Source organism: Oncorhynchus mykiss, chromosome 6 (assembly GCF_057628025.1).
Source record: "Oncorhynchus mykiss isolate SJ-2025 chromosome 6, ASM5762802v1, whole genome shotgun sequence".
Taxonomy (NCBI): Eukaryota; Metazoa; Chordata; class Actinopteri; order Salmoniformes; family Salmonidae; genus Oncorhynchus; species Oncorhynchus mykiss.
The window spans coordinates 9,204,002-9,276,090 of NC_143027.1; the positions used below are offsets into that span (position 1 = coordinate 9,204,002).

Sequence of the window (72,089 nt, forward strand, 5' to 3'; positions counted from 1 at the left end):
ATTTGGACAGTTAAAGGAAAAACTTTAGAGTGTTTTCTATCCTAATCTGTCAATTATATGCATATTCTAGCATCTGGTCCTGAGAAATAGGCTGTTTACTTTGGGAACGTTATTTTTCCAAACATAAAATAGTGCCCCCTAGCATCAAGAGGTTAAACTATTTCTAGTGACATTTATTTGGATACATCCATAACAATGAGCTAATGAGGTTTGATTTCGCCTAACATAGAAAATGCACTTACTCATCAGGCCACTGTTTTTAAGAGGAGTTTAAAAACAGACAGTAACGTTTATACATCTAGACAGACAGTAACGTTTATACAAACCTCCGCTGTTGAAATCTAAATGTTAGTCTAAAAGAAATGTGAGATAATGTCTAGATGCTTTTTATAGTGGAGATCAAGTGTTTTAATTGCTTGGGTGGGCTGATGAGACAGTGGATTGCGCAGTCAGATGGAACCGAGTAAAAAGGAATTTTAACATCATAGATTTAGCCGGTGGTCATTTGTGGAATAGACACCGGCTGGAATGTGGTTTAAACCAATCGGCATTTACGATTAGACCCAACAGTTGTATAGTCTGTATTATAAACTGGGTGGTTCGAGCCCTGAATGCTGATTGGCTGAAAGTTGTGGTATATCAGATGGTATATCAGATGGTATTACAAAACATTTATTTTTACTCTTCTAATTACGTTGGTAACCAGTTTATAATAACAATAATGCACCTCTGGGATTTGTGGTATATGGCAAATATACCACGGCTAAGGGCTGTATCTAGGCACTGCGCGTTGCATCATGCTTAAGAACAGTCCTTAGCAGCGGATTATTGGCCATTTGCCACACCCCCTCGAGCATTATTGCGTAAACATCTCTTTCCATCTCACCTTGTGGTACAGATCTAGAGACTCATCCATGGTTTTATCAAACTGCTGAACCATCCAAAATAGCAATCTATCCACCTTGATGATGTGAACAATGAAACTATGCCATCCTAACCTTGAAGAATCCTAATTGTTTTGTCGTTTAAGTTCTCTAATATATGAGTTTAAAGGATTTTAATTTTTTGCTGTTTCTATTTCAATGTGTTCGGGAAAAAAACGTGAATAAAACTGTTTTGAAGGATGATGCTTTTGTAGAACACATTTGGCCACCATAGAGCTCCACGGTGGAGTTGATTTATTCCATATATCTGTAGCTACTATGTAGGGCCTGGGGCATGAGGGCCATAGGACTGAACCCAGTCAATGCTAATTTGTACTTCATGCAGTGCTCCCCACAAGTATTCCATGGATTCCATCAATGGCTAATGTTCTTTCCACACTGCAGATTGTGTTTGGATCAGTAGATAAAAGGAAGCAAAGAAGTGGGGGGAGTAGAAAGATGAACCTCTCATCCAACCCCCCCCTCTCTCTCAATTCAATTCAGTTTCAATTTAAGGGGTTTATTGGCATTGGAAACATATGTTAATATTGCCAAAGCAAGTGGAGTAGATAATATACAACAATTTGAATATATACAATTAAAATGAACAGTAAACATTACACTCACAGAAGTTCCAACAGGATAAAGACATTTCAAATGTCATATTATATCTATATATACGGTGTTGTAACAATGTGCAAATAGTTCAAGTGCAAAAGGGAAAATAAATAAACATAAGAATGGGTTGTATTTACAATGGTGTTTGTACTTCACTGGTTGCCCTTTTCTTGTGGCAACAGGTTACAAATATTGATGCTGTGCTGGCACACTGTGGTATTTCACCCAGTAGATATTGGAGTTGATCAAAATTGGGTGTGTTTTCGAATTCTATTAGGATCTGTGTAATCTGAGGGAAATATGTGTCTCTAATATGGTCACACAAGTGGCAGGAGGTTAGGAAGTGCAGCTCAGATTCCACCTCCTTTTGTGGGCAGTGAGCACATAGCCTGTCTTCTCTTGAGAGCCATGTCTGTCTACGGTGGCCTTTCTCAATAGCAAGGCTATGCTCACTAAGTCTGTACATAGTCAAAGCTTTCCTTAAGTTTGGGTCAGTCACAGTGGTCAGGTATTCTGCCACTGTGTACTCTGTTTAGGGCCAAATTGCATTCTAGTTTCCTCTGGTTCCCCAGAACCAGCTTGCTTAGGGGACTCTTCTCCAGGTTCATATCTCTGTTGGTGATGGATTTGTTATGGGAGGTTTGGGAATCGCTTCCTTTTGGTGGTTGTAGAATTTAATGGTTCTTTACTGGATTTTGATAATTAGCGGGTATTGGCCTAATTCTGCTCTGCATGCATTATTTGGTGTTTTACGTTGTACACTGAGGATATGTTTGCAGAATTCTGCATGCAGTCTCAATTTGGTGATTGTCCCATTTTGTGAATTCTTGGTTGGTGAGAGGACCCCAGACCTCACAACCATAAAGGGAAATGGGTTCTATAACTTATTCAAGTACTTTTAGCTAGATCCAATATGGTATGTCGAATTTATCTTCCTTTTGATGGCATAGAAGCCCCTTATTTCCTTGTCTCTCAGCTCGTTCACAGCTGTGTGGAAGATACCTGTGGCGCTGATGTTTAGGCTGAGGTATGTATCGTTTTTTGTTTGATCTAGGGCAACGTTGTCTAGATGGAATTTGTATTTGTGGTCCTGGCGACCTTTTTTGGAACACCTTATTTTTGTCTTACTGAGATTTACTGTCAGGGCCCAGGTCTGTCAGAATCTGTGCAGAAGATCTAGGTGCTGCTGTAGGCCCTCTTTGGTTGGTGACAGAAGCACCAGATCATCAGAAAACTGTGGACATTTGACTTAAGATTATAGTAGGGTGAGGCCGGGTGCTGCAGACTGTTCTAGTGCCCTCGCCAATTCGTTGATATATATGTGGAAGAGGGTGGGGCTTAAGCTGCATCCCTGTCTCACCCCACGGCCCTGTGGAATGTAATGTGTGTGTTTGTTACCAATTTTAACCGCACACTTGTTGTTTGTGTACATGGATTTTATCATGTCTTGTGTTTTTCCCCCAACACCAGTTTCCATCAATTTGTATAGCAGACCCTCATGCCAAACTGAGTCAAAATCTTTTTTGAAATCAACAAAGCATGAGAAGACTTTGCCTTTGCCTTGGTTTGTTTGTTTGTCAATTAGGGTGTGCAAGGTGAATACATGGTCTGTAGTACGGTAATTTGGTAAAAAGCCAATTTGACATTTGTTCAGTACATTGTTTTCACCGAGGAAATGAACTAGTCTGCTGTTAATGATAATGCAGAGGATTTTCCCAAGGTTGCCATTGACACATATCCCACAGTAGTTATTGGGGACAAATACGTCTTCACTTTTGTGGATTGGGGTGATCAGTCCTTGGGGAAGATGCCAGAGCTAAGGATGATGTTAAAAAGTTTAAGTATAGCCAAATGGAATCTGTGGTCTGTATATTTTATAATTTCATGGGGATTACCATCAACACCACAGGCCTTTTTTGGGTTGGAGGGTTTTCATTTTGTCCGGTAGTTCATTCAAGGTAATTGGAGAATCCAGTGGGTTCTAGTAGTCTTTAATAGTTTACTCACATTTTTTTGCTGTTTGTTCTTTGTTATAGGGCCAAACAGATTGGAGGAGTGGTTTACCCATACATCTGGATAGATAACGCTTCGTGTTGTTGTTTGTTTAGCATTTTTCAATTTTCCCAGAAGTGGTTAGAGTCTATGGATTCTTCAATTACATTGAGCTGATTTCTGACGTGCTGTTCCGTCTTTTTACATAGTGTATCTCTCTATTGATTTAGTGATTCACCACAGTGAAGGCGTAGGCTCAGATTTTCTGTTTCTCTATCCTTTTGGTTGGATAAGTTTCTCAATTTCTTTCTTAGGTTTTTGCATTCTTCATCAAATCATTTGTCATTGTTGTTAATTTTCTTTGGTTTTCTGTTTGACATTTTTAGATTTGATAGGGAAGCTGAGAGGTCAAATATACTGTTTTGGTTTTCTACTGCCAAGTTTACACCTTCACTATTACACTGGAACATTTTGTCCAGGAAGCTGTCTAAAAGGGATTGAATTTGTTGTTGCCCAATAGTTTTTGGTAGGTTTCCACTCTTCTTTCCTTCCATCTATAGCATTTCTTAATATTACTCAGTTCCTTTGGCTTTGATGCCTCATGATTGAGTATTGCTCTGTTCAAGTAGACTGTGATTTTGCTGTGATCTGATAGGGGTGTCAGTGGGCTGACTGTGAACGCTCTGAGAGATTCTGGGTTGAGGTCAGTGATAAAATAGTCTACAGTACAACTGCCAAGAGATGAGCTATAGGTGTACCTACCATAGGAGTCCTCTCGAAGCCTACCATTGACTATGTACATACACAACATGCGACAGAGCTGCAGGAGTTGTGACCCGTTTTTGTTGATTATGTTGTCGTAGTTGTGCCTAGTGGGGCATATGGGGCAGGGAATGCTGTCACCTCCAGATAGGTGTTTGTCCCCCTGTTTGCTGAGGGTGTCAGGTTCTTGTCCGGTTCTGGCATTTAGGTTGCCACACACTAATACATGTCCCTGGGCCTGGAAATGATTGATTTTCCCCCTCCAGGATGGAGAAGTTGTCTTCATTAAAGTATTGAGATTCTAGTGAGAGGATATAAGTAACACACAGGAGGACATTTTTCTCTGTTGAGATAATTTCCTTTTGATTTAAAAACCAAACATAAAATGTTCCTGTTTTTATTAATTTAATAGAATGAGTTATGTCTGCACTATACCAAATTAGTATACCCCGAGTGTCACGCCTGCTTGCCTATTGTCCTGTAGCCCATCCCAGCCTTGTGCAGGTCTACAATTTTATCCCTGATGTCCTCACACAGCTCTCTGGTCTTGGCCATTGTGGAGAAGTTGGAGTATGTTTGACGAGTTCAAACAGGTGCAGTTAATACAGGTAATGAGTGGAGAACAGGAAGACTTCTTAAAGAAAAACTAACAGGTCTGTGAGAGTCAGAATTCTTACTGGTTGGTAGGTGATCAAATACTTATGTCATGCAATAAAATGCGAATTAATTACTTAAAAATCATACAATGTGATTTTCTGGATTTTTGTTTTAGATTACGTCTCTCACAGTTGAAGTGTACCTATGATAAAAATTACAGACCTCTACATGCTTTGTAAGCAGGGAATCCTGCAAAATCGGCAGTGTATCAAATACTTGTTCTCCCCACTGGATATATACAGTGCCTTGCGAAAATATTCGGCCCCCTTGAACTTTGCGACCTTTTGCCACATTTCAGGCTTCAAACATAAAGATATAAAACTGTATTTTTTTGTGAAGAATCAACAACAAGTGGGACACAATCATGAAGTGGAACGACATTTATTGGATATTTCAAACTTTTTTAACAAATCAAAAACTGAAAAATTGGGCGTGCAAAATTATTCAGCCCCTTTACTTTCAGTGCAGCAAACTCTCTCCAGAAGTTCAGTGAGGATCTCTGAATGATCCAATGTTGACCTAAAAGACTAATGATGATAAATACAATCCACCTGTGTGTAATCAAGTCGCCGTATAAATGCACCTGCACTGTGATATTCTCAGAGGTCCGTTAAAAGCGCAGAGAGCATCATGAAGAACAAGGAACACACCAGGCAGGTCCGAGATACTGTTGTGACAAAGTTTAAAGCCGGATTTGGATACAAAAAGATTCCCCAAGCTTTAAACATCCCAAGGAGCACTGTGCAAGCGATAATATTGAAATGGAAGGAGTATCAGACCACTGCAAATCTACCAAGACCTGGCCGTCCCTCTAAACTTTCAGCTCATACAAGGAGAATACTGATCAGAGATGCAGCCAAGAGGCCCATGATCACTCTGGATGAACTGCAGAGAGCTACAGCTGAGGTGGGAGACTCTGTCCATAGGACAACAATCAGTCGTATATTGCACAAATCTGGCCTTTATGGAAGAGTGGCAAGAAGAAAGCCATTTCTTAAAGATATCCATAAAAAGTGTTGTTTAAAGTTTGCCACAAGCCACCTGGGAGACACACCAAACATGTGGAAGAAGGTGCTCTGGTCAGATGAAACCAAAATTGAACTTTTTGGCAGCAATGCAAAACGTTATGTTTGGAGTAAAAGCAACACAGCTCATCACCCTGAACACACCATCCCCACTGTCAAACATGGTGGTGGCAGCATCATGGTTTGGGCCTGCTTTTCTTCAGCAGGGACAGGGAAGATGGTTAAAATTGATGGGAAGATGGATGGAGCCAAGTACAGGACCATTCTGGAAGAAAACCTGATGGAGTCTGCAAAAGACCTGAGACTGGGACGGAGATTTGTCTTCCAACAAGACAATGATCCAAAACATAAAGCAAAATCTACAATGGAATGGTTCAAAAATAAACATATCCAGGTGTTAGAATGGCCAAGTCAAAGTCCAGACCTGAATCCAATCGAGAATCTGTGGAAAGAACTGAAAACTGCTGTTCACAAATGCTCTCCATCCAACCTCACTGAGCTCGAGCTGTTTTGCAAGGAGGAATGGGAAAAAATGTCAGTCTCTCGATGTGCAAAACTGATAGAGACATACCCCAAGCGACTTACAGCTGTAATCGCAGCAAAAGGTGGCGCTACAAAGTATTAACTTAAGGGGGCTGAATAATTTTGCACGCCCAATTTTTCAGTTTTTGATTTGTTAAAAAAGTTTGAAATATCCAATAAATGTCGTTCCACTTCATGATCGTGTCCCACTTGTTGTTGATTCTTCACAAAAAAATACAGTTTTATATCTTTATGTTTGAAGCCTGAAATGTGGCAAAAGGTTGCAAAGTTCAAGGGGGCCGAATACTTTCGCAAGGCACTGTATATATACTGAATATATTGATGGCGCCGAAGAACATGCTTGACGTTTTACATTCTCCCAGCCAATTGTGCAATTTTGTCATTTCTTTTGCTTCTTGTGTAACTTATTTGTTTACTTATTGTGTACATAATGTAGCTGCTACCGTGTCTTAAGACCGAAAATAACTTCTGGACATCAGAAAAGCGATTACTCCCCGCGGACTGGTAGAAACTTTTTCCTTTAACGAGTCCGACAAGAAGGATATACTGCTTGCACTGGAACAGGCCCAGATCCACGCCTTTTGCATGGAGAAAAGACCCCCGAAATGAGGCAGCAGATCGGGCACCCTTCTGAGAATTCGGAGGTCAGCGAGTAAACTACAAAGCCTTCCATTCTTCTTGCTAACATGCAATCATTGGAAAATAAAATGGATTAGCCTTGAATTAATCATGAATAAGGATGACAGAAAGTTCCAGATGCACAAATATCATACATACAGACATTCTAACCTCTCTCCATTACAAAAACAGGGGAAGTTAACATTTTTGGGGGGTATGATATTTATGCCTTTGTAACTTTCTCACTCATCGTTATTCACGATTCATTCAGGATTATCTGTAATCATGGTAGCATCAGCATTAATGTGGAAGTGTTTAGAAACATATTCTATTCTTATTTACAATAAAAGTGACTCCAAAATGACAAAATACATTATTTACCATTCATTTCTATTGGGCCCCCCAAAACCTGAAACACAACCAAAACAAACAGAAAATGCATCCAACAAATTTGTAGAGTCACAAGCTTGATGTAGGCTTGTGATATGTGATATGAATATGGGACCAAATACTAAACTTTTGACTACTTTAATACACATAATTGAATTTGTCCCAATACTTTTGGTCCCCTAAAATGGGGGGGGACTTTGTACAAAAAGTGATGTAATTTTAAATCCAAAGTGCTGGAGTACAGAGCCAAAACAAAACCAAACAGTGTCACCTCCCCAATACTTTTTGAGCTCACTGTATATTGGAGGCGTGGCTTAGTGGGAGCTGAATCAAATCTGGTTCCCCTACAGCAGGGGTTCCCAAACTTTTTTGGACACAACCCCATTTTGATGTCTCAAAATTCTCGCGACCCCATGTTGATGTCTCAAAATTCTCCCGACCCCATTTTGATGTCTCAAAATTCTCGCGACCCCATGTTGATGTCTCAAAATTCTCGCGACCCCATTTTGATGTCTCAAAATTCTCACGACCCCATGTTGATGTCTCAAAATTCTCGCGACCCCATGTTGATGTCTCAAAATTCTCACGACCCCATTTTGATGTCTCAAAATTCTCAGTATTGGTACAGGGCAACCGCAAACAGTTTCAGCTGGACTTTCGCCTAATCAAAGAAATAGCTCAGCAGGAGAAGCTTTCCCTTGAGAAAGATACCCCCACTCAGAGTGGGTCAGACCAGACCTCTTCATTTAAAAAATCCACACACGAGCAACTCCAAGTGGAAAGTCAACCTCCCAGCATAGAGTACTACTCCCTCATTGAAATGAGGGATAAATTCACACAGTAAGGCAGGTGGAGCTGGAACAGCAGGTGATTTCACTCCAGTCAGCACAGACCCAGACAACAGTCCAGCACAACAACACCCCCCTTAACCAGACCTGGAGAGCTGGAGGTGGAGAGACATTCTGCACTCTGGACTGTAGTGATACAACACCTACAGGAGAAAGATCAGGAGAAGAACAGAGCACTAGAGGAGAGGATCAGACTGCTGGAGGAGAGGGTGAGGAGGATGGCGTGTGACAGAGAACAACCCACTAGAGAGGTGGCCACCCCCGCAGAGAGCCAGCAGAACAGCCCACCTCAGCTCCCGACAAAAGTCTTAACACCACAGCAGAACAGTCCACACCAGACCCTGATCATAGCGTAGACATCACAGCAGAACAGTCCACACCAGACCCTGACCATAGCGTAGACATCACAGCAGAACAGTCCACACCAGACCCTGATCATAGCGTAGACATCACAGCAGAACAGTCCACACCAGACCCTGATCATAGCGTAGACATCACAGCAGAACAGTCCACACCAGACCCTGACCATAGCGTAGACATCACAGCAGAACAGTCCACACCAGACCCTGACCATAGCGTAGACATCACAGCAGAACAGTCCACACCAGACCCTGACCATAGCGTAGACATCACAGCAGAACAGTCCACACCAGACCCTGACCATAGCGTAGACATCACAGCAGAACAGTCCACACCAGACCCTGACCATAGCGTAGACATCACAGCAGAACAGTCCACACCAGACCCTGATCATAGCGTAGACATCACAGCAGAACAGTCCACACCAGACCCTGACCATAGCGTAGACATCACAGCAGGACAGACAAATGAAGAACTCCAAACCCTCTGAGTACCCCCCCTGTCAGCCACCCTGATAGCCCTCCTGACAACCCCCCCACACCGACTGAGGACAAACACAAGACACAGATTGTTCTTCTTATGGACTCAAATGGGAAATATATACAAGAAAAAAAACGTTTCCCAAAACACAGTGTGTCTAAACTTTGGTGTCCAAACACCCAGCACACTCTAGACCTTCTGTCTGAGGTCAAACTAGGGTCACCTAGCGACATAATAATACACACAGGCACAAACGACCTGAGAACACAGCAGGAAAGGGTGGCCACAGCACTCTAATGGAGTGATTGAAAAAGCTTCTTCTACATTCCCCAATGCACAATCTCTACCCTGCTACTACAAAAAGACTTCCAACCTGTTACCACGAAAATACTTCCACCCTGCTACCATACAATGTATTTCCCGTGAACGTGCCTCAAAACCAAATGTTTTCCTGGCCCACCACTCCACCCTGGCCCACCACTCCACCGTGGCCCACCACTCCACCCTGGCCCACCACTCCACCGTGGCCCACCACTCCACCCTGGCCCACCACTCCACCGTGGCCCACCACTCCACCCTGGTCCACCACTCCACCGTGGCCCACCACTCCACCCTGGTCCACCACTCCACCCTGGCCCACCACTCCACCCTGGCCCACCACTCCACCCTGGCCCATCACTCCACCCTGGCCCACCACTCCACCCTGGCCCACCACTCCACCCTGGACTTGAACAGCCTTTACGACCAGGTCCAGCTATACAAGGCAGCAGTACTCACCTTCGCCTGGATCCTAAAGGACATCGCTCTTATACTCTGCCCCAACACTTCACACAGCAACAGTTCAGTAGACACCCCGCCCAGACCAGCGAGACCCCCCCCGGACCTACAGATAGAGGACCCACACCGAGAGGACCTACATCCAGACCACTACACCACCAGCCACATCCCCCACCCCCACCCCAACATCCCCCCAAGTCAACCATGCCCACACCCCATTTAGGCCCCCTCATATCAGACCTATGCGCCTCCTGCCCACCCCATGCCTCCTGTCCCGCAAAGAGGGCCTCAACATGGAAGTCACACATACACCCAGACAGTGAGGGGGAAAACAGGCCCAACCCCCACTCTTACACTAGCCCAAGCCAATGGAATGTACCAGAGGCTCAGCAGGCTCTGCTCACACTAACTGTCCTGAGGCCAAACCCACAACCAACAACATTGGACACTTTATGGAACACAAAGCCTTCACTATCTCATCCTGGCATATCCAAGGCCTGAGGTCATCTGCCTTTGGCCTAACGAGCAGGAACCTGGACGTCATCAAAGAAATCAGAAATACAGACATTGTCATCCAACAAGAAACCTGGTGTAGAGGAGACGGACCCACTGGTTGTCCTCTAGGTTGTAGAGAGCTGGTAGTCCCATCCACCAAACTACCAGGTGTGAAACATGGAAGGGACTCAGGGGGTATACAGACCTAAAACAGGAACATTTTACATTTGGCTAGGAATTCAAAAGTAAATTATCTTAATAGAGAAAAATGTCCTGTGTGCTACCTATAATCCCCATACTTTAATGAAGACAGCTTCTCCATCCCGGAGGGGGAAATAAATAATTTCCAGGCCCAGGGACATGTACTAGTATGTGGCAACCTAAATGCCAGAACCGAACAAGAACCTGACAACCTCAGCACACAGGGGGACACACACCTTCCTGGAGGTGACAGCATTCACTGCCCCAAATCCCACTAGGCACAACTATGACAGCATAGCCAACAAAACGGGTCACAACTCCTGCAGCTCTGTCGCACGATGGGTATGTACATAATCAATGGTAGGCTTCGAGGGGACTCCTATGCTAGATACACCTATAGCTCAACTCTTGGCAGTAGTACCGTAGTCTATTTTATCACTGACCTCAACCCAGAGTCTCTCAGAGCGTTCACTGTCAGCCCACTGACACCCCTATCAGATCACAGCAAAATCACAGTCTACTTGAACAGAGTAATACTCAATCATGAGGCATCAGAGCCAAAGGAACTGAGTAATATTAAGAAATGCTATAGATGGAAGGAAAGTAGAGTGGAAACCTACTAAAAAACAATTAGGCAACAACAAATTCAATCCCTTTTAGACAACTTCCTGGACAAAATGTTCCAGTGTAATAGTGAAGGTGTAAACGTGGCAGTAGAAAATCTAAAAAGTATATTTGACCTCTCAGCTTCCCTATCAAATCTAAAAATGTCAAACAGAAAACCAAAGAAAATGAACAACAATGACAAATGGTTTGATGAAGAATGCAAAAACCTAAGAAAGAAATTGAGAAACTTGTCCAAGCAAAAACATAGAGACCCAGAAAATCTGAGTCTATGCCTTCACTGTGGTGAATCACTAAAACAATACAGAAATACACTATGTAAAAAGACGGAACAGCACGTCAGAAATCAGCTCAATGTAATTGAAGAATCCATAGACTCTAACCACTTCTGGTAAAATTGGAAAACCATAAACAAACAACACAGAGAATTACCTATCCAAAATGGAGATGTATGGGTAAACCACTTCTCCAATCTTTTTGGCTCTATAACAAAGAACAAACAGCAAAAACATATACATGATCAAATACAAATCTTAGAATTAACTGTTAAAGACTATCAGAACCCACTGGATTCTCCAATTACCTTGAATGAACTACAGGACAAAATAAAACCCTCCAACCCAAAAAGGCCTGTGGTGTTGATGGTATCCCCATGAAATTATAAAATATACAGACAACAAATTCCAATTGGCTATACTTAAACTCTTTAACATTATACTTAGCTCTGGCATCTTCCCCAATATTTGGAACCAAGGACTGATCACCCTAATCCACAAAAGTGGAGACAAACTTTACCCCAATTTAACTACCATGGGATATGTGTCAACAGAAACCTTGGGAAAATCCTCTGCATTATCATTAACAGCAGACACATAGATTTTGTCAGTGAAAACAATGTTCTGAGAAAATGTCAAATTGGCTTTTTACCAAATTATCGTACGTCAGACCACATATTCACCCTGCACACCCTAATTGACAAACAAACCAAAACAAAGGCAAAGTCTTCTCATGCTTTGTTGATTTCAAAAAAGCCTTTGACACAATTTGGCATGAGGGTCTGCTATACAAATTGATGGAAAGTGCTGTTGGGCGAAAAACATTCAACATTATAAAATCCATGTACACAAACAACATGTGTGCGGTTAAAATTGGCAACAAACACACATATTTCTTCCCACAGGGCCATGGGGTGAGACAGGGATGCAGATTAAGCCTCACCCTCTTCAATGTATATATCAACGAATGGGCGAGGGCACTAGAACAATCTGCGGCACCCGGCCTCACCCTACTAGAATCTGAAGTCAAATGTCTACTGTTTGTTGATGATCTGGTGCTTCTGTCACCAACCAAGGAGGGCCTACAGCAGCACCTATATCTTCTGCACAGATTCTGTCAGACCTGGGCCTTGACAGTAAAGCTCAGGAAGACAAAAATAATGTTATTCCAAAAAAGGTCCAATTGCCAGGACAACAAATACCTCGGCCTAAACATCAGTGGCAAGGCAAGGAGGGCCTTCTATGCCATCAAAAGGAACATAAAATTTGACAGACTAATTAGGATCTGGCTAAAAATACTTGAAAAGTTATAGAAGCCATTTCCCTATATGGTTGTGAGGTCTGGGGTCCGCTCACCAACCAAGGATTCACCAAATGGGACAAACACCAAATTGAGACTCCGCATGCAGAATTCTGCAAAAATATCCTCAGTGTGCAACGTAAAACACCAAATAATGCATGCAGAGCAGAATTAGGCCGATACCCGCTAATTATCAAAATCCAGTAAAGAGCTGTTAAATGTTACAACCAACTAAAAGGAAGCGATTCCCAAACCTTCCATAACAAATCCATCACCTACAGAGAGATGAACCTGGAAAAAAGTCCCCTAAGCAAGTTGGTCCTGGGGCTCTGTTCACAAACACAAACAGACCCCAGAGTCCCAGGACAGCAACACAATTAGACTCAACCAAATCACGAGAAAACAAAAAGATAATTACTTGACACATTGGAAAGAATTAACAAAAAAACTGAGGAAACTAGAATGCAATTTGGCCCTAAACAGAGAGTACACAGTGGCAGAATACCTGACCACTGTGACTGACCCAAACTTAAGGAAAGCTTTGACTATGTACAGACTTAGTGAGCAGTCTTGCTATTGAGATAGGCCACCGTAGGCAGACATGGCTCTCAAGAGAAGACAGGCTATGTGCTCACTGCCCACAAAAGGAGGTGGAATCTGAGCTGCACTTCCTAAACTCCTGCCACTTGTGTGACCATATTAGAGACACATATTTCCCTCAGATTACACAGATCCTAATAGAATTCGAAAACAAACCCAAATTTGATCATCTCCAATATCTACTTGGTGAAATACCACAGTGTGCCATCACAGCATCAATATTTGTAACCTGTTGCCACAAGAAAAGGGCAACCAGTGAAGTACAAACACCATTGTAAATACAACCTATATTTATGCTTATTTATTTTACCTTTTTTACTTTAAACATTTGTACATTGTTACAACAATGTAAATAAACATAATACGACATTTGAAATGTCTTTATTCTTTTGGAACTTCTGTGAGTGTAATGTTCATTTTCATTTTTTATTTCACATTTGTATATTATCTACTTCATTTGCTTTGGCAATGTTAACATATGTTTCCCATGCCAATAAAACGCCTTGAATTGATTTCAGAGTTCCCAGTTGTTTTGAATGCGGCATTTAACGCAAAATTACGTAGTGACCCGTGAATGCATTTGGTCAGCTGTTCGATTTCACTTACCGGCATGTCAACTGAGACAGGATCACAGTCAAACGGATTGTGAAGTATGTCCCAAACTGCTCTTCCAAGCGTTGGAGTTGAGCAGTCAACACCCGTGTGGGACACATAGTGATGCTGTTTTCTGTTAGAAACATGCACTGCCGAGGGAAAGGGGCTCGCGTTTGAAAGACTCTCCCAATTAGAATTCTTCCGTCTGAATACACTGATTCGGTCACTCATCTGTAGAATGTTTTTGTATTTTCCCTAAATGCATATCTCCACATAGTTTTGCGAAAAGGCGTGCGCGCAGCTGCAGTATATCTCCGAGTTCTGTGCTCAGCTCTTTTGCCGCCAATTGCTATCTATCATACAATGCGTCCATATCGCAGAGGGAGACTCATTCATAACTAGAGTGCAGAGGCTTGACCGCTGTCCCACCATAGATGGAGCCCCATCTGTGCAAAAACCCACCATTCGATCTCATGGACTCAGTTTATCGTCAATGTAGCCACACAGCACATTGAACATCCCCTGTGCCGTTTCATGCTCGGGAATCGTGAGACAGAAAAATAGGTCCTCGTGAATAGCATCCCCCGACATGTATCGCGAACAAAAGTCAATGCATGGGCATCTCGGCCCTCACAGCTAGCGTCCGTTTGGAGAGCATAAACCGGGCAGTTTTTGAGTCGTTCAGTCAGTTTCCTCTTGATTGCTAACAATAGCATACATTCTTCGTATAACAGTGTTTTCTGACAAAGGTATTTATAGGAGTTTCTGTGCCTCTGCATCCCCCACACATTGTTTTCACCTTATTAATTGTGTCGGGTACTATCAAAGTCTCTGCAGTAGTGTGTGGTTTCATAACGTAGCAGGCCTAGCCACTCACGGTGGGAATGACTCAAGTGCAATGGTCATGTGCGGCCATATCCCATGATCTAAGGGCGCTCTCTGGTTGAATTAGATCTTTTAGATTGGAATCATTTTCATTTAGATGTGTAAGGTATTATAATATGGGGCCGCGACCCCAGTTTGGGAACCACTTCTCTTTTACATATTTAAAAACATTTTTTTTTAACCTTTAACTAGGCGTGTCAGTTAACAACACATTCTTATTTACAATGACGCCTACACGGACCAAACGCGGACTACGCTGGGTCAATTGTGCCCTGCCCTATGGGACTCCCAATCACAGCTGGTTGTGATACAGACCTTCAGGGTCACTGTGACTATCGGTTTGAGTAATGACTACAAAATCACATTTTAAGTAACTATATTCAGATACACTATATTACCAAAAGTATGCGGACACCTGCTCAGCAAACATCTCATTCCAAAATCATGGGCATTAATATGGAGTTGGTCCCTCCTTTGGTGCTATGAACAGCTGCCACTCTTCTGAGAAGGCTTTCCACTAGATGTTGGAACATTGCTGCGAGGACTTGCTTCTTTTCAGCCACAAGAGCATTAGTGAGGTTGGGCACTGATATTGGGTGATTAGGCCTGGTTCACAGTCGGATTCTTCCCAAAGGTGTTCGATGGGGTTAAGGTCATGGGTCTCTTTGGAACTCGCTAGTGAGTGTTGCAACCAAGAACAGACTATTTTAACACGCTTCAGCACACATCGGTCCCGAACAGCAACTCATTTGAAGGGGTGTCCACATACTTGTGTATATATAGTGTATATTTAAAGGTGCACTATGCAGAAATTGCACCCACATTTCCTGGTTGCTCAAATTCAAATGGTTTGCCTAATTTCAGTTAATGTGACAAAATAAATAAGAATATTTCAGAATATTTATGTACAATCGAAACTGCTGTGAAATACCTTTCCCATAACCAAAAATATTGTATTCCCAGCTGTTTAAAGCTGGTGTACAAAACCCAAAGTAAAAGATGCAAAAACTTAGAACAGGAAGTGCACATAGAACAGATCAACCGCTTCCTAGACTTGCTTTCAATGAGAATGCCAGATCTATAACTCAAATGTCTATGTGAATTTGGTCAGGTCGCACAAAAAGCTAGGTTTACTGTCATTGGCTTAGGGTCATTGGGCTAGGGTGGTTGGGCTAGGGTTAGGGTCATTGGGCTAGGTTTGTTAGACTAGGGTTAGGGTCATTGGGTTAGGGTGGTTGGGCTAGGGTTAGGGGCATTGGGCTAGGGTGGTTGGGCTAGCGTTAGGGGCATTGGGCTAGGGTGGTTGGGCTAGGGTTAGGGGCATTGGGCTAGGGTCATTGAGGCTAGGGACGTTGGGCTAGGGTTATTGGGATAGGGTTAGGGGCATTGGGCTAGGGTTGTTGGGCTATGGTTAGGGTTGTTAGACTAGGGTTAGGGGCATTGGGCTAGGGTCATTGAGGCTAGGGACGTTGGGCTAGGGTTGTTGGGCTATGGTTAGGGTCATTGGGCTAGGGTTGTTAGACTAGGGTTAGGGTCATAGGGCTAGGGTCATTGGGCTCGGGATAGGGTTGTTGGGCTACGGTTAGGGTCATTGGGCTAGGGTCGTTGGGCTCGGGTTAGGGTCGTTGGGCTCGGGTTAGGGTTGTTGCCTGTCTGTGTCCGGGCTACTGCTGCCTGCCTGCTGCCTGTAGCTGGTGGATGACATTATGGGTCTGACATAATCGCACACAGTGATGGGACTGAATCTGCTTTGCGTGAGGTGGCTTGGAGAGAGAGAAAGACAGAGAGAGAGAGAGAGCGAGAGAGAGAGAGAGAGAGAGAGATGAGAAAGAGGGAAGGGACTGAGATAGAGAGACAGATGGAGACAAAGAGTGGTTGTGTGTATGAGAGAGAGATACAGCAAAATAGAGGGGGGAGTTTGAGAGAGGGAGAGAGAGAGTGCGACTAGAGCCAGCGAGAGGGAGCTGGGGAACGTTGGAGTGGACTGGACAGATGCTGGTACCCCTATGGTCCAGGGCCAGGCGAGCAACATGGAGGAGCAGCATCAAGTTCAGCACAGCTTCTTCAAGAAGGTGGACGTCCCAGACCATGTCCACTACATCGTGGCCTTCTTCGTGTGTATCATTGGAACACTGGGGGTGACGGGGAACGCATTGGTCATGTTCGCTTTCTGGAGGTTAGTGACTGGCTGAGGGAAAGCATGGGGGATGATTTGTTACAGTTTTACAGTCGCTCAGAGAGTCTATCGTGAATGAGGAGAATACAATGCTGTGGTCTTTTTTTTTTTTGGTCTATCAAATTCAATGAAATATTATTTGGAGCTCTTTCAAAGTGAATTTACATTTCCAGGGGGCATTGTTTGTCAACATTGTGTGATATTTACTTCCTTCTCTGTTAGTTAGAATTGATTTGGCCTCAGTGGTCTTGTTCATTTCTATTGATGTTGCCAAAGTGAGAGGATGGGAGCCAAATGTGGTCATTTTCAAGGAATGGAAGGGACTGAATGAACAGTGCAATATGAGGGTATGCAACAGGTAGTGCAAGATAATGGTGCAAGCAGTGTGATGTGCTGTCTAATGATTTTCCATATGATGCCGAATTTAGAAAATCTATTTGAATTCTACTCCTGGGGACAGGACCTAAATAAAGAAAATTCAGCACGATAAGCTCTGGCTGCTGACTGAAATGCAGTTGTTTGTGCACTCCATTAGCCTGTAGCCACAGCTGCTCTCTGTGCTCCATTTATGGAAGCTTAAAGAGGCAATCTGCAGTTCAAACAATAACGATGCGGCACCACGTCTCTGTTTTGGTAAAAACCTGAGGGATAGGGCTGGAGAAATGTAACCACTCTCAGATTCATAGACAGAACTATGGATGCAAGGACTGACCATACATGATATCAAAACTATAGTTTTTTTTTACCATGTTTTCAGGATATGCAGTGTTTGTTTACATTTACATTGACATATACTTTGAGGTAAAACATGCTTATATTTTGTGTTCTGATGAGGTATGACAGTTGAACTAAGCAGATGAGGCATTTATAAGTTACATTCTTCAAGAACCAATGGGTATACTGTATATCATGTATTTAAAGTCCAAAAATGCACAACGCAACGTTAACTCACTGAGGAGAGATGAAGTCCAGTTAACAGTTAACAGTTCCTGAAAAAGGAGGAAAAAAGCCTCCCGGGGCATAAACATGACTATTGCATTTGATTTTGTCGTAAGTTACTTGGATATTTTTAAAATTGCATTGCTGGACTTTAGAGGGAATAGGCTTACATTTTGTTCCCTGCCCAACACATATTTTAAGGGTAAAAAAAACAGCATGCCTAACCATAGTTATGGTTTACACTTTGTAAAAGTAGATTTTTTCTTTATAGAGCAAAGTAATATTCTGTATTGCATATCACAGGACTGGTTTTCTTGCTGTATAACACAGTAAAGTACCCCTGCTGTAAAACACAGTAAAGTACCCCTGCTGTATACCATAGTAAAGTACCCCTGCTGTATAACACAGTAAAGTACCCCTGCTGTATAACATAGTAAAGTACCCCTGCTGTATACCATAGTAAAGTACCCCTGCTGTAAAACATAGTAAAGTACCCCTGCTGTAAAACATAGTAAAGTACCCCTGCTGTATACCATAGTAAAGTACCCCTGCTGTAAAACATAGTAAAGTACCCCTGCTGTATACCATAGTAAAGTACCCCTGCTGTAAAACATAGTAAAGTACCCCTGCTGTATAACATAGTAAAGTACCCCTGCTGTAAAACATAGTAAAGTACCCCTGCTGTATAACACAGTAAAGTACCCCTGCTGTAAAACATAGTAAAGTACCCCTGCTGTATACCATAGTAAAGTACCCCTGCTGTAAAACATAGTAAAGTACCCCTGCTGTATAACATAGTAAAGTACCCCTGCTGTATACCATAGTAAAGTACCCCTGCTGTAAAACATAGTAAAGTACCCCTGCTGTATAACATAGTAAAGTACCCCTGCTGTAAAACATAGTAAAGTACCCCTGCTGTAAAACATAGTAAAGTACCCCTGCTGTATACCATAGTAAAGTACCCCTGCTGTATACCATAGTAAAGTACCCCTGCTGTATAACATAGTAAAGTACCCCTGCTGTAAAACATAGTAAAGTACCCCTGCTGTATACCATAGTAAAGTACCCCTGCTGTATAACATAGTAAAGTGCCCCTGCTGTAAAACATAGTAAAGTACCCTGCTATAAAACATAGTAAAGTACCCTGCTATAAAACATAGTAAAGTACCCCTGCTGTATAACATAGTAAAGTACCCCTGCTGTAAAACATAGTAAAGTACCACTGCTGTAAAACATAGTAAAGTACCCCTGCTGTATACCATAGTAAAGTACCCCTGCTGTAAAACATAGTAAAGTACCACTGCTGTAAAACATAGTAAAGTACCCCTGCTGTAAAACATAGTAAAGTACCCCTGCTGTATACCATAGTAAAGTACCCCTGCTGTAAAACATAGTAAAGTACCCCTGCTATAAAACATAGTAAAGTACCCCTGCTGTAAAACATAGTAAAGTACCCCTGCTATAAAACATAGTAAAGTACCCCTGCTGTAAAACATAGTAAAGTACCCCTGCTGTATACCATAGTAAAGTACCCCTGCTGTAAAACATAGTAAAGTACCACTGCTGTAAAACATAGTAAAGTACCCCTGCTGTATACCATAGTAAAGTACCCCTGCTGTAAAACATAGTAAAGTACCCCTGCTATAAAACATAGTAAAGTACCCCTGCTGTATAACATAGTAAAGTACCCCTGCTGTATACCATAGTAAAGTACCCCTGCTGTAAAACATAGTAAAGTACCACTGCTGTAAAACATAGTAAAGTACCCCTGCTGTATACCATAGTAAAGTACCCCTGCTATAAAACATAGTAAAGTGCCCCTGCTATAAAACATAGTAAAGTACCCCTGCTGTATAACATAGTAAAGTAACCCTGCTATAAAACACAGTAAAGTACCCCTGCTATAAAACATAGTAAAGTACCCCTGCTATAAAACATAGTAAAGTACCCCTGCTGTAAAACACAGTAAAGTACCCCTGCTGTATAACATAGTAAAGTACCCCTGCTGTAAAACATAGTAAAGTACCCCTGCTATAAAACATAGTAAAGTACCCCTGCTGTAAAACATAGTAAAGTGACCCTGCTATAAAACACAGTAAAGTACCCCTGCTGTAAAACATAGTAAAGTACCCCTGCTGTAAAACATAGTAAAGTACCCCTGCTGTATAACATAGTAAAGTACCCCTGCTGTAAAACATAGTAAAGTACCCCTGCTGTATAACATAGTAAAGTACCCCTGCTATAAAACACAGTAAAGTACCCCTGCTGTAAAACATAGTAAAGTACCCCTGCTGTAAAACATAGTAAAGTACCCCTGCTGTAAAACATAGTAAAGTACCCCTGCTGTAAAACACAGTAAAGTAACCCTGCTGTAAAACATAGTAAAGTACCCCTGCTATAAAACACAGTAAAGTAACCCTGCTGTATAACATAGTAAAGTACCCCTGCTATAAAACATAGTAAAGTACCCCTGCTGTAAAACATAGTAAAGTACCCCTGCTGTAAAACACAGTAAAGTAACCCTGCTGTAAAACATAGTAAAGTACCCCTGCTATAAAACACAGTAAAGTACCCCTGCTATAAAACACAGTAAAGTACCCCTGCTATAAAACATAGTAAAGTACCCCTGCTGTAAAACATAGTAAAGTACCCCAGCTGTAAAACATAGTAAAGTACCCCTGCTGTAAAACATAGTAAAGTACCCCTGCTATAAAACATAGTAAAGTACCCCTGCTGTATAACATAGTAAAGTACCCCTGCTATAAAACATAGTAAAGTACCCCTGCTGTAAAACATAGTAAAGTACCCCTGCTGTAAAACATAGTAAAGTACCCCTGCTGTATAACACAGTAAAGTAACCCTGCTGTAAAACATAGTAAAGTACCCCTGCTGTAAAACATAGTAAAGTACCCCTGCTATAAAACATAGTAAAGTACCCCTGCTGTATAACATAGTAAAGTACCCCTGCTATAAAACATAGTAAAGTACCCCTGCTGTAAAACATAGTAAAGTACCCCTGCTGTAAAACATAGTAAAGTACCCCTGCTGTATAACACAGTAAAGTAACCCTGCTGTAAAACATAGTAAAGTACCCCTGCTGTAAAACATAGTAAAGTACCCCTGCTGTAAAACATAGTAAAGTACCCCTGCTGTAAAACACAGTAAAGTACCCCTGCTGTAAAACACAGTAAAGTACACCTGCTATAAAACACAGTAAAGTACCCCTGCTATAAAACATAGTAAAGTACCCCTGCTGTAAAACATAGTAAAGTAACCCTGCTGTAAAACACAGTAAAGTACCCCTGCTGTAAAACATAGTAAAGTACCCCTGCTGTAAAACACAGTAAAGTACCCCTGCTGTAAAACATAGTAAAGTACCCCTGCTGTAAAACATAGTAAAGTACCCCTGCTGTAAAACACAGTAAAGTACCCCTGCTGTAAAACATAGTAAAGTACCCCTGCTGTAAAACATAGTAAAGTACCCCTGCTGTAAAACATAGTAAAGTACCCCTGCTGTAAAACATAGTAAAGTGCCCCTGCTGTAAAACATAGTAAAGTACCCCTGCTGTAAAACACAGTAAAGTACCCCTGCTGTAAAACATAGTAAAGTACCCCTGCTATAAAACATAGTAAAGTACCCCTGCTGTAAAACATAGTAAAGTACCCCTGCTATAAAACATAGTAAAGTACCCCTGCTGTAAAACACAGTAAAGTACCCCTGCTGTAAAACATAGTAAAGTACCCCTGCTGTAAAACATAGTAAAGTACCCCTGCCATAAAACATAGTAAAGTACCCCTGCTGTAAAACATAGTAAAGTACCCCTGCTATAAAACATAGTAAAGTACCCCTGCTGTAAAACATAGTAAAGTACCCCTGCTGTAAAACATAGTAAAGTACCCCTGCTATAAAACATAGTAAAGTACCCCTGCTGTAAAACATAGTAAAGTACCCCTGCTGTATAACACAGTAAAGTAACCCTGCTGTAAAACATAGTAAAGTACCCCTGCTATAAAACATAGTAAAGTACCCCTGCTGTAAAACATAGTAAAGTACCCCTGCTGTAAAACATAGTAAAGTACCCCTGCTGTAAAACATAGTAAAGTAACCCTGCTATAAAACACAGTAAAGTACCCCTGCTGTAAAACATAGTAAAGTACCCCTGCTGTAAAACATAGTAAAGTACCCCTGCTATAAAACATAGTAAAGTACCCCTGCTGTAAAACATAGTAAAGTACCCCTGCTGTAAAACATAGTAAAGTACCCCTGCTGTAAAACACAGTAAAGTACCCCTGCTGTAAAACATAGTAAAGTACCCCTGCTATAAAACATAGTAAAGTACCCCTGCTGTAAAACAAAATTATAATGTAGCTGGCAACTCTGTTTACCAGTATGTTACTGTAAATGTACAGGGACATTTTGTAATGTGTAGTCAACTTGTCATTGTCTTGTATTGCCAGAATTATAAGTCTTCAGCCTATTCTTATAACTAGTCTCATCAATCATTTTCAGACTTGATCAATTATTCAAGTTGTCATTAAACACCTTCTTATTACACTCAGGCGTCAATCGAACCAATTGTTTTGGGACAACAACAAAAAAGAGGCTGTCTAGACTCATTTTAGAATTATAGCATCATTAGATATACTGTGTGTACATATAACTAGGAATAAAGTCAAAGATAGTAAACAGTAGCAGCAGCATATGTGATGAGTCAAATAAGGCCTTTCTCTGACACCGCCTGGTTTAAAGGTCCTGGATGGCAGATAGATTGGCCCCAGTGACGTACTGGGTCGTACGCACTACCCTCTGTAGTGCCTTGCGGTCGGAAGCCAAGCAGTTGCCATATCAAGCAGTGATGCAGCCAGGCAAGATTCACTCAATGGTGCAGCTGTAGAACTTTTAGAGGATCTGAAGGCCTTTGCCATATCTTTTCAGCCTCCTGGAAGAGGAGCTCTCTTCACGACTGTGTTGGTGTGTTTGTACCATGATAGGTCCTTAAGGATGTTGCCACCGAGAAACTTAAAGCTCTCCCCTACAGCCTCATTGATGTGAATGGGGGTGTGCTCGGCCCTCCGTTTCCTGTAGTCCACGATCAACTCCTTTGTCTTGCTGACATTGAGGCAGAGGTTGTTGTCCTGGCACCACACTGCCAGGTCTCAGCCTTCCACCATATAGGCTGTCTCATCGTCGTCTGTGATCAGACTACCACTGTCGTGCAGAGTGGAGTGCAATAGAGATAGTGTCTGTTGGGGCTGTATGTGAATTGACGTGGGTCTAGGGTATCTGGGATGATGGTCTTGATGTGAGCCATGACCAGCCTTTCAAAGTATAATAATAATATAATAATTTAGACAGGTTACCATGGTATTCTCGGGCACAGGGACTATGGTTGTCTGCTGAAACATGTAGGTATTACAGACGGGGTCAGGGAGAGGTTGAAAATGTCAGTGAAGACACTTGCTAGCTGGTCAACGCATGCCCTGAGTATGCGTCCTGGTAATTAGTCTGGCCCTGTGGCCTTGTGAATGTCAACCTGTTTAAAGGACTTACATCGGCTACGGAGAGCATGATCACATAGTCGTCCGGAGCAGCTGGTGCTCTCACCCATGGTTCAGTTTTGTTTTCTCGAATCGAGCATAGAATACATTTAGTATATCTGGTACAGTAGGCTTGCGTCCCTGGGCAGCTGGTGGCTGGGTTTCCCATTGTAATCCGTGCATCAGAGCTTGTGTAGTAAGATTTGATCTTAGTCCTGTATTGATGCTTTGCCTGTTTGATGGTTTGTCAGGAAGGCGTAGCAGGATTCTTTTATAAGCGTCCGGATTTGTGTACCGCTCCTTGGAAGCGGGCAGCTCTAACCTTTAGCTCAATGCGGATGTTGACTGTAATCCATGGCTTATGTTTGGGGTATGTATGTACGGTCACTGTCAAGGATTACATCGTTGATGCACTTATTGATGAAGCTAGTGACTGACGTGGTAAACTCCTCAATACCATGGGATGAGTCCTGGAACATATGGCAGACTAGCGAAAGTCCTGTAGCTTAGCATCCACTTCACTGGACCACTTCCCCATTGAGCGTGTCACTGGTACTTCCTGTCTGAGTGTTTGCTTGTAAGCAGGAATCAGGAGGATAGAGATTTGGTCAGATTTGCCAAATGGAAGGTGAGGGAGAGCTTTGTATGCCTCTCTGTGTGTGGAGTAAATGTGATCTAGAGTTTTTTCACCTCTAGTTGCACAGGTGACATGCTGGTAGAAATAAGGTTAAACGGATTTCAGTTTTCCTGCATTAAAAACACCGGCCACTAAAGCATTTTCTTGTTTGTTTATGGCCCTATACAGCTCATTGAGTGCCATCATCGGTTTGTGATGACAGTTACAAAAAATATACTACAGATGAAAACTCCCTTGGTAAATAGTATAGTCTACTGCTTATCATGAGGCATTCTAACTCTGGCGAGCAGTACTTCAAGATTTAACATTAGAGATTGTGCACTAGCTGTTGTTAACAAAGAGACATGTACCACCCCCATTGAGCTTACCCGACGCTGCCGTTCTGTCCTGCCAATGCATAGAAAAAACAGCTTCAGTCCTTGCTCAGCCATGTTTCAGAGAAACATAGGATATTGCAGTTCTTCAGGTCCTGTTGATAGGAAAGTCTCAAACGGAGCTCGTCCATTTTGTTCTCCAGAGATTGTACATTCGCCAATAGAACAGAGGGTAGAGGTGGATTATTTACTCATCGCTGTAGTTTAATCAACCCGCACGTCAGCCTTTATGTCACAGTCTCTTTCTCTTCCGAGTGTCAGGGATCAGGGCCTGGTCCGGAGTGAGCAGTGTGTCCTGTGCTGCCGCCTCATTGAAGTAGAAATCTTCATCCAAATTGACGTTAGTGATCGCTGTTCTGATGTCCAGAAGCTCTTTTTGGTCAAAGGAAACGATGGCGGAAACATTATGTACAAAAAAAAAGTTACGGCCAGTACAAAAAAATACACAAAAAACATCCCCTATACATTTCAGACCTGGGTTCAAATACTTGTGTAGGTTTATGTCTAACAGTATGCATTTATCTTTATATCTAACAGTATGCATTTATGTTCATGTCTAACAGTATGTATTTATGTTTATGTCTAACAGTATGTATTTATGTTCATGTCTAACAGTATGTATTTATGTTTATGTCTAACAGTATGTATTTATGTTTATGTCTAACAGTATGTATTTATGTTCATGTATAACAGTATGTATTAGTACTTGAAGTAGTTGTAAATACATTCCAACATTTAACTACTAGTATTTTCAAACAAATGTTGTCTAAATACTTCCTTAAATACAGTAAATAGTAGTTAAACCCAGGTCAGGGAGCCATTGCTACTATTGCCTGTTATAAGCAGTGGGGTACAGCACTTAAGTAAAAATACTTTAAAGTACTGTTTAAGTAGTTTTTTGGAGTAGCTGTACTTTACGTAACGAAAGCCCCGTATACTACCCACCACTGCGACCTGTATGCTCTCGTTGGCTGGCCCTCGCTTCATATTCGTCGCCAAACCAGATCACTGAAGCTGGAGACTCATTCTCCCTCACTAACTTTAAGCATTAGCTGTCAGAGCAGCTCTCAGATCACTGCATCTGTACATAGCCCAAACAACTACCTCATCTCCATATTGTTATTTATTTTAATTTTTTTTGCTTTTTGCACCCCAGTATCTCTACTTGCACATTCATCTTCTGCACATCTACCATTCCAGTGTTTAATTGCTAAATTGTAATTACTTTGCCACCACGGCCTATTTATTGCCTTACCTCCCTAATCTCACCTCATTTGCACACACTGTATATAGATTTTTTTTCCTATTACGTTATTGACTGTATGTTTGTTTATGTGTAACTCCATGTGTTGTTGTTTGTGTCGCACTGCTTTGCTTTATCTTGGCCAGGTTGCAGTTGCAAATGAGAACTTGTTCTCAACTGACCTACCTGGTTAAATAAAGGTGAAATAAAAACATTTAAAAAAATACTCAACTACATTCCTAATGACAATAATGTACTTTTTACTCCATACATTTTCCCTGACACCCAAAGTACTTATTACATTTTGAATGGTTAGCAGGGCAGAAAAATGGTCCAATGCACACACTTATCAAGAGAACATCCCTGGTCATCCCTAATGTATCTGATCTGGAGGACTCACTAAACAGAGAACATCCCTGGTCATCCCTACTGCCTCTGATCTGGAGGACTCACTAAACAGAGAACATCCCTGGTCATCCCTACTGCTTCTGATCTGGAGGACTCACTAAGCAGAGAACATCCCTGGTCATCCCTACTGCTTCTAATCTGGAGGACTCACTAAACAGAGAACATCCCTGGTCATCCCTACTGCTTCTAATCTGGAGGACTCACTAAACAGAGAACATCCCTGGTCATCCCTACTGCTTCTGATCTGGAGGACTCACTAAACAGAGAACATCCCTGGTCAGCCCTACTGCTTCTGATCTGGCAGACTGACTAAACAGAGAACATCCCTGGTCAGCCCTACTGCTTCTGATCTGGCAGACTGACTAAACAGAGAACATCCCTGGTCAGCCCTACTGCTTCTGATCTGGCAGACTGACTAAACAGAGAACATCCCTGGTCATCCCTACTGCTTCTGATCTGGAGGACTCACTAAACAGAGAACATCCCTGGTCATCCCTACTGCTTCTGATCTGGAGGACTCACTAAACAGAGAACATCCCTGGTCATCCCTACTGCCTCTGATCTGGAGGACTCACTAAACACAAATGCTTCGTTTGTAAAATATTTCTGAGTGTTGGAGTGTGTCCCTGGCTATTCGTAAAAATTTCAAATCATGAAAATCGTGCTGTTTGATTTGTTTAATATAAGGAATGTGAAACGATGTATACTTTTACTTTTGATACTTAAATATACTTTAGCAATAACATTTACTTTTCAAACTTAAGTAGATTTAAAACTAAATACTTTTAGACTTACTCAAGTACTATTTTACTGGGTGACTTTCACTTTAGTGATTAGCTATTAAAGTATATTTACTTTTACTCAGGTATGACAATTGGGTACTTTTTCCACCACTGGATATAAGCATAAAGGACCATGTACATTTGGTCAAGAAAAGTTGGTCATGCATGATAAGATTACGCTCTGATCCAGAAAGAGTATTGCCGACCTACTCTTCCCCTGGTCTTGTCTATTATTTTATTGAAGTTAATTGATTTCTGACATCAGGTCCCAAGGTAGAAGGTATTACCGAATGCATTTATATTTCAGCTCTCCTCCAGATTAAATGTCCTCTTCGAACAATTGTTCCATACGTGGTGCTGCATGCATTCATTAAGTCAGGACACAGTCACGTACGTATATACTGCTGATACTCTGTTCATTATCCATGTATAGTCACTTCACCCCTACCTACATGTATATATTACCTCGATTAACCTGTACCCCCGCACACTGACTCGGTACCGGTACCCCTTGTATATAGCCTCGTTATTGTTATTTTATTGTGTTACTTTTTAATAATTTTTTTACTTGACTTTATTTGGTAAATATTTTCATAACTCTTCTTGAACTGCACTGTTGGTTAAACGGGCTTGTAAGTAAGCATTTCATGTTAAGGTTTACACATTGTATTCGGCGCATGTGACAAATAAAGTTTGATTTGATGCACTCTATAAAAGCAAGGGCGCAGTCTGCGGGTAGGAGTGGTGACATTTTACTGTGGATGAGGATCGATGACAGACTGTTTTCATGTGTTGTGTACCTCCATTCAAGTTGATTTGCCAAATTTTCATAGAGTTTGGTGTCATTTTTGCTTAGATATCATGGTAGGGCGATTTGAATTTAACAGTTAGCTTCAACCAACAGCTATTGTCGCGCCTATAATACATATTTTATAAATTTATACAATTTTTAAATATATATAATAACAATGTCCTTGGAGATTTAAGACTTATAGTGACCCATTAATCAGAGAGTAGGGGATGTTTTAAGGGACGGGGTGATCATGTGAAAAGATTTTAGCCACCTCAAGCTCAACAAGTGCTTGTTGAGTGGATGTCCAAATGTAGGCCCTCACATTGTATTACATCCTTACACAACAACAATAACAATGTTTTTGAATGATCCCAGCCACACATGATGAGCAATTGTATTGAATAAGGCCCATCGTTATATGGATCTCTGATTTAATGCACTCCCAGCCTCTCGTCATGTGCCGTCCGTCTTTTACCGAAAACAACATACCAGGTTTTTTAACAGGGTGGTTAGCAGTTTCGTTTTAAGAGTATTACTTGCGGCTAGCTAGCTCAAATTCTAGACGTCAGATTAAAATGAGAACGTAGCGTCCATAAAGTGACCATTGGAATAAAACAATTATGAATTTACTAAATTTGACGTGCACAATTCCGTCCATTAAGAACCAACGATGTGTTACCTTTTTGCAGTATTTGACAATGCTAACATCTCTTTTCAACTGAATCTCAGAGTTCTCTCAAACCGGGCCAGCAACTCAACAACACCATCGAGGCAGCAGCCAGCCATGATAGGAAGTGGTTCAGGACAAACCTAGGCTACTATAGATAGCTATATGTTGGTTCTCAAGCTGAGGTTAATCAATAAATGCATACAGATAATTGTCCAACTTGAAAAATGGGTTAGTTGTTGTTAGTGACCTGAATGTGGTTTTGTTTTGATTGGCTAACGTTAGGTACCCAGCTAGCCAGCAGCTGTAATGTTAGCCAACTAGCTAACGTAATGATACACCACAGATACTGGTATTTTATTAGGATCTCCATTAGCTGTTGCGGAAGCAGCAGCTACTCTTCCTGGGGTCCACACAAAACATGAAACATGACATAATACAGAACATCATTAGACAAGAACAGCTCAAGGACAGAACTACATGTTGGCTAGCTAGCTATATTTTATATATAAACTCAGAAAAAAAGAATCGTCCTCTCACTGTTACCTGCGTTAATTTTCAGCAAACTTAACATGTGTAAATATTTGTATGAACATATTCAACATAAGATTTAACAACTGAGACATAAACTGAGCAAGTTCCACAGATGTGCGACTAACAGAAATTGAATAATGTGTCCCTGAACAAAGGGGGGGGGGGGGGGGGGGTGAAAATCAAAAGAAACAAGTCAGTATCTGGTGTGACCACCAGCTGCATTAAGTACTGCAGTGCATCTCCTCCTCATGAACTGCACCAGATTTGTCAGTTCTTGTTGTGAGATTTTAACCCACTCTACCACCAAGGCACCTGCAAGTTCCCAAACATTTCTGGAGGGAATGGCCCTAGTCCTCACCCTCCGATCCAACAGGGCTCTTCGCTGGCCATGGCAGAACACTGACATTCCTGTCTTGCAGGAAATCACACACAGAATGAGCAGTATGGCTGGTGGCATTGTCATGCTGGAGGGTCATGTCAGGATGAGCCTGCAGGAAGGGTACCACGAGGGAGGAGGATGTCTTCCCTGTAACGCACAGCATTGAGATTGCTTGCAATGACAACAAGCTCAGTCCGATGATGCCGTGACACACCGCCCCAGACCATGACGGGCCCTCCACCTCCAAATCGATCCCGCTCCAGAGTACAGGCCTCAGTGTAACGCTCATTCCTTCGACGATAAATCAGAATCCGACCATCACCCCTGGTGAGACAAAACCGCGACTCATCAGTGAAGAGCACTTTTTGCCTGTCCTGTCTGGTCCAACGACGTTGGGTTTGCGCCCACAGGCTACGTTGTTGCCGGTGATATCTGGTGGGGACCTGCCTTACAACAGGCCTACAAACCCTCAGTCCAGCCTCTCTCAGCCTATTGCGGACAGTCTGAACACTGATGGAGGGATTGTACGTTCCTGGTGTAACTCGGGCAGTTGTTGTTGCCATCCTGTACCTGTCCCGCAGCTGTGATGTTTGGATGTACCGATCCTGTGCAGGTGTTGTTACACGTGGTCTGCCACTGCGAGGATGATCAATCAATGAAATGTATTTATTTATAAAGCCCTTCTTACATCAGCCGATGTCACAAAGTGCTGTACAGAAACTCAGTCTAAAACCCCAAACAGCAAGCAATGCAGGTGTAGAAGCACGGTGGCTAGGAAAAACTCCCTAGAAAGGCCAGAACCTAGGAAGAAACCTAGAGAGGAACCAGGCTATGAGGGGTGGCCAGTCCTCTTCTGGCTGTGCTGGGTGGAGATTATAACAGAACATGGCCAAGATGTTCAAATGTTCATAGATGATCAGCAGGGTCAAATAATAATATTCACAGTGGTTGTTGAGGGTGCAACAGGTCAGCACCTCAGTAGTAAATGTCAGTTAGCTTTTCATAGCCGATCATTCAGAGTATCTCTACCGCTACTGCTGTCTCTAGAGAGTTAAAAACAGCAGGTCTGGGACAGGTAGCACGTCCGGTGAACAGGTTCTATCAGCTGTCCGTCCTGTCTCCCTGTAGCGCTGTCTTAGGCATCTCACAGTACGGACATTTGGAATTTATTGCCCTGGCCACATCTGCAGTCCTCATGCCTCTGTGCAGCATGCCTAAGGCAACGTTCACGCAGATGAGCAGGGACCCTGGGCATGTTTCTTTTGGTGTTTTTCAGAGTCAGTAGAAAGGCCTCTTTAGTGTCCTACGTTTTCATAACTGTGACCCTAATTGCCTACCATCTGTAAGCTTCTGCACCGCAAGAATACGACCAAGGGAGGGTCCGAAAACGCATTGCCGATACTGTCATCGGATCTTAGAATGTGCCAATGTTCGTGAACGATTCCCTTAATTTGTTCAAAGCACTTTTAATTGGGGGTAGTAAGAACACAATAATGCTTCTTTTTGCACGACTGTCCTTGAAAGACATCATGTCTCAATTTGTTTTGGATTTGATCAATGGCAGTACTAATATGACCATTTGTGTACCCCCTCTACTTGAATGCAAATTCCTTCGATTCAACAGAATTTGCTGTAGGGCAAACTGTTTTTCAATGGAAGTGGGCGACAGCTATCAGCCCTCAACAAACTGTTACAATCAGTATATTTCCTGTAAAGATCAGTGGATAGAACATTTTCCTAACACAAGATCAGAATATCAAGGAAACTGATTTGACGTGTGTCAGATTGCATAGTAAATCTCAGGTGCTCAGAACAAGAGTAAAAGCATGGAACGCCTGGAGCTGTTTTGCATCACCCCTCCATAGAACAAAAATATCATTCATGTACCAACTCCAAATAATAACGTTAGGCAAGAAAATATTTTTGAGAGGATTGAGAATGGACTGTTTCTCCATGTAACCCACATTCAAATTAGCATAGTTAGGAGCCATGGGGGATCCCATAGCAGTCTGAATAATAATTTATAAAGAAATAATTTAGAAACATTAAGTAGTTGTGTGTGAGTACTATTTAAGCTAATGTTATAATGCATGCACGGACGGTAGTTCATTAGGGTCACGTTGCAGTAGAAAATGTTCCATGACTTAAATACTGCCTTCATGTGGAATATTTGTGTATAACGACTCAACAATAACTTACATCCCACCTTCTTCCACAAAGCATAGCTAGCTAGCTACCTAGCTAAGTAAAGTTCATAGTCAACACCAAACTTTGGGAATCTGCCACGCTGCTAATTTATAATACATCATGCAATGGGCATTGTTACAGTTGACCTTTCATGTTTTTCAAAGGCAGCTTTTCCAATTGAAACGTGTGCTTTAATGAAAGGGAAACAAAGATCATGGTTTTCTCTTCCCTGAAAGTAAACAGATGGAGTCACGTGCAGATTTTAACTATAAAAGGCCAGCAAATTGATAGGATGACCTCCTATAAGTATCTTGGGATTTGGTTAGATGAAAAGTTGAATTTTAAACAGCATATTGATAACTTGACCAAGAAACTCAAGTCTATAATCACTGCCAAAGGTGCTTCAACAAAGTACTGAGTAATGGGACTGTATTCAGACCCCCTGACTTTTTCCACATTTTGTTACTCTACAGTCTTATTCTTAAATGGATTATATAGTTTTTTTCCTTCATCAATTTACATACAATACCCCATGATGACAAAGCAAAAACAGACATTATTTTGCCATTTTTCCTAATGTAATAAAAATAAACAACTGAAATTAATCATTTACATAAGTATTCAGTCCCATTACTCAGTACTTTGTTGAAGCACCTTTGGCAGTGATTATAGACTTGAGTCTTCTTGGGTATGACGCTACAAGCTTGACAGACCTGTATTTGGGGAGATTCTCTCATTTTTCTCTGCAGAGCCTTTCAAAACCTGTCAGGTTGGATGGGGAGAGTCACTGCACAGCTATTTTCAGGTATCTCCAGAGACGTTCAATCAGGTTCAAGTCCAGGCTCTTGCTGGGCCACTCAAGGACATTCAGAGACTTGTCCCAAAGCCACTTCTGCATTGTCTTGGCTGTGTGCTTACGGTTGTTGTCCTGTTGGAAGGTGAAGCTTCGCCCCAGTCTGAGGTCCTGAGCGCTCTGGAGCAGGTTTTCATCTTGCTCCACTCATCTTTCCTTTGATCCTGACTAGTCTCCCAGTCCCTGATGCTGAAAAACATCCCCACAGCATGATGCTGCCACCACCACCATGCTTCACCATAGGGATGGTGCCAGGTTTCCTCCAGATGTGACGCTTGGCTTTCAGACCAAAGAGTTCAATCTTGGCTTCATCAGACCAGAGAATCTTGTTTCTCATGGTGTGGTCTGAGAGTCTTTAGGTGTCTTTTGGCAAACTCCAAGCAGCTCTCATGTGCCTTTTTATGAGGAGTGGCTTTCATCTGGCCACTCTACAATAAAGGCCTGATTTGGAGGAGTGCTGAAGAGAGGATTGTCCTCTGGAAGGTTCTCCCATCTCCACAGAGGAACTCTGGAGCTCTGTCAGAGTGACAATTGGGTTGTTGGTCACCTCACTGACCAAGTACGTTCTCCCCAGATTGCTCAGTTTGGCCGGGTGGCCAGCTCTAGGAAGAGTCTTGGTGGTTCCAAACTTCTTCCATTTAAGGATGACAGAGGCCACTGTGTTCTTGGGGACCTTCAATGCTGAATAAATGTTTTTGTACCCTTCTCAAGATCTGTGCCTAGACACAATCCCGTCTCGGAGTTCCATGGACAATGCCTTCGACCTCATGGCTTGGTTTGTGCTCTGACATGCACTGTCAACTATAGGGACCTCATATAGACAGGTGTGTGCCTTTCCAAATCATGTCCAATCAATTGAATTTACCACAGGTGGACTCCAATCAAGATGTAGAAACATCTCAAGGATGCTCAATGGAAACAGGATGCACCTGAGCTCAATTTCGAGTCTCATAGCAAAAGGTCTGAATACTTATGTGAATAAGTTATTTCTGTATTTTTTTTATATACATTTGCTAAAACTTCTAAGACCTTGTTGTCACTTTGTCATTATGGGGTATTGTGATGTCATTATGGGGTATTGTGATGTCATTATGGGGTATTGTGATGTCATTATGGGGTATTGTGTGTAGATTAATGAAGAAAAGGTTTTATTTAATCCATTTTAGAATAAGACTGTAACGTAACAAAATGTGGAAAAAGTCAGGGGGTCTGAATACTTTCCGAATGCACTGTAAATGAGATTGTTTTCAACACATCAACTGTTTCAGACGATTTATTTTTAACCAAACAAGATAAATAAACATTCAATCAGTACTGAGTGAATTAACAACAAAAACTGTGCAACGAAAGCTTTCTGTCATCACCAGATTGTCCAGTTAAATAGTGTGTTGACAAGTTGACATGTTTATAACAAGGTTCGTAGTTTAATGGTCAGTGTCACTGCCTTCGGAACTGAAGGAGGGTACATTTGGACCATTCTCTTTAGTGTGTAGTTTTGACTCACAGTGCTTATTTTGTATTTATTAAAATAACCTTTGGGTTCATGGAGTGGCAGCCAAGTGGCAGTGAGTGTGTTGGTGGTGTGTTTTACTGTGCGCATCTTCCTAGAACGAAGGAGAGACCAGCTCTCAGACCCTCAAGGAAGAAAGAGGTCGTTGCTCTCATCCGTGAGATGCACGCCGTCCCTACAGTACTGCCCAGGGACACTGTGCTATATGTCAGAGTGACGGATTGAGGGCGTGCGCCTGTCTCAGAGAAATGCAAGCTGGCCCATGTGGAACTGACAAACAACTTATGCCAATTCAAATGCACGCTCATGGTACTTCGCACACTATCAATAGTTAAAATAAATGTTCTGTTCCAAATCTGTGAGTACTCCCACCTGTTTTCATATTTACTGTTTACTGCCATTTATTAATGAAGACAATTATTTTACTGGAGTTGGACAGCTGTGTACAGCATTACTTAGGACATTTGTAGCTGAAGTTTTGTATTCAAGAATTTAGAACACCTATCCAGTTTCAGATTTGTAAATATGTCTATAATTATTTTGCACTTGTCCAATGACTGTATTTTACAGCCGTTTCTCAACAGTTTGTCATTTGTAGCAGTGTTTCTATCAGGAGTTATCAAAATTGCTCTTGATGATCCACAGCGTTATTCACACTTTTCTGTTCAAACCCAGTGCTACCACACCTGATTCTACCACTCAGCTGTTCATCGAGATCTCAGCTGTTCATCCAGACCTCAGCTGTTCATCCAGGCCTCAGCTGTTCATCCAGGCCTCGGCTGTTCATCCAGACCTCAGCTGTTCATCCAGGCCTCAGCTGTTCATCCAGACCTCGGCTGTTCATCCAGACCTCAGCTGTTCATCCAGGCCTCAGCTGTTCATCCAGACCTCAGCTGTTCGTCCAGGCCTCGGCTGTTCATCCAGGCCTCGGCTGTTCGTCCAGACCTCAGCTGTTCGTCCAGACCTCAGCTGTTCATCCAGACCTCAGCTGTTCATCCAGACCTCAGCTGTTCATCCAGACCTCAGCTGTTCATCCAGACCTCAGCTGTTCATCCAGGCCTCGGCTGTTCGTCCAGGCCTCGGCTGTTCGTCCAGACCTCAGCTGTTCGTCCAGACCTCAGCTGTTCATCCAGACCTCAGCTGTTCATTCAGGCCTCAGCTGTTCATCGAGACCTCAGCTGTTCATCCAGGCCTCAGCTGTTCATCAAGACCTCAGCTGTTCATCGAGATCTCAGCTGTTCATCCAGACCTCAGCTGTTCGTCGAGACCATGAACTGGGCTTGAACAAAAAAGCCTGCATAAACCTGTAGCTTGTCAAGAGCAATTGTGGCCATCCCTGAATTGTAGTTACAAAGTTGACTATATCTGATGAATGTACATTTGGTTGTACTTTTTATATTTAGTGATAACTCACCTTTTGTTTACAGGTAATGCAGTACTAGGCCTTTTTTCAGTAAACTATAAGGTACATTTTCATGTAAATAGTTAATGGGTACATGTTGATTATGTGTGTATTTTCCAGGAGTTTTCTTGGTTGTCTTAATAGAGGTCAGGGAACATTTTCCCAGTTTACTCCATATTGGCTTAAATGGGTTTCTGTTTTTTTTTTGCTTCCCTCTGGAAAATCAGCTGTTAATATGAACTAAAATACAAATAACTACATTGTTTCTGTTGCCATTTGTCATGATTGTGTACTTATACTTAACTTTTATTGCTGTTCTATGCTGTATTATAATGTTGTATTAATAATGTTGCATAATCACCTTCCGGTGTAAAAACCACGGAAATTAAAAACAAAAAAAATACATTTTAAGTGACAATAGGCATTGGTTTGAAGCCGAAAAAGAAAGGAAAGTCATGAGCACAATGGCTATTCCACCCATGCTCTACCAAGGTTTTCCAGCACACAGCTTTGACCTACTACAGTAGCTACTGTATGTCGGTATTGTACTTCAAACTATGTGTAGGCAGGTTGCTTAGGATTCAAACCTTGTCAAACAGCCTAATTTGGTATTTTATTAGGATCCCCATTAGCTGTTGCAGAAGCAGCAGCTACTCTTCCTGGGGTCCACACAAAACATGACATAATACAGAATTACATAACACAGAACATCATTAGACAAGAACAGCTCCAATAGGGGAAAGGCGTTGTGATGAAGTGTTGCTTTACTTGTTTTTTGAAACTAGATACAGTGCCTTGCGAAAGTATTCGGCCCCCTTGAACTTTGCGACCTTTTGCCACATTTCAGGATTCAAACATAAAGATATAAAACTGTATTTTTTTGTGAAGAATCAACAACAAGTGGGACACAATCATGAAGTGGAACGACATTTATTGGATATTTCAAACTTTTTTAACAAATCAAAAACTGAAAAATTGGGCGTGCAAAATTATTCAGCCCCCTTAAGTTAATACTTTGTAGCGCCACCTTTTGCTGCGATTACAGCTGTAAGTCGCTTGGGGTATGTCTCTATCAGTTTTGCACATCGAGAGACTGACATTTTTTCCCATTCCTCCTTGCAAAACAGCTCGAGCTCAGTGAGGTTGGATGGAGAGCATTTGTGAATAGCAGTTTTCAGTTCTTTCCACAGATTCTCGACTGGATTCAGGTCTGGACTTTGACTTGGCCATTCTAACACCTGGATATGTTTATTTTTGAACCATTCCATTGTAGATTTTGCTTTATGTTTTGGATCATTGTCTTGTTGGAAGACAAATGTCCGTCCCAGTCTCAGGTCTTTTGCAGACTCCATCAGGTTTTCTTCCAGAATGGTCCTGTATTTGGCTCCATCCATCTTCCCATCAATTTTAACCATCTTCCCTGTCCCTGCTGAAGAAAAGCAGGCCCAAACCATGATGATGCTGCCACCACCATGTTTGACAGTGGGGATGGTGTGTTCAGCTGTGTTGCTTTTACGCCAAACATAACGTTTTGCATTGTTGCCAAAAAGTTTTGGTTTGCCAAAAAATGTTGGTTTCATCTGACCAGAGCACCTTCTTCCACATGTTTGGTGTGTCTCCCAGGTGGCTTGTGGCACACTTTAAATGACACTTTTTATGGATATCTTTAAGAAATTGCTTTCTTCTTGCCACTCTTCCATAAAGGCCAGATTTGTGCAATATACGACTGACTGTTGTCCTATGGACAGAGTCTCCCACCTCAGCTGTAGATCTCTGCAGTTCATCCAGAGTGATCATGGGCCTCTTGGTTGCATCTCTGATCTGTCTTTTCCTTGTATGAGCTGAAAGTTTAGAGGGACGGCCAGGACTTGGTAGATTTGCAGTGGTCTGATACTCCTTCCATTTCAATATTATCGCTTGCACAGTGCTCCTTGGGATGTTTAAAGCTTGGGAAATCTTTTTGTATCCAAATCCGGCTTTAAACTTCTTCACAACAGTATCTCGGACCTGCCTGGTGTGTTCCTTGTTCTTCATGATGCTCTCTGCGCTTTTAACAGACCTCTGAGACTATCACAGTGCAGGTGCATTTATACGGAGACTTGATTACACACAGGTGGATTGTATTTATCATCATTAGTCATTTAGGTCAACATTGGATCATTCAGAGATCCTCACTGAACTTCTGGAGAGAGTTTGCTGCACTGAAAGTAAAGGGGCTGAATAATTTTGCACGCCCAATTTTTCAGTTTTTGATTTGTTAAAAAAGTTTGAAATATCCAATAAATGTCGTTCCACTTCATGATTGTGTCCCACTTGTTGTTGATTCTTCACAAAAAAATACAGGTTTATATCTTTATGTTTGAAGCCTGAAATGTGGCAAAAGGTCGCAAAGTTCAAGGGGGCCGAATACTTTCGCAAGGCACTGTATAATGTTTATTTGAGCAATATGAGATGGAAGGAAGTTCCATGCAATAAGGGCTCTATATAATACTTTACGCTTGACAATGACATCATTGTGGAAGCACCTCTTCTAAGAGTATGAACTAGGCTGTTTGAGAAGGTTTGAATCCTAAGCAACCTGCCTACACACGGTTTGAAGTACAATACCAACATAGCTACTGTAGTAGGTCAAAGCTGTGTGCTGGAAAACCTTGGTAGAGCATGGGTGGAATAGGCATCGTGGTGCTCATGTGAATTTCCTTTCTTTTTTTCAGCTTCAGACCAATGTCTATTCTCACTCAAAACATTTTTGTTTATAATTTGTATGGGTCTATGCCATTTGTGTGCTCATGGATTTGAAATGTGGTAATATACAATAATATATAATAACAACGTATTCCCACCTACCTGTGTTACAGTAATAAGAAACTGCGTAATCTGCCCAACTACTTCATCATGAACCAGGCGGTGAGCGACTTCCTCATGGCTTTCACACAGTCGCCCATCTTCTTCATTAACTGTCTCTATAAAGAGTGGATTTTTGGCGAGTACGGTAAGTCATTATCCCCCTTTCTCTCATTTTTTTCACCGCACCATCTCAATCATTGTTTGTCATATAGTTCAAAAGAATTGTGCAAAATTTACCATAAACCTCATTATAATCTAGCAGCTGGTGCAACTTTTCTCCTACAATGTTCGCTATAAAGAGACTACTATTTACGTATTGCTCAGTTTACTAAACTCTAGTTAGATAATCGTCTCCTAATAATGTACATTGTTGAAAAATAATTTAAATAAAATTTACCGGTGAGATTATGAGGTTGATGGTATTTCTTTGCACAGTTATTTTTTTTACACTACAAAAATGTTGCCCAATTGTATTCAGCCACCATAGTAGACGGTGACAGTGAACTCCCAAAGAGGAACACAAAACATTATTTTGATGCTATTTGTTCATGTTTGATAATTGATCATTTTCTAATCAACGGTTACAATCTGAATCTCTGAACATTGTTGGTTTTGACCTGCATTGGAACTGTGTGTCTGCAGGATGCAAAATGTATGCCTTCTGTGGGGCTCTCTTTGGCATCACCTCCATGATCAACCTGTTGGCTATCTCCATAGACCGCTACCTGGTCATCACCCAGCCCCTCAAGGCCCTCGGTCGGTCGTCAAGGCGTCGGACCACCCTGGCAATACTAATGGTGTGGCTTTACTCTTTTGCCTGGAGTTTTGCCCCACTCATTGGCTGGAGTAAGTCCTTTCACCAACAACTCAAATTCACATCCTCATATGCTAAGAAGTAAATGTAAAAATGTATGATTGCCAGGCTGATGGGATCGAGGGTCGCTGGCACCAATATTTTTGCTGTTGTGATCTCGAGCAAAGCGTTTAACCACTAAAATGCGCCCAACCCATTAAAATAAGCATCTATCCTATCCTATGCTATCCTATGCTATCAAGACATCCAGTACCTGCCAGGACTTACACTGTGTGTATTTGTTTTGTATCGGCTCTTACAGGCTCCTATATCCCAGAGGGCCTCATGACTTCCTGCACTTGGGATTATGTCACATACACGTACGCCAACCAGAGCTACACCATGATGCTGTGTTGTTTTACCTTCTTCATCCCACTGGGAGTCATCTTCTACTGCTACCTCTTCATGTTCCTGGCTATCCGCACTGCCAGCAGGTGGGACTATTGTGCCAGTTTCTTGGGTGGCACAACACCACTAATCATAACAATCATGTTATTTTTTTATTTTACCTTTATTTAACTAGGCAAGTCAGTTAAGAACAAATTCTTATTTTCAATGATGGCCTAGAAACAGTGGGTTCAGAGGGTTCAGGGGCAGAATGACAGATTTGTACCTTGTCAGCTCGGGGATTTGAACTTGCAACTAGTCCAACGCTCTAACCACTAGGCTACTCTGCCGCCCATCATATTATAACTGAGAAGCCACACTCTCTCAGGCTGGGACATCTAAATCCACCCAAGACATTAAGCCTAACCATTAACCTGTCCCTAAACCTAGCCATGTTTTGTGACATGTAACGAATATGTAATTAGATAACTAACGAACAACTAATATGTCAGCTTATACTGTAACTACAAATGGTTACACAATGGTTATTCTAGCATACATTATGTCCACCCACATCCACCTCGATGAAGGCTAAGAATATATCTGCTAATGTATATGTAACATGGAAACGTTATGCCACGGGACACTTTAGGATCATAGACGATCACTATAATCAGGATGAATTATCAGGATGTTCACAGTGCTGGGCATTCATCTCATAGACGACCACTATAATCAGGATGAATTATCAGGATGTTCACAGTGCTGGGTATCCATCCCATAGACGATCACTATAATCAGGATGAATTATCAGGATGTTCACAGTGCTGGGCATCCATCTCATAGTGTGGTCATAATACAGAGGACATCCCGAGTTTATTTGTTCTTTAAACCCTGACGACAACAAAAAACATTGACAGTATTACATAACATGGTTACATGTATGTCATGTAAATACTCCGGCAATGCCCCGCCGTAGCTAATCAAATGCCATGCTTCGAAACAGTCAGGGAGTGAAATGCCAGCTATTGCTGCTTCACCTCCTTCCACACCAGTGGCGGTCTGTGCCGTTTAAGATGAGGGAGGACAGTTTTTTATTTTCATGAGCATGGCCTTATTAAGCAATATGGCACAGAGGAGAGGGAGACAGTAAAGAAAGTAGTGATCAGAGACTTGGAGTGAGATTAGTAGGCTGTCAGCCTCTAGTAAAGATGAGGTCAAGCGTATTGCCTGCCTTGTAAATTGGAGGTGATTGGGAAAGGGGAGGTCAAAAAAGGCTAGAAGGGGAAAGAAAGAGTTGGAAAGAAATTAATCTAAGGCAGACGTCGGGAGGTTGAGATGATTCCACATGGGTTGTGTGCGCAGGGTACACTAAATTAGAAGGGTTGCAGCCAGTTGGTGGAGAGCGTCTGTAAAGCCTACAGGGAAAGGAATTAACAGGTATAGAAAACACACACATAATTACCAAAGCTACAAAAGAGCAAAGTGAGAACAGAAAATTACTAGGTACTCGAGTGAGAGAGTGGTGTGGAGACCTCCTCCCTTACCTTCCTCGAACAACTCAGCAGAACCGTCTTTGTTTTGGCGACGGTCTTAGTTTTGCCAACGAGGCCGCCGATTACAGCTGAGAAAGACTGAAGTGCTAACACTAATTGCTGATTGCCTAGAAGAGGAGAAACCACTCCCTCTTCCGTTATAGTTTTACCAAAACAAGTAACAAATTGCCCTGCCCCTTAATCCGGATTGATGTGTTACCAATCATTTGCAAGTTATGAGCAGTCAGCAGTTCACACACCAAGTAGGACACTGGGAAGACAGGCAGCACTTAAGTAGATGGTCCTAGCTGGCAAAAAGACAGCACGAGACAACAACCGATGAAGAACAAAAATTATAATTTACTTGTCAGTCCTCTAGATACAGAATGAACCTACTGGGCAAATACTAAGAGCACATTGTCCATAACCTTTAGAAAGGTAAGCCTGTGGTCTGAACAGATAATCCAGAAGTTCTGCTCATTCCTATAATTTGTAGGGAACACAACGTATAATCTATACTTGGCATGTAGGTTTCTCAGTTATGGGTGGCACAATTTGGAACGTGGGGGAGGGTAATGGGCAGGGTATATGCAAATTAAATACTTGTACTATTACTATCGTTAAAAAACTTTACTGTTTTTGCAGACTGTAGTATTTTTGCTGACATTACTGTAATATTTACTACAGTGTATTTTTGCGTATAATACTATTGTATTTACTATAGAATTTTACGGTATAATACAACCAATGGCGGCTGGTGGAAGGAGCTATAGGAGGATGAGCTCATTGTAATGGCCCGGAATGGAATCAATGGAACAGTATGAAAAACATCAAACATACGGAAACCACGTTTGACTCTGTTCCAACTATTATATTCCAGCCAATACAATGAGCCCGTCCTCCTATCGCTCCTCCCACCAGCCTCCACTGAATGCAACATCCTCTAGTAAGTTCTACAATTGATTGAGGGATACTACAGAGTGTAGTATATTATTCTACAGTATACTACAGTTTACTATAGAATTCCATAGTAAGTACTGTAGTATTCTATAGCAAACTGTAGTATTTTTTTTAATGTGGGTTGTCCTTTGTGTCATTGTTTCCAGCTAACAGCCAGGCTCCTCTGTTTGTTCCTGCAGGGAAGTGGAGAACTTGGGGACACATGTGAGGAAATGCACACTGATCCAACAGAAGAGCATCAGGAATGAGTGGAAGCTGGCCAAAATCGCCTTTGTGGTCATTGTTGTGTATGTGCTGTCCTGGTCGCCGTATGCCACCGTCACCATGATCTCCTGGGCAGGGTAAGTATATACAAACTATATAAAAGCTTGGGTGACCTCGACTAACCTGTACCCCCGCACATTGACTCGGTACCGGCACTCCCTGTACATAGCCTTGCTATTGTTATTTCATTGTGTTGCTTGTTGTTAAATTTTTTACTTTAGTTTATTTAGTAAATATGTTCTTAACTCTATTTCTTGAACTTGCATTGTTGGTTAAGGGCTTGTAAGTAAGTATTTCACTGTAAGGTGAAATGTTTACTTGTATACGGCGCATGTGACAAAACAAATTTGATTCGATTTATTTTATTTTATTTGACATATACAATACCGTTGAAAAGTTTGGGGTCATTAGAAATGTCCTTGTTTTTGAAAGAAAACCAGCATCCCGGAGTCGGCTCTTCACTGTCGAGGTTGAGACTGGTGTTTTGCTGGTACTATTTAATGAAGCTGCCAGTTGAGGACTTGTGTCTCAAATTGAACACTCTAATGTACTTGTCCTCTTGCTCAGTTGTGCACCGGGGCCTCCCAATCCTCTTCTATTCTGGTTAGAGCTAGTTTGCGGAGTTCTGTGAATGGAGTAGTACACAGTGTTTATACGAGATCTTCAAGTTTCTTGGCAATTTCTCACATGAAATAGCCTTACTTTCTCAGAACAAGTATAGACTGACAAGTTCCAGAAGAAAGATCTTTGTTTCTGGCCATTTTGAGCCTGTAATCAAACCCACAAACGCTGATGCTCCAGATACTCAACTAGTCTAAAGAAGGCCAGTTTTATTGCTTATTTAATCAGAACAACAGTTTTCAGCTGTGCTAACATAATTGCAAAAGGGTTTTCTAATGATCAATTAGCCTTTTAAAATGATAAACTTGGATTAGCTAACACAACGTGTCATTGTAACACAGGAGTGATGGTTACTGATAATGGGCCTCTGTAGATATTCCATTAAAAATCTGCCATTTCCAGCTACAATAGTTATTTACAACATTAACAATGTCAACACTATATTTCTGATCAAATTTATGTTACTTTAATGGACATAAAAAAATTGCTTTTCTTTCAAATACAAGGACATTTCTAAGTGACCCCAAACTTTTGAACGGTGGTGCATATCTACAATGGCTATATGTAATTATTTTGGACATCATCTAATGTAGCAATGTCCAGGTTTCCAAGATACTAGTGTAGCCTGGATGTACCGTGTGTGGACGGCCATAGATCATTACTGTAATATATTTCTAGAGCTACTGGATGTACCGTGCGTGGGCATGTTTGTCTTACGTTGTCATTTTGATGAACATGCCTTGAGGGGTATTTTTATTTTCACTAGCTTTACATTCAGATCATTCTGGAGGTATTCTGCACTTTTCAAGATTAGATTTACCACCAAACTTGGCATTTCTGTTCTTGTTTCCAAAAATGTGGGGGGATTTTCTTGTTTTCTATAATCTTGGGAATTCATTCCAGCCCCACCGCCCCTCTCTCTCTGTCACCTCTCTCATTTCCAATATATCTCTGTCACCCCCAAAAAGTTCAAATACCCCCTCCCCCCCCCCCAAAAAAAAAATAAAAATATATATATATATATATATATATATAAAATTGAAATATTTAAATTAATACATTCAACAACTAGATAACTAACCTCTTCTCTTCGTTAATTGAATGAAATTGTCCTGAAATCTTCAGCCATGTGTTTTCCCCCATTACTACTGAGACAGAGGCTTTGTTGTATAACATTGAAATACTTCTCTCCATCTGTACTGGAAGGTACATAAACCCTGGTCCAGCTGTTGATAGATGTTTTGGATAATCCCAACACTGCCTTCGTTACTGGATAATGGAGAGATGACTTACTTGTCTTCTGTCTTTTCAGACACGCCAACATTCTATCACCCTACTCCAAAGCCGTACCTGCAGTTATAGCAAAAGCCTCTACCATCTACAATCCTTTTATTTATGCCATTATACACACAAAGTACAGGTAAACTACTGTGTGTTACGAAAATCCAATTCATGAATGAATGAATAAATAAGCAAACAAATGACTGAATGAATGAATAGATGTGTTTTATCAACCCTGACTAGGAAAATTCACTTTGCTCTGTGCTACTGTAAAAAAATCAAAATAAATACGTGTTTCAAGTGTTTTTTGGTCCTCCGTGTCATCTACAGGGCCACGTTGGCAGAGAAGGTGCCTTGTTTGAGATGTCTGTCACCGAGAAAGGACAAAAAGGACTTCAACAGCGAGTCATCCTTCCGAGATTCCACTATCAGCAGGCAGTCGTCCGTCTCAAGGACCCATTTCTGCGCCACATCCTCCATCTCCTCCAGTATGGTAAGGTGTAAGCTGAAGCTGGGTCAGTTGTGCATTTCCCCCATGAATGGTTAAGGTTATGATTGTGGGAGGGGAAGCTGATCCTAGATCTGTACCTAGGGGAAACTTCACCCTGGAGCTAAAGTAAGATCAATGGCGTAGGTTTGACTTCAGGTCAACATTATCATTGTCAATATTATCATTCCCTCTGGCAGAACTTCACTGTAAACTACTGGCATTCAAAAACCATATGAGATCGAAGCTCTACATTGTTACAAACAAATGTTCAGATGGATCCCAAAAAACATAAACAATGGGGTAATTTAACTTTAGACCAAAATAGAGTACACAGGGTCAATGTTTAAACACTTCAGTTTAAGGAGGAAGGACCCTGTTTATTACCAATATATTAGAATGGGGGGTTTTCTGTTGCTGTAGGTGAAACAAATTAAATGTTGTCTAATATGAGCACTGATCCCAGACAAGGCATTGTGCCATGTGTATCTTTTCTTGGCTCGACCCTGCTGCTACCCTCACAGGCATCTCAGAAGAATCCTCTTTGCTTTTTGAAGATTATGGCTCCCTAAGGTTTTTCTTGTCAAAAGTTGAGAAAAAAACAGTTGAACTAAATCCATATATGGTTCCTAACCACAGGTGTTTGGGGATGTGGTGCTGGATCCTCCAGAGCGTAACAACTCCTCCTTCAGAAGCACCTCGTCCTTTAAAATGCCCAAAGACAAATGTTGCAAGACCAAGATTATTTGTGCTGCAGAGAAGGTGAGAGAGCAGAGATACTTGCGGTGTTGTTAGCCTTTTATTTTGCTATTGGTTTGGTATTTCTCCTCAGTCATTGAACATCGTGTTGTGACCACACATTGATCTGAATTGTACTACTTGATTGGTGGACATTGTGGTGCCTTTATGCCGTTTAGAAAACATTTTATCCAAATATAGTAGTACACACATTTTTTTTCCTCATATGGGTGGCCCCAGCGGGAATCAAATCCACAACCCTAGTGTTGCAAGCACCATGCTTTCCCAACTGAGCCACACGGGACCACATGAAACCTCAGCCCTGTATTTACTGTCGTCATGACCATGTATCTGTGTATCTGTGTTTCAGCCCAGCCGCGCACTGAAGGAGTCTATGAGCGCCAGTGAACACGAGGTAGTGTCTGGCTCCGTCTGCATGGCAGCCGCCCCCCTGCTGCTCTTATCGAAGAGGAGCCAGAGTGTCCAGCTAACCAATGGAGGAGAGACGACAGAGAGAAAAAGCGGCAGCGAGCGCAGGAGCACCTTGGACTCCCCTAGTTTACGAGCCCAGCTTTCTCACATCTCCAGTATCCCGCAAATCATCATCAGCCCAACGTCGGAGAGCAGCTTAATATCAGATGACAACTTGTCCTTAGTGGAGAAGCAGGGAGCCATGATGAGTCACGAGGAGGGAGAACTGCTGGTGGGCCTGCGGAGCTGTTCTTCAGAGCTACTGGAGTCAGTGGAAAGATTCCTCTCCTGAGTTCACATACAAACTCTAAACTATTTGTCTGTGTCCCAAATGGCATCCTTTCTTTCCTTCTTCTTCTCTTTTCTAATACTGATCCAACCAATCCATTCCACCCAGCCTCTTTTTTTAAACAGACTTTGAGAAGGAGACCAAGCTAAGCCCTAGGCAAGATCTGTCTGTGCTTCAATGAACAGAAGGGAGAAAGAAACCCAGGAAGGGCTGATTCTGGTGTGCTCTGGTCACAAGAAAGTGTTGCCGGGTAGAAAGGAATATTAAAAACCACCTGATCCATCCCCAACCACTGTGATTAACATCCTACTTCCTGCTGTTTGTTTTCATGGCACCCTTCATTCAGGGGATCTATGATGGTATAGTGGTTCCATAATGTATATTGAATAAGAAAGAAGGCCTTTATAGTAGCAAATAGAACTAACATCCTCATGCCAATGGACCAATGTTGGCGATGAGTGTTAATAAGCTATGGACATTAAAGTCACAATCTGGAGTCTGTTTTAAAATAATAATACATTGCATTCATAACGCACATTTCATTTAAAAAACTATCTCTAAATAAAAACAAGAGACATAGACAAAAAAGGACACATCTAGACAGGGCAACTGACACAAAGAACAAAGCTCACGCTAGAAAGGGCCAGGACAACAAGCAACGCAGCTATATCTAGGAGGGTGTTGAAGCCATTGAAAGGGGAGGGCGTAGCTAAATGTGACCACTCCCAAAATGCATGTGGTTATGGTCTGACAGTCCATGAGATCGACACGATGGTTTTAAATATATTTTGAAGATATACATTGTTACAAACAAATGCTCAAATGGAACCAAAAAAACATGAACAATGGGGTCATTTTACTTTAGATTTGGGTTAAGATAGGTGAAGTCAGCTGTAGTGAGCTCACAAAAATAAATTAAGCAACTCGCAAAAGTTCTATTCTTCCATAATCAACGGGCAGAGTTCATTGAATTGACTATTGAACATTAGGACATGTATCACAGATTTGGCCTTTAATGGACATTCCAGAATCTAGACATTGGGAAAAGAAGGCACACAACAAAATAATTCCGGTCAAACTTCTTGCCTGTATCCGATTGGCTAAAGGATCTTACGTGCCCATTGCATTGAGTTTGTTGACCACAGCTTCCTTTATCACACGGGCAGGGATGTAATCATCGATCCTGACTCCTGTTTATTTAAAGTCGTTTTGCTACATTTTGTTGTCACCATTGTCCATTTTGTTCGTGTGGTTATGTTTCTTGATAATATCGTTGGATCATTTTTATTTGTTTGCTTTGAGATTTGTCTTGCCCTACTGATGTTGCTGGTCGTCCCCTTTCAAGGTTTTGTGAAATGGAGAGAACAACAACAACAACAACATCGTATTGCTATTAGGCATTAGTAATAGCTCTAACCCAAGTGATATCTGAAAAGATATAAAGAGGAAAATGACAAGCATTGGGAATAGCACTGAATTTGATTTGATTTGATTTGAATGTAGAAATAAAGAAAATATTATGGTTCTGTGCAGTACTGGAAATCTGCCAAATTTGACTAAATGTGCTGTTATCATTGATTAAGTGACTTGACTAGGTTCTGGACACCTAACCCTAAACGAAGCATCATCTTTTGATGGCTCCTAGTCAACAATGCTTTGGTTATGTTTATGAGTGTTGATGGGGATTGTGTTGGTTAAGTCGATCCTCATTGGCCAATGACCTGAATCTCAACCTATTTAATCCTTCCAGATAACAGGCCTCAGACAGCTTGCTGTTCCCCACGCTTCAATGGACCATATTGCCCTCCTCTCTAAACACACGCACGCACGCACACACACACACACACACACACACACACTTTCAAGTGAATATCTTTCTTACCTAAATTGGAGAGAAACTCAATCACCAGGACTAGGGTTTTAAAGGTCCAGAGCAGTCAAAATTCAGTTTATCCTGTCTTTTGTATCATAATGGTCAACAGCTGATGAAATCAACACTGTAAAAAACATTGTGTGAAAATCACTGTAAAAATCAAACACTTTTTTAAAAATCAGTATTACAGTGCCTTGCAAAAGTATTCGGCCCCCTTGAACTTTGCGACCTTTTGCCACATTTCAGGCTTCAAACATAAAGATATAAAACTGTATTTTTTTGTGAAGAATCAACAACAAGTGGGACACAATCATGAAGTGGAACAACATTTATTGGATATTTCAAACTTTTTTAACAAATCAAAAACTGAAAAATTCGGCGTGCAAAATTAATACTTTGTAGCGCCACCTTTTGCTGCGATTACAGCTGTAAGTCGCTTGGGGTATGTCTCTATCAGTTTTGCACATCGAGAGACTGACATTTTTTCCCATTCCTCCTTGCAAAACAGCTCGAGCTCAGTGAGGTTGGATGGAGAGCATTTGTGAATAGCAGTTTTCAGTTCTTTCCACAGATTCTCGATTGGATTCAGGTCTGGACTTTGACTTGGCCATTCTAACACCTGGATATGTTTATTTTTGAACCATTCCATTGTAGATTTTGCTTTATGTTTTGGATCATTGTCTTGTTGGAAGACAAATCTCCGTCCCAGTCTCAGGTCTTTTGCAGACTCCATCAGGTTTTCTTCCAGAATGGTCCTGTATTTGGCTCCATCCATCTTCCCATCAATTTTAACCATCTTCCCTGTCCCTGCTGAAGAAAAGCAGGCCCAAACCATGATGCTGCCACCATCATGTTTGACAGTGGGGATGGTGTGTTCAGCTGTGTTGCTTTTACGCCAAACATAACGTTTTGCATTGCTGCCAAAAAGTTCAATTTTGGTTTCATCTGACCAGAGCACCTTCTTCCACATGTTTGGTGTGTCTCCCAGGTGGCTTGTGGCAAACTTTAAACAACACTTTTTATGGATATCTTTAAGAAATGGCTTTCTTCTTGCCACTCTTCCATAAAGGCCAGATTTGTGCAATATACGACTGATTGTTGTCCTATGGACAGAGTCTCCCACCTCAGCTGTAGATCTCTGCAGTTCATCCAGAGTGATCATGGGCCTCTTGGCTGCATCTCTGATCAGTCTTCTCCTTGTATGAGCTGAAAGTTTAGAGGGACGGCCAGGTCTTAGTAGATTTGCAGTGGTCTGATACTCCTTCCATTTCAATATTATCGCTTGCGCAGTGCTCCTTGGGATGTTTAAAGCTTGGGAAATCTTTTTGTATCCAAATCCGTCTTTAAACTTCTTCACAACAGTATCTCGGACCTGCCTGGTGTGTTCCTTGTTCTTCATGATGCTCTCTGCGCTTTTAACGGACCTCTGAGACTATCACAGTGCAGGTGCATTTATACGGAGACTTGATTACACACAGGTGGATTGTATTTATCATCATTAGTCATTTAGGTCAACATTGGATCATTCAGAGATCCTCACTGAACTTCTGGAGAGAGTTTGCTGCACTGAAAGTAAAGGGGCTGAATAATTTTGCACGCCCAATTTTTCAGTTTTTGATTTGTTAAAAAAGTTTGAAATATCCAATAAATGTCGTTCCACTTCATGATTGTGTCCCACTTGTTGTTGATTCTTCACAAAAAAATACAGTTTTATATCTTTATGTTTGAAGCCTGAAATGTGGCAAAAGTTCGCAAAGTTCAAGGGGGCCGAATACTTTCGCAAGGCACTGTATTTCCTGATAGTTGCTGGTTGAAAATAGAATCTACCCTGGACCTTTTAATCAGCACGTTAGCATGGGCAGGAGTTTCGTCTTTCCATGGTGACATCACCAATGCGGTAAATTGGTTAATAGACCAATCGCAAAGAGAGTTCCAAACCTCTCTACCAATGACAGCTAGTTGTCAGTTTTCCCATCCTCACTCAGACCACTCCCAGACAGTCCTAGATAAAACAAAATACTGCTTGAGAAATATGTTTTTGCCCATTTGAATGGAAATCTATTACAATAAAGTTCTTCATTGTTACCCAGAAATGATTTGATATTGATATAAAAACTTCAACATTGGACCTTTTAAGTGATGCCATAAAAGCAGAAAGTAAAAAAAATAATAATATATATTTCCCTTTGTTTTTTATTGATTTGATCATGTTTTACCTGTCTTGAATCAATGGTTCTGTCTTGTATCACTCAAGGGACAGTGTTTGAATGTATGACGGACAGTGTCTAAAATGTGGTATTAATGTCACACCATCAGTTGCTTGTTGAGGAGAGTGTCGATTACATGGGTTGCGACAAGGACATACTGGCCCGTATTCACAAAGTGTCTCAGATCTATACAGTAGGATCAGGTCCACCCCTGTCCATTTAATGTTATTTATTCGGATCTAAAAGGCAAAACTCAACCTATTGTAGATCAGCACTAATACTCATGAGATGCTTTATGAATACGGGCCATTGAGATCAGATGGGAGAGAAGCAGAAATGGACATTCTTGCCACTAGAGGGTTGTAGATACCCATACACCTTATAGTCATCCTTTTATCTGACGGTGAAGTAGAGGAGCTCGACAAAAATGTACTTGGAAGACTGTTATTAACACACTTATACCAAATGAAAACATACTGTGTGAACCTGTGTCTGTCTTTCAACCAACCAATGAGTGAATTAAAGAATCAGATCAAATCTCCTTCTTTGTATCATGCACGGAGTTCAACATTAAGATCTGAAGAACAATCAGAACTACTGGATTTTCCCCTCTGCTATTTCCCCTAGTCCCCAAATGGCACTCATTCTTAGCAGCTGATCGAGGTAAAAGATGACATCACTTTCCATGGTGCTTTCTGAAACTGGATATGTAATCAGGAAACCAGAATACCTGGTATCTGAAGTCAGCGATACGGTATTCAGTGCACCACTTTTCACCAGGCCCCATAAGACTCTGGTCAAAAGTAGTGCACTATATAGGGATTAGGGTGCCATTTGGGACGTAAAACCCTAGTCTCTGGGTTTTATTGCTGTGAGGTGCATTCAACTCTTCTGTGATACGGGGGGCTTCAGGGTAGCCTAGTGATTAGAGTGTTGGACTAGTAACCGAAAGGTTGCAAGTTCAAACCCCTGAGCTGACAAGGTACAAATCTGTCCTTCTGCCCCTGAATAGGCAGTTAACCCACTGTTCCTAGGCCATCATTGAAAATAAGAATTTGTTCTTAACTGACTTGCCTTGTTAAATAAAGGTTAATAACATCTGCAGTGACTTAATAACAAATTAGACTAGGATATATTTTTCTCAAGGGAATTCAGAGCAATCAAATGAGTCCCCATATTTTTTATTTAATGAGGCAAGTCAGTTAAGAACAAATTCTTACTTACAACGACGGCCTCGGGAACAGTGGGTTAGCTGCCTTGTTCAGGGGCATGAAGGACAGATCTTTACCTGTCCTTCTGGGTCAGCAACCTTTCAGTTACTGGCCCACTGCTCTAACCGTTAGGCTACCTGCCGCCCCGTGAACGTGTGAACGTCATCCACACATTTATCACATAATGCATTGAATATAGTGGCCTAGGCCTAGTCATTATTCAGTATCCATTACCTGAACAGTGAAGGTATCTATTTATTTTTAATTTGTTTCCCTCATTTACTGTAGCTATCGAGAAAGACTTCTCAAATCTGGAACAGGGGCAAAACTGGTCCAGGGCGTTAGTACGCGTTTCTCCACCAGTAGACCTAGACCTAGACGAACGCGCACTAACACCATGGACCAGAGCTAACTGGAAGCTATTACTGGGATAAGAATGAAGTCAAGGTGTGGCATCCTTCGCACGTAAATTGTTCTTAGAATCGCTATCATACACAAATTCAGCATCAGTCACATTAAATTGAACAAACACAGATTTTCTACGGTCATTCACAATTTTAAGCTATTCAATAGTTTATTAGAAAATCTGCTCAAGGAAGTGTTTGTAACAATACACATAATAATATAATTTATGTAGGACACTGCATATATAATTGAATTTACATTTTAGTGGGTTAATGTTCCCAGAAATCCATTGGCTATTATTCTCTGAATGTCCACTCGTATTTTCTTTATTGCTTTTTATTTTTTGTTTTCGTTGTTTTCTTTCGTCAACACTATGAAAATCTCGTGCATTCAAACAGCACGCCTTATGAATGGAAACAAATGAATCTACTGATACTGTCCCTGCTTTCATGACGTAACATGAAGAAGGCAATTCGCCTCCCTCGCTGTTGAACTGATTGTAAAGAGCGGAGTTCGTGGCAGAAGTCAAACTGGTCTAGGACGCCGAGGAAAGCCACAGGACCACATTCCCATTGAACTGGAGCAGACAGTAGTCGTGAACGACGGAGCCTGGACCGCGTGGTGAAGAGGTGGGTGAACCAATCAGCGAAACATCTATTAGCATGCATGACAAAGGAGATGGTAACTGCGCTGAAACAAGTGCACGGGGGAAAATGTTCTATAAAAGATTATGGTTTAGTTAGTTTAAGGTCTGTGTTCAATGCACTGTGCCGTGTGAGGCAGGGTCAAGTGCAGAGTTGGGTAGGTTACTTTCGAAATAATAATAATCCGTTGGGGTAATTCGTTAGTTACTAGTTGCCTGTCCAACATTTTCATCAGTAAAATAATTTTTGGATTACCCCAAACTCAGTAACATAATCTGATTACGTTATTTATGGATTACATTCCCCTTGAGCGGCATTAGAGGAAGTCCAGGATCCATCAAATGCATTTGGTGTGTCATCATAATGGTTGGTCTCTGATTTGTGGTCAGACTCGCTCAGGTGGAACAAACTTGCAATTTTTTTTCGATGCTGATTTGAATGTCATTCAGAACAGAGCTGTCATAATCTTTTTTTTTTTTTTTTTACAGAAACATCCTTTATGAATTTTTTTTAAATCCAAGAAGTAATCATCTAGTTTTTCACAAGTATCTGTAATCTGATTACAGTATTTCTACTGGTAAAGTAACTGTGTGTAATCAGTTACACCCAGCCCTGGCCAAGTGAAGGATGATGGCCATTGTATCTCACCATAGATGGAATTATGGTCACAAAGGCTACATGGTTTATACTGAGCTGCTGCTATAGTTGTGACTTGTCATGAACCTGTCATAATGTCCTCTCATAATGTAGGCTGTCGTAAAGTCATTTCATAAAGTCATGTCATAATATAGGATGTCATAAAGTTATGTAATATTGTAGGCTGTCATAAAGTCATGTCCTAAAGTCTGTCATAATGTAGGCTGTCATAAAGTCATGTCATAATGTAGGCTGTCATAAAGTCATGTCATAATGTAGGCTGTCATAAAGTCATGTCATAATGTAGGCTGTCATAAAGTCATGTCATAATATAGGATGTCATAAAGTTATGTAATATTGTAGGCTGTCATAAAGTCATGTCCTAAAGTCTGTCATAATGTAGGCTGTCATAAAGTCATGTCATAATGTAGGCTGTCATAAAGTCATGTCATAATGTAGGCTGTCATAAAGTCATGTCATAATGTAGGCTGTCATAAAGTCATGTCATAATGTAAGCTGTCATAAAGTCATGTCATAATGTAGGCTGTCATAAAGTTATGTAATATTGTAGGCTGTCATAAAGTCATGTCCTAAAGTCTGTCATAATGTAGGCTGTCATAAAGTCATGTCATAATGTAGGCTGTCATAAAGTCATGTCATAATGTAGGCTGTCATAAAGTTATGTCATAATGTAGGCTGTCATAATGTCTTTTTTTGTGTGTGAATTTTACCCCTTTTTCTCCCCAATTTCGTGGTATCCAATTGTTTTAGTAGCTACTATCTTGTCTCATCGCTACAACTCCCGTACGGGCTCGGGAGAGACGAAGGTTGAAAGTCTTTTTCTCCCCAATTTCGTGGTATCCAATTGTTTTAGTAGCTACTATCTTGTCTCATCGCTACAACTCCCGTACGGGCTCGGGAGAGACGAAGGTTGAAAGTCATGCGTCCTCCGATACACAACCCAACCAAGCCGCACTGCTTCTTAACACAGCGCTCATCCATCCCGGAAGCCAGCAGCACCAATGTGCTGGAGGAAACACCGTGCACCTGGCAACCTTGGTTAGCGCGCACTGCGCCCGGCCTGCCACAGGAGTTGCTGGTGCGCGATGAGACAAAGACATCCCTACCGGCCAGGCCCTCCCTAACCCGGACGACGCTAGGCCAATTGTGCGTCGCCCCACGGACCTACCGGTTGCGGCCGGTTACGACAGAGCCTGGGCGCGAACCCAGAGTCTCTGATGTCATAATTTAGGCTGTTTTAAAGTCATGTCATAATGTAGACTGTCATAATGTTATGTCATAATGTAGGCTGTCATAAACTCATGTCATAGAGTTATGTCATAAAGTAATGTCATAATGTAGGCTGTCTTAAAATCATGTCATAATGTAGGCTGTCATAAAGTCATGTCATAATGTAAGCTGTTATAAAGTCAGGTCATAATTTAGGCTGTTTTAAGTCATGTCATAAAATTATGTCATAATGTAGACTGTCATAAAGTTATGTCATAATGTAGGCTGTCATAAAGTCATGTCATAATGTAGGCTGTCATAAAGTCATGTCATAATGTAGGCTGTCATAATATCATGTCATAATGTAGGCTGGTATAAAGTCATGTCATAATGTAGGCTGTAATAAATTAATTTCATGAAGTCATGTCATAATATAGGCTGTCATAAAGTCATGTCATAATGTAAGCTGTCATAAAGTGATGTTATAATGTAGGCTGTCATAAAGTTATGTCATAATGTAGGCTGTCATAAAGTCATGTCATAAAGTCATGTCATAATGTAGGCTGTCAAAGTCATGTCATAATGTAGGCTGTCAAAAAGTAATGTCATAATGTAGGCTGTCAGAAAACCATGTCACAAAGTCATGGCATAATATAGGCTGTCATAAAGTCATATCATAATGTAGTCTGTCATAAAGTTATGTAATAATGTAGGCTGTCATAATGTCATAATGTAGGTTGTCATAAAGTCATGTCATAATGTAGGCTGTCATTAAGTCATGTCATAATGTAAGCTGTTATAAATACAGGTCATAATTTAGGCTGTTTTAAGTCATGTCATAAAATTATGTCATAATGTAGACTATCATAAAGTTATGTCATAATGTAGGCTGTCATAAAGTCATGTCATAATGTAGGCTGTCATAAAGTCATGTCATAATGTAGGCTGTCATAAAGTCATGTCATAATGTAGGCTGTCATAAAGTCATGTCATAATGTAGGCTGTCATAATATCATGTCATAATGTAGGCTGTCATAAAGTCATGTCATAATGTAGGCTGTCATAAAGTCATGTCATAATGTAGGCTGTAATAAATTAATTTCATAAAGTCATGTCATAATGTAGGCTGTCAAAGTCATGTCATAAAGTCATGTCATAATGTAGGCTGTCATAAAGTCATGTCATAAAGTCATGTCATAATGTAGGCTGTCATAAAGTCATGTCATAAAGTCATGTCATAATGTAGGCTGTCAAAGTCATGTCATAATGTAGGCTCTCATAAAGTCTTGTTATAATGTAGTCTGTCATAAAGTCATGTCATAATGTAGTCTGTCATAAAGTCATGTCATAATGTAGGCTCTCATAAAGTAATTTTATAATGTAGGCTGTCATGAAGTTATGTCATAATGTAGGCCGTCATAAAGTCATGTCATAATGTAGGCTCTCATAAAGTCATGTCATAATGTAGCCTGTCATAATGTCATAAGCCATATTGGGGGAAAAGGAATACGTTTGGTTTTGGTTTTGCTTGTAATGTGTGTGCCATCACGTTATTTCATTTCAACACAACTGTAGTCTAGCTTCCTATTTGCAGAATTTGGCATTTTCTGTCAGAAATACAAACTCGATTAGATATAATTACTGTGTGTGTGTGTGTGTGTGTGTGTGTGTGTGTGCGTGCGTGCGTGCGTGCGTGCGTGTGTGTGTGTGTGTATGTGTGTGCATGTGCATGTGTAGGGAGACGTGTGTGTGCATAATTAATCATAAATAATTAGTATTTGACTGAGAAAGAGAAAGAGGGACAACTGATTGTGTTGCAGGTGGAATAGAGAGACCCTGTTAACCTCAGCTACTTACCAGCAGTGACCGCCAATCACCAGATATCAGTGGGCTGTTTTCATTCATTGTTGTTGAAGAGAGACAGAGAGGAGAGGGAGGCAGGGAGCTTTACATTACTAGGGCTGGGTGCATTGATGTTTGGGGGTTGGGTGCATTGATGTTTGGGGGTTGGGTGCATTTATGTTTGGGGGTTGGGTGTATTGATGTTAGCTCAGTGATTGGAGCAGATGCTTTGATATGCCTCGGAGACCTAGCTTGCTTCTCATGTAGAGTCTTAAGCCATGGCCATATTGCCTCAAATGATATAGTAGGATGAAGACACATGTCCCTTGTTTTTTTGTGTGTTTTTGTTTATCTTGTCAATGACTGCGTTGGGTAGAGTAATAATAAAATGAGTCATTAAATAGTATAAACGTGTCATACTGTTCCAGAGTCTGTGCATAAAGCCACAGACTGAGTGATGTGTAATGGAGCAGCTCAGGGAATCTGCTCTTGTGTTTATCATTTCACTAAGCTGTCTACATCAGCACAAGAGCTACTATGTGGCACAGGCCTAGCTCTGTCTGCAGCCAGGGGATGAGGTAGGAAGCCATTGACAGGCAAACAGACAGGCAGGCAGGCAGGCAGGCAGACATAACCTCTAAAACACAGGCAGACAGGCAGGCAGACAGACATAGCCTCTAAAACACAGGCAGACAGGCAGGCAGACATAGCCTCTGAAACACAGGCAGACAGATGTTTATTTTACCTTTATTTAACTAGGCAAGTCAGTTAAGAACAAATTCTTATTTACAATGATGGCCTAGAAACAGTGGGTTAACTGCCTTGTTCAGGGGCAGAACAGACAGATTTGTACCTTGTCAGCTTGGTTTGAACTTGTAACCTTCCAGTTACTAGTCCAATGCTCTAACCACTAGGCTACCCTGCCGCCCCACGACCTCTAAAACACAGGCAGGCAGGCAGGCAGGCAGACCTAGCCTCTAAAACACAGGTAGACAGGCAGGCAGGGTGTGAGACAGACAGACAGACAGACAGACAGACAGACAGACAGACAGACAGACAGACAGACAGACAGACAAAGCCTCTCTAAAACACAGACAGACAGACAGACAGACAGACAGACAGACAGACAGACAAAGCCTCTCTAAAACAGAGGCAGACAGGCAGATAGACAGACAGACAGACAGACAGACAGACAGACAGACAGACAGACAGACAGACAGACAGACAGACAGAGCCTCTCTAAAACAGAGACAGACAGGCAGACAGACAGACAGACAGAGCCTCTCTAAAACCCACAGACAGACAGACAGACAGACAGACAGACAGACAGACAGACAGACAAAGCCTCTCTAAAACACAGACAGACAGACAGACAGACAGACAGACAGACAGACAGACAAAGCCTCTCTAAAACAGAGGCAGACAGACAGACAGACAGACAGACAGACAGACAGACAGACAGACAGAGCCTCTCTAAAACAGAGACAGACAGGCAGACAGACAGACAGACAGAGCCTCTCTAAAACCCACAGACAGACAGACAGACAGAGGGAGGGAGCCTCTCTAAAATTGCTCCCTTAGCTCTAGCCTGCCTGGGGCAACAGGAGAGGCAGCTAATCCTAGCTAAAGGCTGGAACTGGAACTGAACTGGACACAGCCAGCATGCAGTCAACACACAACAGCTGCTCTAGCAGGAAGGAAAGAGAGTTCGGAAAGTTATTGTTTGCACAGGCACCCCCATGGCTCCAAACTCGAGATTGGTGGATTGGTTGAATAGTCTGGATTGTTCTGAAGGTGGGGGTGTGTCTGTGTCCCGTATGGCACCCTAATCCCTGTAAAAGTGGACTACTTTTTTACCAGAACTCTATGGGCCCCTCTTCCCTATATAATGCACTACCCTATGGGCCCCTATTCCCTATATAATGCACTACCCTATGGGCCCCTATTCCCTATATAATGCACTACCCTATGGGCCCCGGTCAAAAGTAGTGCACGGTGTAGGGAACAGGGTAACATTTGGGACGAGACTGTATTTATTAAAACGGTGATTCATGAGAAGTCAATTATAGGAGACTATACTGTAGGATCTATAATAGGAGACTATACTGTAGGATCTATAATAGGAGACTATACTGTAGGATCTATTATAGGAGACTATACTGTAGGATCTATAATAGGAGACTATACTGTAGGATCTATTATAGGAGACAATACTGTAGGATCTATTATAGGAGACAATACTGTAGGATCTATTATAGGAGACTATACTGTAGGATCTATTATAGGATACAATACTGTAGGATCTATTATAGGAGACAATACTGTAGGATCTATTATAGGAGACTGTACTGTAGGATCTTGTATAGGAGACTATACTGTAGGATCTATTATAGGATACTATACTGTAGGATCTTGTATAGGAGACTATACTGTAGGATCTATTATAGGAGACTATACTGTAGATTCTATTATAGGAGACTATACTGTAGGATCTTGTATAGGAGATTATACTGTAGGATCTATTATAGGAGACTATACTGTAGGATCTTGTATAGGAGACTGTACTGTAGGATCTTGTATAGGAGACTATACTGTAGGTTCTATTATAGGAGACAATACTGTAGGATCTATTATAGGAGACAATACTGTAGGATCTATTATAGGAGACTATACTGTAGGATCTATTATAGGAGACTATACTGTAGATTCTATTATAGGAGACTATACTGTAGGATCTTGTATAGGAGATTATACTGTAGGATCTATTATAGGAGACTATACTGTAGGATCTATTATAGGAGACTATACTGTAGGATCTATAATAGGAGACTATACTGTAGGATCTATTATAGGAGACAATACTGTAGGATCTATTATAGGAGACAATACTGTAGGATCTATTATAGGAGACTATACTGTAGGATCTATTATAGGAGACTATACTGTAGGATCTGTTATAGGATACTATACTGTAGGATCTATTATAGGAGACAATACTGTAGGATATATTATAGGATACAATACTGTAGGATCTATTATAGGAGACAATACTGTAGGATCTATTATAGGAGACTGTACTGTAGGATCTTGTATAGGAGACTATACTGTAGGATCTATTATAGGATACTATACTGTAGGATCTTGTATAGGAGACTATACTGTAGGATCTATTATAGGAGACTATACTGTAGATTCTATTATAGGAGACTATACTGTAGGATCTTGTATAGGAGATTATACTGTAGGATCTATTATAGGAGACTATACTGTAGGATCTTGTATAGGAGACTGTACTGTAGGATCTTGTATAGGAGACTATACTGTAGGTTCAATTTGGGCATATCTCTACTAATGATATTGGCTTGGGCGCTTGGCCCCTCCCATCTGGGCCCCTGAACAGCTGCAAATCCCCACATTTCACTCAGTGTCTTGCTTGGAACTGCAAATCCCCTTTATAGGGGATCACCCTTCTGAATATTTTCCACTGTGAGTAAGGGTTTATCCCAAATTGTACCCTATTCCCTATGTAGTGCACTACTTTTGACAGGTCTCCCATAGGGCTCAGATTTGGGGACAAATAAGAGGGCTTGAATTAGAAGGCTCGTAGAGTTGAGCAGATAAAATGACTGGATGAACACAAGTATTTAGGATGTTGTAGTACCTAGACTGCATCTACACATGTTGCCTGTTATTGGATGTTGTATTCTCTCTTGACTATCACCTGCCAATAAAAAAACATGATGAGATCAGAATCAGATTCACAGAGTTTAGGTCTCCGGGGTGAAGTTTCCCCTAGGTACAGATCTAGGATCAGCTTCCATTCCTCTAATGCTAACCTTAGCCATTAGTGGGGGAAATAGAAAACAGACACAAGATCAGGGCCTAGTGGCATTTTCACCTTACAAGTGTGGTCCAGAGTCAGCAAAGGTAACAGAGTTGTAAATAAAGTATGTTATGAGGCCCCAAACGGGACTTATCATAGACTGTCAGTGGCTTGTGTTTCTTTAGCATTTGATTTCAATCCCGAAAAGGATCAGCATTAGCTGACCTATAAATTAAGGGGAAAGGGAATACCTAATCAAATGTGCACTGTCTGAACATAGAGATCCTATTCAGGAACAGTGAAAGGACACTAGGCTGCTCCTGGAACAGTGAAAGGACACTAGGCTGCTCCAGGAACAGTGAAACAACACTAGGCTGCTCCAGGAACAGTGAAAGGACACTAGGCAGCTCCAGGAACAGTGAAACGACACTAGGCTGCTCCAGGAACAGTGAAACGACACTAGGCTGCAACAGGAACAGTGAAACGACACTAGGCAGCTCCAGGAACAGTGAAACGACACTAGGCTGCTCCAGGAAGAGTGAAACGACACTGGGCTGCTCCAGGAACAGTGAAACGACACTAGGCAGCTCCAGGAACAGTGAAACGACACTAGGCTGCTCCAGGAACAGTGAAACGACACTAGGCTGCTCCAGGAACAGTGAAACGACACTAGGCTGCTCCAGGAACAGTGAAAGACACTAAGCTGCTCCAGGAAGAGTGAAACGACACTAGGCTGCTCCAGGAACAGTGAAACGACACTAGGCAGCTCCAGGAACAGTGAAACGACACTAGGCTGCTCCAGGAACAGTGAAACGACACTAGGCTGCTCCAGGAACAGTGAAACGACACTAGGCTGCTCCAGGAACAGTGAAAGACACTAGGCTGTTCCAGGAACAGTGAAACGACACTAGGCTGCTCCAGGAACAGTGAAACGACACTAGGCTGCTCCAGGAACAGTGAAAGACACTAGGCTGCTCCAGGAACAGTGAAACGACACTAGGCTGCTCCAGGAACAGTGAAACGACACTAGGCTGCTCCAGGAACAGTGAAACAACACTATGCTGCTCCAGGAACAGTGAAAGACACTAGGCTGCTCCAGGAACAGTGCAACAACACTAGGCTGCTCCAGGAACAGTGAAACGACACTAGGCTGCAACAGGAACAGTGAAACGACACTAGGCAGCTCCAGGAACAGTGAAACGACACTAGGCTGCTCCAGGAAGAGTGAAACGACACTGGGCTGCTCCAGGAACAGTGAAACGACACTAGGCAGCTCCAGGAACAGTGAAACGACACTAGGCTGCTCCAGGAACAGTGAAACGACACTAGGCTGCTCCAGGAACAGTGAAACGACACTAGGCTGCTCCAGGAACAGTGAAAGACACTAAGCTGCTCCAGGAAGAGTGAAACGACACTAGGCTGCTCCAGGAACAGTGAAACGACACTAGGCAGCTCCAGGAACAGTGAAACGACACTAGGCTGCTCCAGGAACAGTGAAACGACACTAGGCTGCTCCAGGAACAGTGAAACGACACTAGGCTGCTCCAGGAACAGTGAAAGACACTAGGCTGTTCCAGGAACAGTGAAACGACACTAGGCTGCTCCAGGAACAGTGAAACGACACTAGGCTGCTCCAGGAACAGTGAAAGACACTAGGCTGCTCCAGGAACAGTGAAACGACACTAGGCTGCTCCAGGAACAGTGAAACGACACTAGGCTGCTCCAGGAACAGTGAAACAACACTATGCTGCTCCAGGAACAGTGAAAGACACTAGGCTGCTCCAGGAACAGTGCAACAACACTAGGCTGCTCCAGGAACAGTGAAACGACACTAGGCAGCTCCAGGAACAGTGAAACGACACTAGGCTGCTCCAGGAACAGTGAAACAACACTATGCTGCTCCAGGAACAGTGAAAGGACACTAGGCTGCTCCAGGAACAGTGAAACGACACTAGGCAGCTCCAGGAACAGTGAAACGACACTAGGCTGCTCCTGGAACAGTGAAACGACACTAGGCTGTTCCAGGAACAGTGAAACGACACTAGGCTGTTCCAGGAACAGTGAAACGACACTAGGCTGCTCCAGGAACAGTGAAACAACACTATGCTGCTCCAGGAACAGTGAAAGGACACTAGGCAGCTCCAGGAACAGTGAAAGACACTAGGCTGCTCCAGGAACAGTGAAACAACACTAGGCTGATCCAGGAACAGTGAAACGACACTAGGCTGCTCCAGGAACAGTGAAACGACACTAGGCTCCTCCAGGAACAGTGAAAGACACTAGGCTGCTCCAGGAACAGTGAAACAACACTAGGCTGATCCAGGAACAGTGAAACGACACTAGGCTGCTCCAGGAACAGTGAAACGACACTAGGCTGCTCCAGGAACAGTGAAAGTGGATAGTAAAAAAGCTATCCATTGTAAACTGTTTCATATTTTCATATTTTTCCAAATGCTGTGGAGTTTTGGGAGCCGCATGGCTACAATTAAGCATGATTGTTTTGCGTCTAAATTGCCTAAATTAAATGACTGTATTTCTGTCAGCCAGCCATTCATTGGTGGTTAGCTATCAGAGGGTAAGGATTCAGGGTTGGAGATGGGATTTGTCCCAAATGACATCCTTTATGCCCACATAGTGTAGGTCCCATAAGTTTTTGGTCAAAAGTAGTGCACTGTAAATGAGTTTCCATTTGGGCCGTAGAAGGGTCTCCACCAGTGCATGAGAACTATACATACTACCACAGTGGAGGCAGGATAGAATGGGCATTATCTAGGCTCAGGTCTGGGGAACAGAGAGATCAGATGGCGAGACTGACATCATTAAGAGTAAGTCCCCCACCGTCTAGCTTGCTGCTCTGTGTTGTTTGTGTTGTGTTGCTCTCTGGTCATCTGAGCCCTTACGGTGTTGATGCTGGCACACCGTCCCTTTTCAAATCTGAATCAACAATTAAACAAAGTAATAACGGATCACACAATAGCCATCGCTGGATAATTTACGTCTCTTGTATTTCCAAATTTACTTTATTTTATTTTTTTACAGCATGTTCACATATACACACTTCAACAGCAGGATCATATGTAGAGGATTCTTACAACCCCCTCTGGCATCCTTCACTAAACAACAGTGAATACGTCATTTTGTTTAGCGAAGGATGCCAGAGGGGGTTGCAAGAATCACCTACATATGATCCTGCTGTTAAAGTGTGTATATGTGAACATGCTGTAAAAACCATTGATCATTCTGTTGAAGCTCGGCTGTTCCCCTCAGCCTAGAAGAAGGGCTGGATGTAGCATACATTGCACCTAACCAGCATCTGTGCCTGGGGGATTCTTTTGTTCATGTGGATGATGCGATAAATGAAATTTATGTGGGGCAGATTATCATGCAATTTAAACTGGGTGGAGTGGCGTGTGTTTTTGTGTGTGTGTTGTTAGGAGGCAGGGACAAAGCTAAGATCATTAGGGGGTAGAGAGGTGAGCATATGGGGCCTGAAATAGACACTGAGCCTGAACAAAGGAACTTTGAATGGCACCAAGTCTGAGGGTTGTGACTGCAGTGCGTACACTCTCATTGTTTCTGGAGTTATTATGACTGACTATCCCCACCTGGGCCTCAGATCCCCTGGGCCCCTCTGGTTCAGGATCTATCCTCTCTCTATTGTAATCCCTGTTTCAGGTTCTACCCTGTCTCTATTGTAGTCCCTGTTTCAGGTTCTATCCTCTCTCTATTGTCGCCCCTGTTTCAGGTTCTACCCTGTCTCTATTGTAGTCCCTGTTTCAGGTTCTATCTTCTCTCTATTGTAGTCCCTGTTTCAGGTTCTATCCTCTCTCTATTGTATCCCCGTTTCAGGTTCTATCCTCTCTCTATTGTAGTCCCTGTTTCAGGTTCTATCCCCTCTCTATTGTAGTCCCTGTTTCAGGTTCTATCCTCTCTCTATTGTAGTCCCGGTTTCAGGTTCTATCCTCTCTATTGTAGTCCCTGTTTCAGGTTCTATCCCCTCTCTATTGTAGTCCCTGTTTCAGGTTCTATCCTCTCTCTATTGTAGTCCCGGTTTCAGGTTCTATCCTCTCTATTGTAGTCCCTGTTTCAGGTTCTACCCTGTCTCTATTGTAGTCCATGTTTCAGGTTTTATCCTCTCTCTATTGTAGTCCCTGTTTCAGGTTCTATCCTCTCTCTATTGTAGTCCCTGTTTCAGGTTCTATTCTCTCTCTATCGCAGTCCCTGTTTCAGGTTCTATCCTGTCTCTATTGTAGTCCCTGTTTCAGGTTCTACCCTGTCTCTATTGTAGTCCCTGTTTCAGGTTCTATCCTCTCTCTATTGTAGTCCCTGTTTCAGGTTCTATCCTCTCTCTATTGTAGTCCCTGTTTCAGGTTATATCCTCTCTCTATTGTAGTCCCTGTTTCAGGTTCTATTCTCTCTCTATCGCAGTCCCTGTTTCAGGTTCTATCCTCTCTCTATTGTAGTCCCTGTTTCAGGTTCTATCCTGTCTCTATTGTAGTCCCTGTTTCAGGTTCTATCCTCTCTCTATTGTAGTCCCTGTTTCAGGTTCTACCCTGTCTCTATTGTAATCCCTGTTTCAGGTTCTATCCTCTCTCTATTGTAGTCCCTGTTTCAGGTTCTATCCCCTCTCTATTGTAGTCCCTGTTTCAGGTTCTATCCTCTCTCTATTGTAGTCCCGGTTTCAGGTTCTATCCTCTCTATTGTAGTCCCTGTTTCAGGTTCTACCCTGTCTCTATTGTAGTCCATGTTTCAGGTTTTATCCTCTCTCTATTGTAGTCCCTGTTTCAGGTTCTATCCTCTCTCTATTGTAGTCCCTGTTTCAGGTTCTATTCTCTCTCTATCGCAGTCCCTGTTTCAGGTTCTATCCTGTCTCTATTGTAGTCACTGTTTCAGGTTCTACCCTCTCTCTATTATAGTCCCTGTTTCAGGTTCTATCCTCTCTCTATTGTAGACTTCGTATTATATTGACACAAGTCCTGCTGAGACTGAGGCTGTCCTAACAGTGTTTGTAACATGGACACTGTGTTTGTTAGTCATTTATACTGTACAACATAGCACATTTTTGTTCAAATCAGTGTAATCGACCTCCATGTTATATTTTCAGAAAGCAGCACTGGGACTGAACTGGAATGCAACCCTGCCTTGAGTGGCCGCGCAGCAACTTCCATGTTACACAATTATTTGTTACCATGTCCATGGTTCCCATAATGGAGTGGTGTTTCTCATGGCCCTTCCACATGGCTCTTTATAAGCTATTAGCTGTAGTAGTAATCAGGGTCCCTTTGATCCACCTCCGTTCTTTGGTACTTCCTCTTCCTCTGCACGCAGGCTTCCCTGTGACCTCTGGTGACCTTTGGTGACCTGTGACCTCAGAGGACAGGGCTGCAGCTTCCCTCCCCGGGGCTGCTCCTGTTACACCTGGCAGGCCTCCGGACAAACACACCTGTCTGTCTGCCTGTCCGTCTGTCTCTCTGTCTGTCTGTCTGTCTGTCTGTCTGTCTGCCTGTCCGTCTGTCTCTCTGTCTGTCGGTCTATTTGTCCATCCTTCTGAGAGACTAACCGAGACCGTCCCCTCTGTGTGTTTCGCCTCATTCTCTTTGCATCAGTCAACGGCTTTATTCGGTGGAAGTTGTCATAACAGAGCTATAGGTCATGCATTAATGCCTCAGCCTGTCACATAAGGTCATGCAAGGTCATGTAAGGTCACATAAGGTCATACATTAATGCCTCAACTTGTCACATAAGGTCATGTAAGGTCATGTAAGGTCACATAAGGTCATACATTAATGCCTCAGCCTGTCACATAAGGTCATGTAAGGTCACGTAAGGTCATGCATTATTTTCTCTCTCTGCTTTAAAATGACAAACCCCTTTGATTAGGGCACAATTACAGTATAAGTGTAAACACCATTATGAAAAATAACAATAACCATCATAGCCGTTTATATGATATTTTTACTGTATGTACACTACATGGTCAATAGTATGTGGACACTCTTTCAAATTAGTGGATTCGGCTAATTCAGCCACACCCGTTGCTGACAGGTGTATAAAATCGAGCACACGGCCATGCAATCTCCATAGACAAACATTGTCAGTAGTATGGGCCGTACTGAAGAGCTCAGTGACTTTCAATGTAGCATCGTCGTAGTGTGCCACCTTTCCAACAAGTCAGTTTGTCAAATGTCTGCCCTGCTAGAGCTGCCCCGGTCAGCTGTAAGTGCTGTTATTGTGAAGTGGGAACGTTTAGGTGCGACAACGGCTCAGCTGAAAGTGGTACTCCACACAAGTCCTTTTCTGAGATAACATAGACTCTGTGTGCAAAGCTGTCATCAAGGCATCTAAAATAAGAATCAAGAATCTAAAATAAAACAAACATTTTGATTTGATTTGACACTTTTCTGGTTACTACATGATTCCATGTGTGTTTTTTCATAGTTTTGAAGTCGTCACTATTATTCTACAGTGTAGAAAATAGTACAAATAAAGAAAAACCCTTGAATGAGTAGGTGTGTCCAAACCTTTGACTGGTAATGTATATATTTTGTTTGCTATTCGAACGGTTATTACGGAGACCGAGGTCATTTGGCTGGCCAATTACCGTCATCTAAAATTCAATGAACGTCACAGCCCTACTTTTGAATGAAGGCCCATCAAAGACAGCTATTAGTGGCTGGGTGAACACACTGAGAGCTATGAGCTGGCTGTGGAACACCGACTGAGTGCAACTATATCAGTCTCCTGCTAAAAAACAAGTCAATATTGGCCTGGAATAGAACTGAATGGAGAGGAGAGGGCTTTTCCCCTCCCCTTTACCCCCTCTCCTTTACCCCCTCCCTTCCCCTTTACTCCCTCCCTTTACCCGCACCCTTCCCCTTTACCCCCTCCCCTTTACTCCCTCCCCTTTACTCCCTCCCTTTTACCCCCTCCCCTTTACCCCCTCCCCACCCCTTTACCCCCTCCCTTCCCCTTTACCCCCTCTCCTTTACCCCCTCCCTTCCCCTTTACCCCCTCCCCTTTACCCCCTCCCCTTTACTCCCTCCCCTTTACCCCCTCTCCTTTACCCCCTCCCCTCCCCTTTACTCTCCCCCCTTTACCCCCTCTCCTTTACCCCCTCCCTTCCCCTTTACCCCATTCCCTTTACCCCCTCCCCTTTACTCCCTCCCCTTTACCACCTCCCCTCCCCTTTACTCTCTCCCCTTTACCCCCTCTCCTTTACCCCCTCCCCTCCCCTTTCCTCCCTCCCCTTTACCCCTCCCCTCCCCTTTACCACCTTTACTCTCTCCCCTTTACCCCCTCCCCTTTACCCCCTCCCCTCCCCTTTACCACCTCCCCTTTACCCCTCCCTCCCCTTTACCACCTCCCCTCCCCTTTACCACCTCCCCTCCCCTTTACTCTCTCCCCTTTACCCCCTTCCCTTTACCCCCTCCCCTCCCCTTTACCACCTCCCCTCCCCTTTACTCTCTCCCCTTTACCCCCTCTCCTTTACCCCCTCCCCTCCCCTTTCCTCCCTCCCCTTTACCCCTCCCTCCCCTTTACCACCTCCCCTCCCCTTTACTCTCTCCCCTTTCCTCCCTCCTCTTTACCCCTCCCCTCCCCTTTACCACCTCCCCTCCCCTTTACTCTCTCCCATGTACCCCGCCCCTCCCCTTTACCCCCTACCCTGTACTTTACCCTCTCCCCTCCCCTTTACCCCTCCTCTCTACCCTCTCCCCTCCCCTTTACCCCCTCCCCTCCACTTTACTCCCTCCCCTTTACCCCTCCTCTCTACCCCCTCCCCTCCTTCACTAGTCCAGTATAAAGGGCCATTACACTGCTGTGTGGCTCAGTGTTTTGCCGATAAGGGATTTGCCGAGGCGATCTGGTCTGTGTGCTGCGTTGTCCACCTACCTGCATAGCAGTTACATCTCTGATACGACTGCCTACCTACACTAGAGGTAGGGTTTGACATATTCTAAAACACTTGGGCTGGTTTCCCAGACACATATTATGCCAAGTCCTGGATTATAAAGCGACTCTCCATTGAAAGTACTTTTTACTTCATGACTAGGCTTAATCTGGTCTGGGAAACAAGCAATTAGAGTAGAATTTTTGTTTAAACATCTTCTAGTCGTGTCCTTCATTTGTCCTTCAATTGCTTCTTAAAATAGTTTTCCACACAGTGATACAGCGTATTATTTTGGGAACTCTGTGGGCTGGGATTTGAAGGCTGTTGTTTGACAATGTTATGAGTTTTATTTTAAGAAACATATTTCGCTCCCTTGTTTTATTTATGTACTGAGGAGTACAGCGTATTCTCTCTGCATTTAATATTTAATCATATTTGAACATAGCATCTGAACTCAGATGTCTATCTTCGATTTATGTACATATTAAGTAAATGTTCACCTATATTGTTTTTGAGATATGGTAAGATATGGTATTCAGGTTGATTTCAATCATAACAGACTTTTATGGATTGTCCGTCTTGCTTCCAAATGGTATAATAAACACAATCTCTTTCCCTTATCACATTCCAGATCTTGAAAGCCAGAGTTACGGGGTTAACATACCAGTGGAAATCCATCCTTACCAGTGTTCTAGAACCATGAGCAGTAACTACAGTGTGTCCCTGCTTGGCCCGGCCCCATGGGGCTTCAGACTGCAGGGTGGAAAAGACTTCAACATGCCACTCACCATCTCCAGGGTGAGTACACGAACGCACACACACACACACACACACACACACACTCACACACTCACACTCACACTCGCACGCGCACACACACACACACACACACACACACACACACACACACACACACACACACACACACACACACACACACACACACACACACACACACACACACACACACACACACACACACACACACACAACCCCCTCCATCTCCTCTTGCTTGACACCCTCTCAATATTCCCTGAAATGTCCTCTGGTTGGAGCAAGCATTGGTCCCTACTTTTTAATCTTAACCCCCTCCCCCTCAATCCCTTTCTAACAGCCCACTTCACAAACGGATGTAAAAGATGATGTGCTTGCCTTAGCTCTCCCGGTGAAACTGGCATACTGTCCAAACAGGCAACGCACTGACGGACAGTAGTAGCCTAATTGGTGGGTTCTCTGGCTATGCGAGGTTTGGGTGCATTGGCAAAATGAATGCCCAGCTAACAAATGTCGGTTCCCAGAACGTTCCTGGAACTATTTTTTTTTGGTGTGGGAACGTTCTGTGCTAGCTAGGTACAGTGCTAGTAATGTAATGATACAACAAGACCTGCTTATAGGGGCAATATGCAATTGGTAGATCCATTTTTTGAACTTTGAAATAAATTATATACCTATTGATTCTTAAATAAAATAACTTATAACTTATAACTCGTTATTTCAACTGTCATTCCCCATTAGCACCCAAAATGTATGGGCCAGTCTTTCTCCTAGACCTGTGGTTCTCAATCCTGGTCCTGGGGACCCAAAGGTGGGCACATTCTGTTTTTTTTTTCCTTAAGGCTACAAACCTGATTCAAATCATCAAAGCCTTTTGATGAGTTAATCATTTGAATCAGCTGTGTAGTGCTAGGGCAAAAACTAAAAATGTGCACCCCCTTTGGCTCCCCAGGACCAGGGTTGAGAACCAGTGTTCTAGACTATTGGTCAGATGAGTTGCAACCCCCCACAAAGGTAAATCCAAACCAAATCTGGCACCACACTTATCCATTGAAAACAACTGAAGCCATACACTGTTTATGCGCCCGACCTACTGTATACAATGGTAGATTTACACATGTATGGGCCACGGGAGGTTGGTGGCACCTTAATTGGGGAGGACGGGCTAGTGGTAAAATTGAACCAGAATTTAACTAGGCAATTCAGTTAAGAGCACATTTTTATTTCCTATGACGGCCTACCCTGGCCAAACCCTGACGACGCTGTGCCAATTGTGCACCACCCTATGGGACTCCCGATCACCGGCCGGATGTGATATTTCCTGGATTCGAACCAGGGACTGTAGTGACACTGTTTGCAGCACTCGGGAGCCCAATGGCTGGAGCGGATAGAGTTGAATTGTATCAAACACATGATCCCATTCCATTTGCTCCGTTCCAGCCATTATTATGAGCTGTCCTTCCCTTCAGCAGCCTCCACTGGACTCTGGGCAATATGTTGTCTAATGCTATGTTGGTAATGCACGCCTCCCACGGTATAGAAATTAGTGGCAGAGAGAAGAGGGTCAGGGTGAATAAGAACTGGTGAGAGCTGGAGAGCCCTGCTGTAATGCCAGTCTATGACCTAACACTCTAATTGAACTCAGTTTCCCTCTGTTACATCTCTTGTGAGACATTACTCATACTCCATAAACGCTATTGTTTTCATTTGGTACAAACCACACGAGAGACCGAGCCATTCAATTCCATTTAAAGACTGTGGATGGAGCCTCTGACCACTGAAGAGCGGCAAGGACCTATCAAATTTTCACGAAGAGAGGCCAAAGGACAATGGGCTCCTCCCAAACGGTACCCTATTCCCTTATTTAGTGCACTACTTTTGACTAGAGCCCTGTCCCTATGGACCCTGGACATACATACAGGGAATAGGGTGCCGTTTGGGATGCAGTAACAGATATGGACACTTCCCAATATAACTACAGTGGAGGTTCTCTGAAAAAGCCATGGGTGTAGGTTATTAGAAGCCCCAGTGGGGATGGCGGACCATTGACGAGGACAGCCATTGTTAACACTTGTCTTGTTTTCTGACCTCATTGTCTATGGCTTAACAACCTCCCCCTCTCTCTGAAGTGTCCACAGTTTCACAATAGTATTTTAGTAACACTTAAAATGCTTAATAACTTGTAACAGGCATGCACAGCGCCTTCAGAATGTATTCAGACCCCTTGACTAATAGCACATATTGTTGTGTTACAGCCTGAATAAAAAAATGGATTAACTAGATTATTTCTTCTTATCCATCTACACACAATAGCCAATAATGACATCACAATACCCCATAATGACATCACAATACCCCACAATGACATCACAATACCCCGTAATGACATCACAATACCCCATAATGACATCACAATACCCCATAATGACAAAGTGAAAATTAATAAAAAAATTGAGAAATGAAATACAGAATACTGAGGCTGTATAATGTTTTATTAATAGGCTCATAATATGTAATGTCTCTATATATAGCATATTTTTTTGAGATGAAAACGAATAAGACCGTAGTAGGATAACATATATTAAGTAGAGTAGAACACCTTTGAGGACTCGAACTCTGCTCTTGACAGGGAATGATGTAGCACAGCTGGGGTGAGAACGCTGACGGAGAGAAGCTTGGCTAGACCTGCTGTGTTAGATTTGTAAATGTCCCTCCAAATACTGCGATGGCCACAGTCTCAACTGTGAACCCTGTGGGGAGCATCATTCATTCGTCACTCTGCCAGACCAACAGCTCAAAAAAACAAAAAAGGCCTAGATTGATGGTGTTGCTTTTGGGGTGTCAATACAATGTTACAGCTGTGATGTGAAAGAAAGCCTCAGGAAGAGAACTGAAGTGGACATTTTGGCTACTGGAGATTTTTTAGAGACTCTTGTTTACTGTTCAGTCTTTCTCAACTGTGTGCCAACTAAGAGAACAGGCTTTCTTCAGGGTTACACCAACCCCTGTCTGTCCAGTGTTAGGGGGGCGGGGGGGGGGGTCTCTAGAGACTGATCTGGGGTCAGATCTTAATTTCCCACGCTAATGGTTTGGGTTAGTATTAGGAGAGGGGAAGCTGATCCTAGATCTGTATTTAAGGGAATTTGGATTGACAGGCCACCCTCTTTAGTATTTATATTAATCCGACATGTTTGAGGCCAAAACAACAGCATCACTTAGACACACAAATCAGTCTTTAACAGAGGGTCCTGCCTGTTGTGTTTTACTCTCGTATTTACGTTAATATTGAGCCTGTTTGTGACATTGTGAACCTTTGTATGGTCGGTCTCAATGTGTCTGTATGCACATAAGATAAAAATTGAGAACGTAAAGAGACTAATTCTGTTTAGACGAGGTGCTTAACCCTTAACCCCCACACATTGACTCTGTACCAGTATCCCCTGTATAATAGCCTCCATACTGACTCTGTACCGGTATCCCCTGTATAATACCCT

At 42.3% G+C, this 72,089-nt stretch overlaps 2 protein-coding genes across 21 annotated transcripts in view; both read left to right on the forward strand.

The window, feature by feature from the left end:
• Nucleotides 1-16,696: 16,696 nt before the first annotated feature.
• On the forward strand, nucleotides 16,697-46,977 carry opn4xb (opsin 4xb). The gene is made up of 9 exons (XM_021605184.3): nucleotides 16,697-17,143; nucleotides 38,248-38,381; nucleotides 38,879-39,082; nucleotides 39,352-39,523; nucleotides 42,091-42,252; nucleotides 44,109-44,216; nucleotides 44,408-44,570; nucleotides 45,204-45,326; nucleotides 45,673-46,977. The coding sequence occupies exons 1-9, from the start codon at nucleotides 16,974-16,976 to the stop codon at nucleotides 46,063-46,065; spliced, it is 1,629 nt and encodes a 542-aa protein (XP_021460859.2). The 5' UTR covers nucleotides 16,697-16,973; the 3' UTR covers nucleotides 46,066-46,977.
• A 5,237-nt stretch (nucleotides 46,978-52,214) lies between these two features.
• Nucleotides 52,215-72,089, forward strand: part of pdlim5a (PDZ and LIM domain 5a) — a 128,745-nt gene continuing 108,870 nt past the window's right edge. For 16 of the 20 annotated variants that reach the window (XM_090236937.1, XM_090236943.1, XM_090236945.1 and 13 more), the window contains exons 1-2: nucleotides 67,727-67,870; nucleotides 68,453-68,619. In XM_090236937.1, coding sequence (XP_090093063.1) covers nucleotides 68,521-68,619 — 99 coding nt within the window. In that variant the 5' untranslated portion in view covers nucleotides 67,727-67,870; nucleotides 68,453-68,520. Of the gene's footprint in view, nucleotides 52,388-67,726; nucleotides 67,871-68,452; nucleotides 68,620-72,089 lie in introns of those variants that run through there. The other 4 variants (XM_090236938.1, XM_090236942.1, XM_090236952.1 and 1 more) reach the window with 2 other exon arrangements.

What these genes read in the sequence shown, in the direction of transcription:
- opn4xb (XM_021605184.3), top strand. Translation starts at nt 16,974, where the DNA reads ATGGTCCAGGGCCAGGCGAGCAACATGGAGGAGCAGCATCAAGTTCAG. An exon ending in ACCATGATCTCCTGGGCAGG is followed by an intron (nt 42,253 to 44,108) that starts GTAAGTATATAC and finishes CTGTCTTTTCAG; the next exon opens with ACACGCCAACATTCTATCAC. An exon ending in ATTATACACACAAAGTACAG is followed by an intron (nt 44,217 to 44,407) that starts GTAAACTACTGT and finishes TGTCATCTACAG; the next exon opens with GGCCACGTTGGCAGAGAAGG.